Raw genomic sequence first — 72,089 nt, forward strand, 5'->3', positions numbered from 1 at the left:
CTAGAGCTGGCGGAATCTCCCTGTCCGCTGGAGGAAGTAGGGGCATCATGGGATCTCTGGGACTGAGCGGCCACTAACTAGGTCAACATATGGATGGCTCCTCTAAGGTCCCCATCAGAAACCCCGGGACCGAAAGCTGGAACTGCATCAGGATCTAGAGTATCAGCGGGAGGGATGGTAGCACCCTCTGCTGCAGCTGGAACAACAATACTTGGATCTGGAATAAATGGGCCAGGCAGATTCAAGACCGGGGAGTCACTCTCACCCACGACATCAGGTACATGATTCATAGCCACACTTGGGGTGGCATTGGCTCTGAGGCCGAGTCTACTCTCTTCTTAGGTGCCATTACTGAAAATTTGGAACAGAGCATGAGTTAGAGGTAAATACTTCCACTTTTCACTTCACCGCACGATATAGAGTAACAAAGAAGAAGGTTATTTCCTAAATGCCCATGTAGCCTCCAACTTATAGATGTGGTCGACAACATACCGATAAGACGGACTCTACTAGACACGGCTCCGAAACATCCTAGGACCCTTTTAAAACCTTAGGCTCTGATACCAAGTTTGTCACGCCCCAAAACCGATGGGCGCGACCGGCGCTCAATCGGGCAGCCCCAGCCACGCGGACCTGGGTGCCTTTCCTATTCCACATGTTACCCCGCGTTTCCATTTCCCATTAACCAAGTTAAATAGCACATTTATAAATTTAAACACATTCTTACGAGATTTACATAGCATACATAGTTACTTAGCGTGGTTTACAAGTTATACTGCCCAAAATACATAAGTACATAACCCACATTTCCTGTCTACGAAGCCTCTAGGGATACAAAAGAGTGATGCAATACTTGCCGGTAACAAGGCTCCGGCTATACCTTACACCAAAAACCAAAACAAGACTCCGAAATAAAAAGCAGCATGAGCCACGCAAGGCCCCGGGAGGAAAGGGGCTCATCAATGCTTCTGGAGAAAAGTGAAGGGGAGCTATGGTCGGTGGACTGGAGTACCTACTATGGATCCACCTACAATCATAACACGAATATAGCGCCCCCGGCAAAAGGGACGTCAGCACATTTGAATTGTACTGGTATATATGAACAAACTTGCCCTAGGTAAACTCAAACCATACACAAGTAACAAGTAGTCATGGAACCAACAATCAAATACACATGAAAGAAAACCATCAAGCCAAACAAGTTACAATCTCTCCATTTCCCCTTCAACATTTTCACATCAATGATTTCACAACTTTCTCATATTTTCATTTCAATAGTGATTTCGATCACTTTTCCACCCTTATTACCTCGATCACCCTTATTACCTCGGCCACCCTTATCACCACAACCCACACCTTATTACTTCGTGTTGCGGCGCACAACCCGATCCCACCGAACAATCACAATTCACAAACAACAACAACAACAATTCACAAAGAACAACAACAACAATTCTCAAAGAATTTCTATAGCCATCAATACTATTTCTATCATATTCAACAACTCATATGCATTTTATGTCACCGCGATAATTGCCATTACAAGCCATATATGTTCTTACCACAGTTGTTCCAACTGCATCATTTACGATTTCCTTCCATCATTTGATTCTCAACTCTTACCACATAACACATTTACAATCACACATTTGGTTTATTGCCAATTACGTACACTATTATATCGGGAGACTTAACCACGAACAATCAAATCATACCAATCACAAGAATTCCACAAATAATCCACGTAGATATCACATACCAAATATTCGTACACCAAACAAAGTGACTTTACAAAGGTCAAAGTTAGTCATACATACCTCGTTTGAGCTTTCCTTAAGTTACTACGACGTTTCAAAAATTCTAGCAATCCCAATCTACTTGAAACATAACAAAATTAACACAAATTAGGAAGGTATTCATGGTTTCAGCTCATTTGAGCATTTTATCAAACACTAGTTGAGCATCTTGATTTTAAATTCCTTTTACAAGATTTTCTTCTTTCCCCAACCCAATCTTTACTTATTTATATTCATCAATCTTCCCACAAACCTAATTTGTACATGCATGTATACATAATACTATTGCCCCAAGAATCATACCCCAAGAACCCACCTCACAATCTCTACAATACCAACACAACCTAGGTTAGGCACCTATGACTTCCAATCCCCATCCCATGAGTTACAATACTTAATCCATACTCACATTTCCATAATAATTCCATATATGTAAGTCTAAGGTGTAGGATTACCTCTTGTAGACCAAATCTTGAAAGATAAATTTGGGGTGTTCTTGAGATTTTGAAGAAACCCTATGAAACCCAATCAAAATCATGTTGTAACTAGTGATTGAGAAGTGAAATCACCATGAAAACACACTTAAAAACTCACCTTAGGTGTGCAATTGGATGCCTTGGTCGAGTTGGGGGTGTAGAGGAAGCCCTAAGCTTGAGAAATGACTCAAAATCTCTTATTTCCGGTCTTTAGGATATTTAAAAACCTTCCAGGCGCGCGAGCTCTCGCTATGTTCGCGCGCGGGAGGTAGAATACTCAGCATAATGCGCGACTTCGCGCTAATGTTTGCGCTAGAGACACCCATCTAGTAAAATGGTCATAACATTCTGTATACACCTCCAAATGACAAACGGTTTGTTGCGTTGGAAACTAGATGCAAAGGGACTTAATTTGATATGTTATGCATCACACAACTCCTTATAGAACTGGAGATATGATTGTTCAAAGTGAGATCGTTTGCGCACCCATTTACAGATTTTGTCTAATATGAAACTTTCCTAACTTGGCTTAGACTTAGGTCTCTCCTTAGACCCCAATTCACCTCTAATATGACTTATACACTTCTTAACATATCCAATTGATATCCATAATATCCTTAATCTTTATTTGCATGCAAGATAAAATATTTGGCCTACCTTGGCACAACGAAATCTTAAATTACTAAGCAAATTTTTTTCTGGGGCTTTACAGTCCATCCACATTAGGCACACAAACACGACCCTACATCCTTAAAAATCCATCATCTCCAACAGTAACCTGCTTGGCACCACCGTGTCACACTGTGTCCCTAAGGACAAGCAAATGAGGGTCGTCATACTGTCGATCTCTGATGCGCTCAAACAAGGAAGATCGAGCGACTGTACAAGCAACAACACGGCTGGGCTCAGAAATATCCAACCTCACGAACTGATTGGCCAAGGCTTGAACATCTAATGCAAGTGGTCTCTCACCGACTAGAATGTATGCTAGGCTTCCCATACTTGCTGACTTTCTACTCAAAGCATCAGTCACCATCTTAGCCTTCCCGGGATGATACAAGATGGTGATATCATAGTCTTTCAATAGCTCCAACCACCTCCTCTACTCAAATTGAGCTCCTTATGCTTGAACAAATACTGCAAGCTCCGATGATCTGTGAATACCTCACACGACACGCCGTAAAGATAGTGCCTCCAAATATTCAGCACATGAACAATGGCTGCCAGCTCTAGGTCAAGAACAGGTAGTTCTTCTCGTGAACCTTTAGCTACCGCGAAGCATATGCAATTACCTTGACACCCTGAATCAATACCGGACCCATTCCAATACGAGACGCATCATAATATATCGTATAAGATCCTGAACCTGTTGGCAACACCAACACCAGTGCCGTAGTCAAAGCAATCTTGTGCTTCTGAAAGCTCACCTCACACTCGTCTGACCATCTGAACGGGTCACCTTTCTAGGTCAACCTGGTTAACGGAGTTATTATAGATGAGAACCCCTCCACAAACCGACGGTAATAAACCGCCAAACCCAAGAAACTCCGGATCTCTATAGATAAAGTAGGTCTAGGATAGTTCTGAACTGCCTCAATCTTCTTAGGGTCTACCTGAATACCCTCTACTGATACAACGTGCCCCAAGAAAGCTACTGAATTCGACCAAAACTTGCACTTTGAAAACTTAGCATATAACTGGCTGTCTCTCAGAGTCTGAAGTACGATCGGAAGATGATGCTCATGCTGCTCTGGAGTGCGGGAGTAGATCAAAATATCATCAATAAACACAATCACGAAAGAATCCAAATAAGGCTTGAACACCTGGTTCATCAAATCCATAAATGTCGTTAGGGCTTAAATCAGCCCAAATGACATCACCAGAAACTCATAATGCCCATAACAAGTCCAAAAGGCTATCTTAGGGACATCAGATGCCCTAATCTTCAACTGATGGTTTCCAGACCTCAAATCGATCTTTGAAAACACCTTGGCACTCTGAAGCTGATCAAATAAGTTATCAATCCTCGGTAATGGATACTTGTTCTTGATAGTGACTTTGTTCAACTGCCGGTAATCTATGCACATCCTCATCGATCCATCTTTCTTTTTTACAAACAACACGGGCGCACCCTAGGGCGAGACACTAGGTCTAAAGAAGCTCTTATCAAGCAAATCTTGCAACTTCTCCTTCAATTCTTTCAACTCCGGCGAGGCCATACGGTATGGCAGAAAAGAAATGGGCTGAGTGCCCGAAACTAGGTCAATTTAGAAGTTGATATCTCTGTTGGGTGGAATCCTCAGCAGATCTGCAAGGAATACCTACGGAAACTCGCGGAAAACTCGTACAGAATCCATGGAAGGAACCTCCGTACTAGAATCGCGAACATAAGCCAAACAAGCTAAACACCCCTTCTCGACCATACGTTGAACCTTCATATAAGAGACAACATTGTTGGTAGAATGACCAGGAGTCCCTCTCTACTCTAGTCAAGGCAACCCCGGCAAGGATAAGGTCACCGTCTTGGCGTGATAATCCAATATAGCGTGATAAGGTGACAACCATCTATGCCCAAGATAACATCAAAGTCTACCATATCGAGAAGTAAAAGAAACTAGTCTTAAGACTCCCAATAGTGACCATACACGAACGATAAACGCGGTCTACTACAATAGGATATCCCACAAGTGCGGACACATACACCAGGGCACTCAAAGATTCACGGGGCATAACCAAATATAAAGCAAAATAGGATGACACATACGAATAAGTAGAATTTGGATCAAATAGAACTGAAACATCTCTATTGAAAACTCAAACAGTACTTGTAATGACGACATCAGAAGACTCAACCTCAGGCCTAGCTTGAAAAGCATAGCATCGGGGTTGGGCCCCACCACTCTGGACTACATCTCTAGGACGGGCCCTAGCTAGCTGGCCTCCACCACTAGCAGCCTGACCTCTACCCCTAATGGCCTGACCACCACCTCTAGCTATTTGACCCCTACCTCTAGCTGGCTAAGCATGCGGTGAAGCATCTGGTGCCGGAACTATGGCACAAGAACCCTGATGCTGAGAACTACTCGATGCACGAGGGTAAAATCTAGCAATGTGCCTCGGATCACCACAAGTATAACAGGATCTCGATTGTTGTGACTGCTGACCCTAAAACTGACCCTATCGACCGAAGTAACCACCCTGAAAACTCTGGAGCAGAGGTGTACTAATAGGTGGTGGTGGTGCACTGTAGGCTAGCTAGTCGGAGAAATGCATAGGAGGGCCACGACCACCTGAAGCACCATGGGATGCGTGGAGTGCTGAATGAAACAATCTGGGAGGATGGCCTCTACCAAAAGTACCCCGACCTCCATATGAGGCTCCACTGAATCCACTAGAGTGACGAGACATCTTGTCATACCCCTAACCACTCCCCTGAGCTAGAACCATCTCGATTCGCCTGGCAACATTGGCAACTATCTGAAAAGAAATCTCACTCCCAGTCTCCTTGGCCATCAGCAACCTGATAAGCTATGCAAGACCTTCAATAAACCTCATCAACCCTCTCTCTCTCTCTCTCGGTAGGAAGAAGAAGAATAGCATGATAGGCCAGATCTACAAAATGGTCTCATACTGAGTGACAGTCATACTGCCCTGCTGGAGACGCTCGAACTACCTGCGATAATCCTCTCTTAGAGTGACAGGAAGGAACTTCTCAAGAAATATCTGAGAGAACTAGTCCCAAGTAAAAGTAGGCAACCCAACTGGTCTGGTCAATACAAAATCATTCCATCATCTTTTGGCGGAACCCGTCATCTGAAACACAACAAAATCGACCCCATTGGTCTCCACTATCCCTATATTCTGCAGCACCTCATGGCAACGGCCAAGATAATCCTGTGGATCCTCAGAAGGTGCCCCACAGTAGTGAACTAGAAAGAGCTTGGTGAACTTGTCCAACCTCAATAAGCACTGATAAGACATAGTTGATCCACTGCTGGCCTGTGCCGCAACAACCGGCTAAACCACTCCAACTAGCTGAGCTGCTGGAGTCTGGTACTGGGGAGCCATCTACTCCAGGATGTGAGTAGCAGGAGTCTGTGCTCCTCCTCCAGCCTGGGAGAGGGTTGGTTTCATGGGAAAAGTGTTAGCCTGGGCTACACTCTCTATAAGGCCCACTAAATAGACCAAAGCATCCCGAAGCACTGGGGTGGCAATGAACCCTCTGGGACCTGAGCTGGTCCTGTTAGAACCGTCTAGGTTGGAGCCTACTCATCAAACTCCACCTGAGGCTCCGCCTCTGGTGCTGCTACTCAAGCTATGGGCTGAGCCCTGCCCCTGCATCAGCCTCTAGCACAGCCTCGGCCTCGACCTCTGCCCCTCGTAGAAGCTATCACTGGGACTCTATCTGCTGCTCAGCTGAGGATGTGGTACGTGTTCTCGCTATCTGCAAGAGAACAAGAGTAGAGAGTTCAATTAGCAATGAGAGAAAAGTGAAATTTGTTCCTAAACTTCGTAACCTCTAGAAGATAAGTATAGACGTCTTCGTACAGATCCTCTAGATTGTACTAAGCCTTCTCATGAATTGTGAGACCTAGGCAACCTAGTGCTCTGATACCAACTTGTCACAACCCAAATTTCCCACCATCGGGACCGTGATGGCGTCTAATAAGCCGACGTAAGAGAATTTTTAAGCCAATCCTTATTCAATTTGGTAAATAACAGCAAATAAGTAAAAATGAAATACAGTGAGTGCGAAAAAATATAAAAGCTTCAATATTTTCTACCACCAGGATCTGGAGTCACAATTCACGAAATTCTAAGATTTACTACAAATAAAAGTCTAAAAGAAATACAACTATTTGAACCAAAGAAATAGTAAAAAGAGAAAATATAGAATGGGACTTCAAGGTCTGTGAACACCAACATATCTACCTTGAGTCTTCGATGAATCAATCTGAGATGCTACGTCTCTTGATCAGCTGGGACCAATCCCAAAATCATCACAGGAAGTGTAGAATGTAGTATTAGTACAACTGACCCCATGTACTAGTAAGTGTCGAGCCTAACCTCGATGAAGTAGTGACGAGGCTATGACAAGACACCCACATAAAAAACATGTGCAGTTTAACAGTATATGTACAAATAACAGCAATGAACAACTAGGCAGGTAATATCGGAAGAGGGAACATGCTGAGAGGAATAGGAGATAGAGAACTATAGCAGAATGATAACTTGAACAGTCAATATACTATGAACCAACAAGAACAAGTAAACACAATAAAAGAAAATGCATGGCATCAGCCTTCAAACCTTTACTCTCAACCTCACCATATAAATCAATAGATACGACACGGCATCACCCTTCGTGCATTAACTTTCAAAACATGCCACGACATCACCCTTCGTGCATTATCGCTCACAACATGGCACGGCATTACCCTTTGTGCATTAACACTCACAATATAGTACGACATCACTCTTCGTGAATTAAAACTCTTCCTTACCATAAAGCAATAAACAATTAACAACAGGGAGATAAAATAACAAGTACAAGCCTTACTTCAACATTTGGTTGCACAATACCAACCTCAATTTTGAAATCAATACTCAGTTATCACCAAAAGATCCATAAACATGATGAGAATGATCAATTTAACAATACTAGTCTAAACATGGATAACATAATCAAAGGAAGGATAATTTCAAGAAACCAAGTCCCACCCGCATGCTTTAACCCGACCACAACGCATAAGTACTCGTCACCTTTGTTCCCAAAATTTATGCATGTAGCAAATAGGCAAACAAGTCCTATCCCTCAAGTTAAGGTTAACCACGACACTTACCTCACTCCAAAGGCCAAACTCAAAGCTCAACCACGGCATTTCCTTTCAAACAAGCCTCCGAACCAATAGAATCTAGAAATTTACCAACCAAACAATTCAAATTAAGCCTTAGGAACTACCCATGATTGTAAGAATTCAATTTAGTCCATTATTGAAAAAGTTAAGAAAAGTCAACGTCCGGTCCTGCTTGGTCCAAACCCGAAATTCGGACAAAAACTCGATTACCCATTCACCCCCAAGCCCGGTTATGTGATTTATTTGGGAATCCGACCTCAATTTGAGGTCTAAATCCCCAATTTACCAAATCCTTAATTTCTACCCAAAAACCCCTCAATTTCACAATGAAAACTCTAGATTTTAGGTTGAAAACTTGTGAAATGTAGTGAAAGATTGAAAAGAAATAGGTTAGAATCACTTACCAACGATTTGGGAAAGAAGGAGTCTTGGAAAAATCGCCTCTGAAATTTGAAGAATGAACCAAAAATCTCGTGTAAGTCATATTTTGTTCAGCTGCAGATGTCACATTTGCAACATAGGTTTCACAAACGCAAAGCCCGCAAATGCGAGAAATCTATCGCATTAGCGAAGACTCTCACACCTCTGCAATCATCACATTTGCAATGAAAAGTTCGCAAATGCGACCCAATAATCGCAAATGCAAAGAATCTTCCTCCCCAGCTCCCATCGTAAATGCAAAGCTTTGCTCGCAAATACAAACTCTTATCTTGCAAATGCGAGATCAGAGGCCAGTTTGCAGAAATTGCAGACACCAAGAAAATGTTCTAAGTCCAATTCACTCTGTAGCCTACCGAAAACTCACCCGAGCCCTCAGGGCTCTAAACCAACTATGCACACAAGTCTAAAAACATTATGTGAACTTGATCACGCAATCAAATCGCCAAAATAATACCTAGAACTACGAATTGAACACCAAATCAAATGAAATTTTCAAGAAAACTTTGAAACTTCTATTTTCACAACCGGGCGTCCGAATCACGTCAAACCAACTCCGTTTCTCACCAAATTTCACAGAAAAGTCATAAATATGGTATTGGACCTATACAGGGTTTCAAAACTAAAATACGGAACCGATATCCAAAAAGTCAAACATTGGTCAAACATTTTAACTTTATCTAGCCGTTAACTTTCAAATTTCGACAAAATCCGATATCTCGGGCTAGGGACTTCCGAATCTGATTCGGGCGAAACGCTCAACTCCCAAATCGCGATACAGACCCACAAAGACCGCCAAAATATGAATTCGGGTCCGTTTACTCAAAATGTTGACCGCAGTCAACTAAAATAAAATTTTTAGGCAAAAATTCTTATTTTCATCAACTTTTAACATAAAAGCTTTCCAGAAACATGCCCGAACTATGCATGCAAATCGAGGAGGTATAAAATGAGGTATTTAAAGCTTAAAAGCGCAGAATTAGGTTCTAAAACATGTGATGAACTTTCGGGTCATTACATAAGACAACAAAAATAAGACCTCCGATAGCAAGTCAAAGAACCAAGCTTCCACTCGGGGACGGTTAGATAATCTTTGGCTCGATAGAAAATTCTCACTACGAAGTTAAGATTTCTATCAGACAAAGGTTACCCGACCTTTCATGAGAACAAACCATTAGAGGATTATTAGATAGTCTTTTGCTCGATAGCATTGCTTCCTAAGGGGAAGTAAGGTGTATTGCCGAGTTAAAGATTATCTAGCAATTCGTTGGTGGAATCTTAGAAGGCGTAAGACTTCTAGTGTTCCAATTCGCATTCTTCGCATTCGAAAACTAGGGGGAATGATATGACTGCCACGTCAACCGTGGAATGAAAATTTGAAAACGAAATACATCATCGGGACCAGGGAATGTGTAGCCAGCCCCGTAGAAACAAGCTATACAAGATAGCCAAAAGTAATGGCAATTTCTTTTCAGCATAGCAAATGCTGATGTACTTTTGAAAATAGAAGGAATTAAATGAGATGAAATCCTTTGTTTTTGTATTGTTTCTTGTCTGAACGATGAATTAACTTTGTCATTTGAAAGTTAAATAAGTTCTTCAAATGTTAGTGCCGTAATGAACAGGAAACGTCCTCTTCAAGTGCACCATGAACATAAGAGGGCCCTCTCTTATGAAATCCCTCATGCTAAAGGGTTGGTTTCGGAAGAATTTGTGCCCAAAATCAAAATGCTTTCGGGAAAAATGCACCCGAAGACGTATAAGAAAGGATGCAGAAAATAAACTTGCGCAAATACTTATATAAAACCACATGTAAAAGGGATAATGCTCGGAACCAAAGTACATGAAGGAGAGTGCATCCGAGACTACACATAGCAAAGCGCAAAATGAAAACATTTGCAAAATTCTTAAGCAAATAAAAAGGTTAAAGGCTTGCATGGATATTCAAACGAATGTAAGACTCAAACAATACTTGAGAAAAAAAATATTTTTATTCACAAGAGCATGCCAAAAAGTACAGAATGGGAAAAAGAAAAGAAAAGCTAAATTGCAGCATCTCCGGAACCAGGAGGAAGAGAAGGGTTTGCATCCTCGGGAGAAGTAGGTGGGCCCACCGATGGCTCAATATTTTTTCCAGTTTGGTCTTCAGCATCAGCATCCTCTGATCCCTCTTCAATTCTCGAAAACTTAGAACTGGAACCAGAAGCATCAGACTGCACCGGGAGTCCATTTTTAGCAGCCAACTCAAGCTCTTGGGCCCTAGCAATTTTAGCATCAAAATCAGGGATGCCTGGTTTGGCCTATTCCAAGGTTTTTCTCCTCATGATGTACATGGTATAATTTTTTCAACAATAAGGGAAGCCGTTCGGCACTTGAGTTTTTCTTTGAGTTGAGTTACCTTATCGGAGAGGCTTTTATGGGCAGACCTAATAGATTGGAGGCTAACATCAAGGTCACGGACTATTGAAATAAAGAGCCTATTATGCAAGATAGTTTTTATATACTTCTGTTCCAACTAGGCGCAGTTCGCCTCCATAGCAGCAAGCTCTTCTATTTTGGAGTTCAAGGCTGCTTCTAATTCAGTCATTTTTTTGGTAGTAGCAGCCTCGCGCTCGGTTGCAGCAAGAATGGTGTACTGGACTTCAGCCCAATTGGCCTTGGCTTCATCAAATATAACCCTCAGCAGGACAATCTCTTGGCTAAGGATCACCACATCTTGCTCACGTTGCTGCAAACGAGCCTCTAAAACAACGGCCTTAGTGGCTTTGGTTTCCAGTTTCGAGAGATGGAGAACAGTCTGGTCCCATTCCGCCAAAAGCTGATTCCGTTCAAAATTAAGTTCCTCTTTCTCGCGAATCAACCTTTGAAAGCCCTTGGAAGCAAGAAAGTTGGCCTACAAAACAAGAGAATTAAAATTAGAATATATTCACACAAAAGTCGAAAATACAATAAAGAAAGAAAAGAACGCATCTTTGCGGCAGTGTGCATGGCATTGTTCAACAAACACTCTCCCGAGAGTGCTTGGGTTTTTTCCCAGTCTTTCTTTGAAGCCAAAGGATGAAAGGGTAATTAGAAAGCTCTACCGGCCAGAAAAACAGGTTGTACCCGGTAAAGACTGAAAGGGTAACACTCCTCCTCCTCTGGGGATTTTCAGAATGGGCAACATAATTTTGCCCCAAGAGGAGTGCCCTCTCCGTTGTTCGATGCGGCAAGCGGAGATGATGTAGCAGTTGCTAGTGGAGAAATAATGGAGATGGAAGTGATGTAGCAGTTGCTGGTGTTAGTGAAGGTGGAGATGAAGCTGATGGAATTGAAGGATGAGAAGCAGCAACATAAAATGCAGTGCTGGTGGATGGATGCTCGCCAACCAAAGACGGAAGAGATCCAGTACTCAGCCCCGCAGTACCGGACGCAATAACTGTGGCCCGAAAATGGGAATTGGCGTTATCTACCAAATCAAACTCTCCCCAAAGTGCCGAGACATCGTCTTCGATTGGTGTAACTGCCTCAATAGGTCGAGCATCCTATTGAGACGATAAGGATCGTCGCCTTGTATGTAGAGAAGCTCCCTCATCACTAGCTTCTTCATCATCATCAATCATCACTGTGTCTATGAGTGGTCTAGAAGGAGGACCAGTCACTACCGCCACCGGAGATGACTCGGCGGCATCAGTCTTTGCCCTCTTATTCTTTTCCCCAGTCGTAGAGGAACGTCTTCTCTTCGGTTGTTTGTCCTCAGGCTGGGGACTCCGTAAAGAATCGTTCGCGCCTGAAGTAGGCCCGAAGATACCTGTTCGAGTAAGTTCCTCCTGAAGCAGCCTCACTACATCAGTAGGGTCAGCCAAGATGTCCTCCTCAGGGACAACAACCGAACCCGCAGGTAGGCCTAATTTCATGAACAAAGTCAGAAGTGTTCAACCAATTTCTTCACATAAAAAATGCAGGCAAGGTAAGTTAAAATTACCATGATTTTTGACCTTCCACCCGTACTTAAGGGCCAGTTCTTTCCACAAGCGAGTTTTGGGCATCGTAATGTCCAAGATCTTCAGAACCTGCTGGTCCAAGCCTTATACCACCGGAGGGGTCCATCGAGTTGCTGAAACATACGAAGGATGAAGAATCAATACGGTCATGGAAGAATATTTAGTGAAAGAAAAAATACTAAATGGAGGTCTTACAATGTCACGACCCTAAAACCGACACGGTCGTGATGGTGCCTATCATGAAACTAGGGCAGCCGACACATTCCCAAATCAAACCACTATTCTATAAAAGTCATTTTTAAGCCATTAATTAACAAAAATATCTCACAATATAAGTTTAAATAAGCAGTGCGGAAATATAACACAAGCCCGACATCGTGGTGTCACCAAACATGAGCAACTACAAACCCGTCTAAGAACAAGGCTAACATAGACCGAAAAAAAAATACTAAGACAATCTGAGTAAGGTAAGAAGGAGAAGTGCAGGGTTGCAAACACCAAACATCTACCTAGCCAAATTCGGAGACATGCTGGAAGACTGATCAGCCCTCACTATCGCGTCCCGAGACTCCTGGATCTGCACACAAGGTGCAGGGAGTAATGTGAGTACGCCAACTTAGTAAGTAATAAAAGTAAAAGCAGCTGAGCAATAAGAAAACAGGTAATTCCACATCATAACACTACAACAAAACAGTATATGTCCAGAACAATATAGAAAATCAATTAACTCGTAAAAACGACTCAGTTTCAGTAAAAACCTTTTTAAAACTTCTTTCAATAGTTTCAAACAAGTGGTGAAACAATGAGTAAAAATGATAGAAACATAAACAGCCCCTCGAGCATAACATGCACCATAAACCGCGGAAAATCAATTAACTCGTAAAAACGACTCAGTTTCAGTAAAAACCTTTTTAAAACTTCTTTCAATAGTTTCAAACAAGTGGTGAAACAATGAGTAAAAATGATAGAAACATAAACAGCCCCTCGAGCATAACATGCACCATAAACCGCCCCTCGGGCAAAATATCAACAGAACCAACCACTGGGGCTACCTCACAGTCACTCATAATCAGCCCCTCGGGCAACAATATGAATCAACAACAGCCCATCGGGCTATATCACATCACTCACACTGGGTACCCGCGCTCACTATGGGTGTATAGACTCTGGACAGGGCTCCTACAGCCCAAGTGCTATCACAAGCCATCTCGTGGCATAACAAATCAGGCCATCGGCCTCTCATATATCACAAATCAGTACAACATGCTGAGGTGCGCAACCCGATCCCATAATATCCTCACAACACAAGCCCTCGGCCTCACTCAGTTAGAAACCTCTCAAGCCACTCGGGCAATAGTAAAATAGGATGCTCAGCCCAAAACATCATTTTAATTATCAAAACAGAGTAAATATGGCTGGGTTGTGAAATCAGTAAAATACAGCATGACTGAGTACAGATATTAAGTCAAAATAGTGAAGAATAGTAGTAAAAAGCTCATAAGGGCCCAAATATGGCATTCAGCCCAAAACATAGTAATACTTTTAGAAAACACAATAGTATCACATAGTATTCAATCAAATACGCGACTTAATAGTCGTACGGGAACCAAGTCACAATTCCCAACGGTGTAGGCCCCCCACGTTCGTCATCTAGCATGTGTGTTACCTCGAAGTAGCACCATGGTGTGAAATCCAGGGTTTCATACCCTCAGGACAAATCATTACTTACCTCAAACCGGTCAAAATTCTAGCTCACGATGCCTTTCCCTCTCGAATTGGACTCCAAATGCTCCGAATCTAACCAAAACCAGATTCATGCCGTCAATAGAAGCTAAAGGAACAAAGCCCGCGCAAAAATAATCAAATTAAATAAAAAATCCCGAAATTGGCCAAACCGACCCCCAGGCCCACTTCTCAGAATCTGATATAAATCACATCACAAGAATCCTTATCCTCTCACGAGTCTATACATACCAAGAATATCAAAATCGGACCTCAAATGACCCCTCAAATCCCCAATCAAAGCTCTCCAATTACAAGCCCTAATTCTCAAATTTTAACCCTTAAATCCCACTAATTTCATATCTAATTAGTTAGAAATCACCATAGACACGAGTATTGAGTTCAAAAATCTTACCTCCAAGCGTTACCCCTTGAATCCCTCTTCAAATCCACTCAAAAAGCTCCAAACCTGTCTCAAAAATGGAGGAAATAAGCTGAAAATCATGAAGGAATGCTTATATAGTTTCTGCCCAGGCATTTCCACACCCGCGGCCCCAAACAGCACCTGTGCGACCGCACTTGCGGTCCAATAGGTCGCACCTGCGGAAGTCACTTATCCGCCCAAAATCGCATCTGCGGTCAATTACCCGCACCTGCGACATCGTAGGTGCGCTCACCTCACTACATCTGCGGCTCCTACCCTTCTCAACCTTGGTCGCATTTGTGGCCCTTTCTTCGCTTATGCGGGCCCGTACCTACGGTCCCTAATCCGCAGGTGCGGTTATGACAGGAACAGCAGCTGAAGCTGCTCAAACTCAATTCCAATCTTTCCGACAACATTTCGAAATTAACCCGAGGCCCCCGGGACCTCAACAAAAGTACGAACAAGTCACATATCACCATTTAAAGTCATACCAACCCTCGGAACACTCAAAACAACAACAAAACACCAAATCACCGTCGGATTCAAGCCTAAGGATTTCCAAACTTTCGAATTCCGTAATCGATCCAAAAACATATCAAACCTCATCCGAATGACCTGAAATTTTGCACACACGTCCCAAATGACACAATTGACCTACTCCAATTTTTCAAAATTCCAATCCGATCCCGATATCAAAATTTCCACTACCAACCGGAAAACGCCAAAACTTCAATTTCGCCAATTCATGCCTAAATATACCACGGACCTCCAAAATACATTCTGATCATGCTCATAAGTCCCAAATCACCTAATGAAGCTATGCCATAAAAACCAAGTTCAAAAATCATTTACTCACAAGTCAACTTCTGGTTGACTTTTCCAACTAAAGTTTCCCGAAAAGAGACTAAGAGTCTCATTTCTCTACAAAACCACTCCGAACCCAAATCAACCAACGCGATATGATGAAATGTAGCTGAACAACACATAAAGAAGCAGAAATGGGGGGAAATAGAGCAGTAACTCATGAAACGACCGGCCGGGTCGTTACATCCTCTCCCTCTTAAACAAATGTCTGTCCTCGAACGAGTCAAGAAACATACCTGAAGCCTCAAATAGGTGAGGATATATGCTCCGTATCTCCCGCTCGGTGTCCCAATTAGCTTCCTCCACGGGCCAGCCTATCCACTGCACTTTTACTAAAGCTGTATGTTTTGATCTCAACTTTTGAACATAACGCTCCAAAATAGCCACTGACTCCATATCATAAGTCAAATCATTGTCTAACTGAACCGTGCTGAAATCCAAAACATGAGACAGATCGCCAATATACTTCTAGAGTATAGAAACATGAAATACTAGATGCATACTCGACAAGCTAGGTGGCAAAGCCAGCTCATAAGCCGCCTTCCCAATCCTCCGAAGCACCTCGAAAGGCCCAATGAACCGATGACTCAATTTACCCTTCATCCCAAATCTCATAGCAACCTTCATGGGTGAAACCTTCAATAGAACCTTCTCCCCAACCTTGTAGGACACATCACAAACCTTCTTGTCATCATAACTCTTTTGTCTTGACTGTGTTGTACGAAGCCGCTCTTAAATAACCTTCACCTTGTCCAAAGTATCCTGCACCAAGTCTGTACCCAAAAGCCTAGCCTCACCCGGCTCAGACCAACCAACTGGAGATCTACATTGTCTCCCATATAAAGCCTCATATGGAGCCATCTGAATACTCGACTGATAACTGTTGTTATATGAAAACTCCGGGAGTAGTAGAAACAGATCCCACGAACCCCCAAGATCAATGACACAAGCGTGCAACATGTCCTCCAATATCTGAATAGTGCACTTGGACTGCCCGTCCGTCTGAGGGTGTAAAGTTGTGCTCAACTCAACCCGAGTACCCAACTCTCGCTGCACGACCCTCCAAAACTGTGAAGTAAACTGAGTGCCTCTATCTCAAATGATGGAAACTGGGACACCATGCAAGCGAACAATCTCTCGGATATAAATCTCTACCAACCGCTCTGAAGAATAGGTAGTACCTACAAGAATGAAGTGCACGAACTTGGTCAGCCAATCCACAATCACCCAAATAGCATCGAACTTCTTCAAAGTCTGTGGGAGCCCAATTACAAAGTCCATGGTGATCCGCTCTCACTTCCACTCTAGAATATCCATCTGCTGAAGCAAGCCACCCAGTATCTGATGCTCATATTTCACCTGCTGACAATTGAGACACCGAGCTACAAATCCCACAATATCCTTCTTCATTCTTATCCACCAATAATGTTGTCTCAAATCCTGATACATCTTCACGGCATCCGGATAGATGGAATACTGCGAACTATAGGCCTCCTCCAAAATCAACTCCCGAAGCCCATCTACATTAGGCGCACATATCCGGCTCTACATCCTCAATACCCCATCATCACCAATAATCACATCTATAGCATCATCATGCTGAACTCTATCCTTAAGGACAAGCAAATGAAGATCAGTGCTCTCTGATGCGATCCAACAAGGAAGACCGAAAAACCACACAAGCTAAGACCCGACTAGGCTTCGAAATATCTAACCTCATAAACCGATTGGCCAAGGCTTGAACATCAACTGCAAAAGGTCTTTCCCCAATAGGAATATACGCCAAACTACTCATACTCATCGCTTCCTACTCAAAGCATCGGCCACTACATTGGCCTTCCCTAGATGATATAAGATAGTGATATCATAGTCCTTTAGCAGCTCCAACCATCTCTGCTGCCTCAAATTGAGATCCTTCTATTTAAAAAAGTACTAGAGGCTACGATGATCATTAAATACCTCACAAGACACACCATACAAATAATGCCTCCAAATCTTCAACGGGTGAATAATGGTAGCCAACTCTAGATCATGAACATGGTAGATCTTCTCATGGGGCTTCAACTGACGAGAAGCATAAGAAATCACTCTACCCTCTTGCATCAACACACACCTAATACCAACTCTCGAAGCATCACAATACACTATATATGAACCTAAAGCTGAAGGCAAAACTAACACTAGAGCTATGGTCAAGGCAGTCTTGAGTTTCTGAAAGCTCGCCTCACACTCATCCGACCACCTAAATGGAGCCCCCTTTCAAGTTAATTTGGTCAAGGGTGATGCAATAGATAAAAATCCCTGAACGAACTGACAGTAGAAACCTATCAAACCAAGAAAGCTGCGAATCTCTGTGGCTGGGGACGGTTAGGGCCAACTCTGAACTGCCTCTATCTTCTTCGGATCAACCTGAATACCCTCACTGGACACCACGTGCCCCAAGAAAGCCATTGAAGTGAGCCAAAACTCACACTTGGAGAACTTTGCATAAAGTTTCTCTTCCCTCAACTGCTGCAATACCATTCACAAATGCTCTGCGTGCTCCTCCTGACTACGCGAGTACACCAGAATATCATCAATGAATATGATAACAAACGAGTCGAGATAAGGCTGAGACATTCAGTTCATCAAATGCATGAACATTGTCGGGGCATTGGTTATCCTAGAAGATATCACAAGGAACTCATAATGACTATATCGGGTCCTGAAAGTTGTCTTAAGAATATCCGAGTCCCTGATTTTCAACTGGTGATATCCTGACCTGAGATCAATCTTGGAGAACACCCTCGCTCCCTAAAGCTGGTCAAATAAATCATCGATACGAGGCAAAGGATACTTGTTCTTGATTGTGACCTTGTTCGACTACTTGTAATCAATGCACATCCTCATAGTGCCATCATTCTTCTTCACAAATAAAATAGGCGTACCTCACGGCGACACACTAGGCCGAATAAACCCCTTATCAAGGAGTTCTTGAAGCTGCTCCTTCAATTCCTTCAACTCCGCTGGTGCCATAAGATACGGTGGAATAGAAATGGGCTGAGTGCCCGGCACCAAATCAATACCAAAAAATATACATATCCGGTGGCATGCCCGGCAGGTCTGCAGGAAGCACATCCAGAAAGTCCCTCACTACCTGGACTGACTCAATGGTAGGAGTCTCTGCACTGACATACCTCACGAAAGCTAAGTATGAAAGACAACCTTTCCCAACCATCCGTTGGGCCTTCAAAAATGAAATCACCCTACTGGGGACAAAATCAGTCGAACCTCGCCACTCGATCCGTGGCACACCCAGCATAGCCAACGTCATTGTCTTTGCATGATAGTCCAAAATAGCACGACACGAAGATAACCAATCCATGCACAATATCACATCAAAATCGACCATACAAAGCAACATAAGGTCCACTCGGGTCTCCAAACCCCCAATAGTCACCACACACAGCCGATATACGCGATCCACAACAACAGTATCGCCCACCGGAGTGGATACACGAACATATGAAACAAGAGACTAACGAGGCGTATTCAAATAATGAGCAATATCATAAAAAGTGGAACCAGGATCAAATAACACAAAGGCATCTCTGTGGCAAACTAAGACAATACCTGTAATCATAGCATTTGAAGCAATAACATCGGGTCTGGATGGAAGTGAATAGAAATGGGCCAGACCACCATCTAATCGACCTCCCTATCTGGGTCGACCCCTAGCTGATTGTCTTCCACCCCTAGCTGGGTGGGTGGGTGGTGAAGTAACTGGTGCTGAAGTTCATGGCTAATTCATCTGCTGAGATGAACCCCCAAGACGATGAGTACACTATCTCCACATATGCCCCAACACTCTACACTCATAACAACCCCCTAGTGCTGGAGATGGGGATTGAAGGGAACCCCTAGCACCGGAATGACTAGTATAAGAACCTGGCATGTAAGAGCCCTGAACTGATGGAGCACGGGACAAACTCTGGGCTGGAATGGCACTAAGTGATGAATGTCCCTGATGAGAACTGTGAGAACCATGGCTCGATGATTCCCATACGATAACTTGGGCGAGCTGACTGAGCATGCTTGAATGGACGGCCTCTACCGTACTAAAACTAACTCCCATGAGGAGCACCACTGAAACCTCCCTAACCATGAGGCCTCTTAGCCTCCCTCTCAACCCTCTCCTAACCACGAACTATCTCAATCTGTCGAGCTATGTCAACAACCTCATCAAAGGTAGAACCAGATACTTTCTCTCTGGTCATGAGCAACCGAAGCTGAAAACTGAGGCCATCTATAAACTGCCTGATCCTCTCTCGGTCTGTTGGAACCAACCAAACTGCCTACGCAGCTCCTCTCAGTGAGACTCAGGTACAAACTTCTCCAGAAAGAGAACGGAGAACTGCTGCCAAGAAAGGGGCGCTACGCCAATCGGCCTACACCTCTTGTAAGCCTCCCACCAACTAAGTGCAGCCCTTGAGACCTGGAAAGTAGTGAATGAGACCCCAATGGTCTCCAGAATACCTGCGGTTCGAAGCATCCTCTGACACTTATCTAAGAAACCCTGGGCATCCTCGCCCTCTAAACCACTGAAAGTTGGAGGCTGAAGTCTACCAAACCTCTCTAATCTGTGCTGCTCATTTTCTGGCATAACAGGAGCTACATAGTCCTGAGCAGCTACAACTAGTTGGGCTGGAGATGCCCCTGATGTCTGAAGTCCCTGCACGACCTGCTCAGGTGTGCGAACAACGGGAGTCTGAGTACCTCCTCCGGCCTGAGAAGTAGTTGCGACTATAGTAACTGAGACCGCTTGAGCTAGGCCAGTGCACACTGATAGAATCTGGGCCAAGACCTCCTAAAAGCCTGGGATAAAAATAGGCACAGCCGGGGCCTGAGCTGGTACTGCTGGTGCGTTCACAACTGAGAATTGATCCTAAACTGGGGCGGCTGGTGGATCTGCAGGTGCTAACCTAGCTGTTGTGTGGGCTACACCCTTGCCCCTACTATGGCCTCGACCACATCCTCGGCCTCTAGTGGCCCCAACTGGTGGTACTAGTGGTCGTCCATCCTGACCGATAGCACGTGTCCTCACCATCTGTGAGAGAATAGAATAACAGAAGTTTAGTTACCAAAGTCAACGTTTTTCCTAAAGGTTCTGCAGCCTCCCAAGGATAAGTACAGGCGTTTCCGTACCGATCTGCGAGATTCTACTAAACCTACTCATGACTCGTGAGACCTATGTAACCTAGGCTCTAATACCAACCTGTCACGACCCTATAATTGACTCGGTCGTGATGGCACCTATCATGAAACTAGGCCAGCCGACACAATTTCCAAATTGAACCACTATTCTATAAAAGTCATTTTTAAGCCATTAATTAACAAAAATATCACACAATATAAGTTTAAATAGGTAGTGCGGAAATATAACACAAGCCCGACATCAGGGTGTCACCAGTCATAAGCAACTATAAACCCGTCTAAGAACAAGTAAGGCTAACATAGTCCGAAAATAAAATACTAAGACAATCTGAGTAAGGTAAGAAGGAGAAGTGCAGGGTTGCGAACGCCAAACAGCTACCTAGCCAACTTTGGAGACCTACTGGAAGACGGATCAGCACTCACTATCGCGTCCCAAGACTCCTGGATCTGCACACAAGGAGTAAGGAGTAATATGAGTACACTAACTTAGTAAGTAATAAAAGTAAAAGCAGCGGAGCAATAAGAAAATAGGTAATTCCACGTCATAACACTACAGCAAAACAGTATATGTCCAGAACAATACAGAAAATCAATTAACTCGTAAAAATGACTCAGTTTCAGTAAAAACCTTTTTTAAAACTTCTTTCAATAGTTTCAAACAAGTGGTGAAACAATGAGTAAAAATGACAGAAATGTAACCAGTCCCTCGGGCATAACATGTACCATAAACCGCTCCCCGGGCAAAATATCAACAGAATCAGCCCCTCGGGCTACATCACAGTCACTAGTAATCAGCCCCTCGGGCAATAATATGAATCAACAACAGCCCATCGGGCTACATTACATCACTCACACTGGGTACTCGCGCTCACTGGGGTGTTCAAACTCCGGAGAGGCTTCTACAGCCCAAGCGCTATCACAAACCATCTCGTGGAATAACAAATTAGGCCCTCGACCTCTCATATATCACAAAGCAGTACAACATTCTGCGGCGTTCAGCCCAATCCCATAATATCCTCATGACACAGGCCTTTGGCCTCACTTAGTTAGAAACCTCTCAAGCCACTCGGGCAATAGCAAAACAGGATGATCAGCCCAAAACATCATTTTAAATATCAAAACAGAGTAAATACAACTGGGTTGTGAAATCAGTAAATTACAGCATGATTGAGTACAGATATTAAGTCAAAATAGTGAGGAATAGTAGTAATAAGCCCCTAAGGGTCAAACAGTTGGCACGATGCTTAAATATGGCATTCAGCCCAAAACATAGTAATACTTTCCAAAAACACAATAGTATCAAATAGTTTTCAATCAAATACGCAACTTAGTAGTGGTACGGGATGGACCAAATCACAATCCCCAACGGTGTACGCTCTCATGCTCGTCATCTAGCGTGTGAGTCACCTCAAAGTAGCACCACGATGTGAAATCCAGGATTTCATACCCTCAGGACAACATTTACAATCATTACTTACCTTAAACCGGTCCAAACTCTAGCCTGTGATGCCTTTGCCTCTCGAATCGGCCTCCAAATGCTCTGAATCTAACCAAAACCAGATTCATGCCGTCAATATAAGCTAAATGAACAAAGTCCACGCAAAAATAATCAAATTACATCAAAAATCCCAAAATTGGCCAAACCAGACCCCCGGGTTCACGTCTCAAAATTTGATAAATCACATCACAACAATCCTTATCCTCCCGCGAGTCTATACATACCAAGAATATAAAATCAGACCCCAATGGACCCTGAAATCCCCAATCAAATCTCTCCAATTACAAGCCCTAATTCTCAAATTTTAGCCCTTAAATCCGACTAATTTCATGTCTAATTAGTTAGAAATCACCATAGACTCGAGTACTGAGTCCAAAAATCTTACCTTCAAGCGTTACCCCTTGAATCCCTCTTCAAATCCTTTCAATAATCTCCAAACCCATCTCAAAAATGGAGGAAATAAGCTGAAAATCATGAAGGAATGCTTATATAGTTTCTGCCAAGGCATTTCCGCACCTGCGGCCCCAAACACGCACCTGTGGTCCAACAGGTCGCACCTACGGAAGTCACTTATCCACCCAAAACCGCATATGCGGTCAATTACCCGCACCTACGACATCGCAGGTGCGTTCATCGGTAGCTACTGTCCTTCTCAACCTTGGACACATCTGCGGGCCTGCACCTACAGTCCCCAATCCGCAGGTGCGGTTGTGACAGGAACAGCAGCTAAAGCTGCTCAAACTCAATTCCAATCTTTCCGACAACCTTCCGAAATCAAACCGAGGCCCCCGGAACCTCAACAAAAATACGAACAAGTCACATATCACCATTTAAACTCATACCAACCCTCAGAACACTCAAAACAACAACGAAACACCAAATCACCGTCGGATTCAAGCCTAAGGATTTCCAAACTTTCGAAGTTCGCAATCGATCCAAAAACCTATCAAACCTCATCCGAATTACCTGAAATTTTACACACACGTCCCAAATGGCACAATAGACATACTCCAATTTCCGAAATTCCAATCCGACCTCGATATCAAAATTTCCACTACCAACCGGAAAATGCCAAAACTCCAATTTCGCCAATTCAAGCCTAAATCTACCACGGGCCTCCAAATACATTTTGATTACGCTCCTAAGTCCCAAATCACCTCATGAAGCTATCTGAATCATAAAAACCAAAGTTCCAATATTATTTACTCACAAGTCAACTTTCGGTTGACTTTTCCAACTAAAGCTTCCCAAAAAGAGACTAAGAGTCTTATTTCTCTACAAAACCACTCCGAACCCAAACAAACCAATGTGATACGATGAAATGTAGCTGAACAACACATAAAGAAGCATAAATGGGGGAAAACAAAGAGGTAACTCATGAAACGATCGGCTGAGTCGTTACATACAAGTACGGTTCCAAGCTGTCGGAAAGGATGAAGCCGTTGACGGAATGATATTATTGATGGAAACTGCAATGAACCGTTCCCTCCACCCACGGTCATTATCATCATCCATGATAGCCAAGAGAGAATGATGGCCATGTTTGCAAAGGTTTATCATACCCCCCCCCCCCCCCCGTTCCCGAAAAATCTTAGGGGAGTAAAGGTTTATCATACGAGCTAATGTTAGATGTTCTCCAGTTTCCTGGCACAAGTGTCAAAGGTAGGCAATTGTCCTCCATACTTAAGGGCTTACTTGTGCCAAGCACACTGGTAGCGAAGGCAAAACTCCACAATCACGGAATCAAGGTCTCCGCTCAAAGAAAACACACCCAAAGTAAAGGGATACGTGTAAAAATATGTAAAACTTTCCTAGGGAAGGGTCACTCGCTCCAATAGATCAGGAGAAATGATGTCCAACTCATGGCAATGACAGTCTTCCTTTAGAGTAGGAATACTGGAAGGACGAATGAATGAATGATATCTGCTAGCACCCCATGTACGAGGGTTAGCGGTAAGGAATTTCTCTTCAAAATCCTTTGTGGTGCTGAGTCTTCTTAGGATGATGGAACCAACCATTGGAGGAGCAGATTCCTTGTCCTTATTCTTGTTCTTTGAAGAAATAGCACGTTTGGAAGAAGAACCCATTGAATAAGAAGAAGGAAAAGGGTTTTGTTTGGAGAGAATTAAAGAAAAGAAGGAGAGTAAAAGATACAAATCAGAAGGAAGGCTCAAGAAATTGTGAAGCGCATAAGAGAAGGTTGATGCATATAAGTAAAATTTTGGTGGCTAAATTCATGGCCATGATTACCTCGATAATCTGAAAAAACTGTGTTGAATCGTGAGATGACGTGTGTTCGGGGTATTAAATGCGGAGAGACGTGCATCTAATCAACTCTCAGAAGCCTTCGGAGGGAGTTATAATAATTCCCGTCAAAAGAGTATTTCTACCAACTTTCCAGTAACACAAAGTTATATCACCGAAAAGTAGGGGGACTATCTGTATAGGTAAAATATGAAATGACACGTGGTCGTCTAAAAGAAGGACATGTGGAACCCAAGACGGAGATAGCCACCGAATGCAGCTATTCCGCTTATCACCAAAAGGTATAATGATCAAAAAGGTGTCTTAAATATTCTCCGACCGGTAGCATTTAATAAAGAATATTTTGCAGCATTAAGAGCGACGTCCCGTTATAAGGAATTTGACATTTATGTCTACCATTATATCTTCATCAATGACCCTCATAATTAACATTAAAAGGAGGGCACGATCCTAGGACCTCCTTCCCTAGACGCAACTAAATATAGAGCTCAGATTTCATTGTAAAGGATACGAATTCTCTGGCTAACTTACACTACATTCTATACAGAACTTAAATACAATTTTACTTTCTTGATTTTCGATTTTATCATTATTGTGCCCGGAAGCCTTGTTCCCAGATTCATCAGTTCTGCTATTTCATCTACATTTTACGGCTAATTATTATATATATCTTCAGTTATTTCTTTATTTCAGGGTCAAATTAGTTCACTTGTCTAGAAACCACGAACAAATTCAAATGTACCATTTTATGGGTAAACAGTAATCAGGGCGACCCAACATTATTGGTGGGCTAAAGCAAAATCTCAATGAGAGGCCCTAATTCGTTAACAAAATAAATTTATATATTTTTGTTTGAAGTTTATTTTTAACTTTTTTTAGATGCAAAGTTATTAATAATTTTCTTACAGCGAGTTATTCTCCTAAAGTGTTGTTGATCCTATGCAAAATAGTTATAGGATACCAATTTATGAGGAATATAGATATTTGGAAAAAAAATTAAGTCTTGTCATCTTATTGAGTATACCGATCAGATTATTATCTTCTACTAGTAGTATTTTCTTTAGCATTATATAATTTAAAAATAAGCTAAACTACCACATCAGACTATTATGTTTTTATCGAGGCTAAGGCCTTTTTTTTTTTATTCTTATCATCTAGTGATCTCAAATTTTACCCACTAAATAAAAAATCAAAAATATCAATATACCCTTTAGATTATTCAAATCTCAACGATTAACGTCAGTAACAAATAAAAAATTTCTTTTCATTTTTGTATTACTTTTTGTTTTTTACTTTTTAACGTTAAGATACTCAATTTTTTACTAAATATAAGATTAATACCAATGCAAAGTGGAGTCCCTAAAATTTTGGTGTCCAAAGTCATTGCTTGGGTTGCCTTACCCTTCAGTCGGCTTTGTGTGTAATATATATATATATATATACTTCAAATAAATGACAATACTAAAAGTGGGTAGTAAAAGTTTAAAGATATGCAGCTGAATCTGGGACTATTGTCCAGATCAGGCTATAGTGAGAGAAATAATATGTAAATATTACTTAGTAAATAAAATTATTTAGTTACCAACAAAAGAAAAAGTTTAAAGAAGTTTATAAGAAAAATAGCTTATTGGTAGCAAAGTAATTTACTTCTTTACTATTATAAATAGAATTTTATTTATGGTGAATGTTTATATTTAGAGAGATTCTAGGAATTATTACTTGGTGGCTAAGTCACTCTTTGCTTATAAATAGAGGGTTCTATTCTATTGTAATTCATCTCAAAGCAATAAGAATTCTCTATCCATCTCAAAGCAATAAGAATTCTCTATCTCTTTCTTTGCAATATTCTTCTTTTATTGTTTTATAACACGTTACCAGCACGAGACTCTAACCAATTGAATAGAATCTTTGGGATTGAGCATAATGATTGCCAGTTATTCCATGAATTTCCTTCGCGATTAAATTCTGGATTTAAGGTAAGTATTTTCATTTATTTTTCTCTTTTAAATTCTTGACTAATTTGATTTTACATAGAAGCAAAAACGATAAATTTTGATTCTAACTCTAATGGAGTTTGAAAGAAATTATAACCACCCAAAGTGGTAAATTCTTTATGCTTTGCTATGATCAAATTCATGTACGATTGTGGGTAAGGAATTGAAAACTCATCTCATTGAATTTGCTTCATTCTTATTCCCTTAAAAGAATGTGATAGTAGTATGTGATAAGTCTTAAAGAAGACAAAAGTATTACTATGAATGTATCAATGGATGTGGACGTAGCAATAGACGAAATTATAATCGCCATCATTGTGGTAATGAGAACAATAAGAATTCTCAAAATAATCCTTAACTTTGTGGAAGTAATATTTGTCATCGATTTGACATGAGATTTTGTAAAGCACATATAGATTATTATGGTCCATTCATGATGTGAATGTAACAATATGTGATTTATGAATACATATTCATTCTTGGAAAAATATGAACGTGTTAATGGTAGTGAATATACCATACTCACCTCTAGAATGAGGTTTGAGCGGAAATAAAAAAATAATATCATTATTATGGCATGAATGGTCATTGGTCACATACCTATTGTCCGCCAAAATATTTTGGCGATGTGATTATTAAAAGGCAACAATAATGCAAGGAACAGATCTTGTATAGAATTCTGACCATGACCATAATGGTATAACTTTCTCTTTAAAAGAGATATTCACCATAAGGATGTTGATGAATATGTAGCAATACCAAATTAGTTGAGAGCTCTGGAAGATCCAATTATTACTATTTTGGAGGAATAAAATTGATTATCAATAAGGCATTATGTTGTAGTAAGTCGCAAAGAAACTTAATTGATTTTCTAAGGTATTCGCGAAAGCGGATGCTTATATTGAGACTATAAATAAAGGAAAGATTTAATATCTTCTATTACTGTAACTTGTAGCGGGGTAATATGTATGTGAAAAATTACCCGCTTTATTCTCCAATTTGTACTACACAAATAAAAGAATACCACAATAAAGTGGATGTTTATTGATATAAAAATCCGTATCATAATAAACTTGAAGTTTACTGATAATTGCACACGTCATGGTGTAAATTTGAACTTTATCAATATTGAGAGTTTATTTAGTTGGCATAATTGTTTTAGTCATATTAATTTAAGTATGATGTGCAAAAATAAAAGAGAATTCACACGGGTAAATATTAAAAAACTACAAAGTTCTTTACGAATTCTCTTACGTTGCTTGTTTTCATAAATTAATAGACCAACTAAATTGGGATTGAATCCCATGAATACTGGAAATATCAAAGGTGAATACGGACTTATTCACCTGGCATGTATACCACATAAGATGCATGTATGAGATAGTTGCATGTGCGATTATTATTAACCGCAACATGGTGCTTTGTGAGGTAACTTGCTCAATAATTTAATTTCGAGCATAATTTTCAGATTTTCTATTCAAGAAGTTCATCTTGATAAGTTGGTTTACATCACAGTTAGTTTGGCAAAATGATTTATTGAGTGCCTCCACTTAATAGTTAAACTATTTATTATGAGAACAAAGTTATATATATATATACACACACACACGTTATATACGAAAGTATATTATTTTCTCCCCTCACAAGTGGTTCAGGGTTAGGAACCAAATAATTCCATCTTATTATTATTGATGTGCGGTGTATATTTTGATTAATACCATAACACACAAAGATGGGTTCTCAAAGTTGAGGAAACAAGTTAGTTTTTCTAACATGAAGGAGATGCATGATAAAAAGTTGAGAAAAAGTTATGTGGAATGAATTATCATGTGTAAATCTAGATCCTTGAATAAGATAATATGAACTTGAAGTTCATAAAAGGATAATTCATTTGCAATATATTGCAAAGTATGCCAGACGCATTTGCTGACCCGAAGAAAGTAGCTATATTCTCATTGCAAATGCTACTATTAAGTCCTGGAAGGACAAAGTCTATGGTACGCTTAAAGCGTATAGACAAATCGGTTCCAAATAAACTTCTAGATAAAGAAGATGAACAAATGATTATAATAAAGGAGGCAAGTGATCTAGAAGATCACATGACATAGCACTTCATAAAATCTCATGAGAGGGTCAGGTACCTGAAAATATAAATGGATATATCTCTATGTTATGTCTTTATGAAAAATAAGGAGGTTGGAACTGATATGAAATATTCGTCGACAACATCTATGATAGCACTAAATATATATGAGGATCTTAAGTTTGGAGAAACAATTTCGAATAGAATTGGTTTCATATGAAAGACATGTAATTTTGGACATATAGTTCAAACACTTGAAAGTATAAAGTCAATTGTATGTGCAATCAGTTTTCAATATCTTATTTGTCTAGCATGACATAAAAACTTGATATGCATCTAAAGTCTATTCATATGGCTTATGTGATTTAACTTATATGACAATCCATGAAGAAGTTAATTTGCTTAAAGCATATAAAATTCTTGGTCATGAAGTACTATATCCTAAGTGCAATTTGTGCACATATGTATCTTGCTATAACTATAAGCATGATAATGTGATAGTGATAATCTCTATGGAGATATTGCAGAGGCTATTCCACGGCATTTTATGAAGACATTGCATATCTCTGAAGAATGATGATTTCAAGGTGCAACATATTCATTCAAGATAATATGGCTGATTTATTTATCAAATCTCTACCAACAATCTTTTGAAGATGATGCACATGATCGTAATGCGAAGGCTCAAGTATGTGAATTGATGCTCTCATCATGTGGAGTTAATACGTGTTGTACTCTTTTTTCCTTACAAGAATTTGTCCAACTGGGTTTTTCTTGTAAGGTTTTTAACGAGGCAACTAAAAGACGTATTTCTAAACATGTGTACTCTTTTTCCTTCACTAGAATTTTTTTCCATTGGATTTATTTTAATTCAGGTTTTAACGAGTCACATTATCTGTTGAATAGACATGAAGGGGAAGTGTTATAAATACAATTTTATTTATGGTGAATGTCTATATTTAGAGATATTTTAGGAATTATTATTTGGTGGCTAAATCACTCTTTTCCTATAAATAAAGAGTTCTATTCCATTGTAATTATCTCAAAAGCAATAAGAATTCTCTCTCCTTATTTGCAATATTCTTCTTTTATTGTTTTATAACATTCACACTTTTACACTATTTTAATTGGAGTATCTAACTGTCGGAAAAACTAATTAGAGTATCTAACTGGACTTTATACAAAAGTTTCATGACACACCCTTTCCCCACAGGTTTCGGTTATGACGTTTAAAACCTCCTTAACTATCAGCACATGCCCATAACCTCCATATCCTCCAATACCTCCAAACTAAGCGGTCGTTTGGCAGGAGGTATTAGAAGAAATAATGCAAGCATTAGCTCTATGCATTATTAATACCTTGCTTGGTATATTTTTTTAATATATGTATAACTACATCATACTTGGTATTATCCTATGCATTAGTAATGCATAGAAAATCATGGCATTAGTAATACCAAGGCTATTAATGCATGCATTAATATGTTTAAAGATAAAATTATCCTTAAAGTCCTTTTAAAGCTAGAGAATATGGAGTGTATTTTTGTAAACAACTATTTTTTAAAAAAATTATGCAATGCATTATAATTTGAATACAGCACACCAAACAGTAAATAAGAAATAATATATGCACAACTAATGCTTGCATTGCTAATACACCTTATTCCGCATTATTATGCCTGAGGTTTTTGCCTTAAACTTTGTCTGTGAATCTCCAAACCCACTTAAACAGTAATGGAGAAAAGGGAGGAGGTGAAAGAGGTGGTGGAAGAGGAGGAACAAGTAGTGAATCCATGGGAAGTATCAGCAAAAGACGGCGGTAAGATTGACTACAACAAATTAATCGATAAATTCGGTTGTCAGAGGCTCGACGATTCCTTAATCCAACGTGTTCAACGCCTCACGAATCGGCCGGCTCATGTTTTCCTCTGCCGCGGAGTTTTCTTCGCTCATCGTGATTTTAACGACATATTGGACGCTTATGAAAAAAGGCAAAAGTTCTATCTATATACTGGCAGAGGACCTTCCTCTGAAGCCTTGCATTTGGGTCACCTTATCCCCTTCATGTTCACAAAGTAATTAAATTAATTCAGAGGACTTGACTGCAACTTTTTTTATTTCTAAAAAGAAGCTTTTTTGTGTGTGTGAATTTATTTTGTTTTTGTTGTGTTTAGATATTTGCAGGATGCATTTAAAGTGCCGCTAGTAATACAATTAACAGATGATGAGAAATGTATGTGGAAGAATTTGTCAGTGGAAGAAAGCCAAAGACTTGCTCGTGAGAATGCTAAAGATATTATTGCTTGTGGATTTGATGTTTCCAAGACTTTCATTTTCTCTGATTTCGATTATTTTGGTGGGTAAGTGAGTAACTTTGGTTTTTCCCCCAATAGTGTTTGGCACTCTTGCGGAAAATGTTTATCTTGAGAATCCTTTTTTGATATTTTTCAGTGTTTAGTAGGTAAGCAAGTAAGCATATGGTGATCATACAAGGAGTTGTATACAGTATAAAGATAGTGTTTTGGTGATATTTTGAGTTTTAAAAGTTGAAATAATGTCTAACAGATGATTGAAGCAACTGATGCAGCGTGAGAGTTGGGATATTTGTAAAGTCACACAAGTCATTTTCCTTTTTGGGGGGAAAATGTCCTCAATGTAACAATATTTTTTCTTTAGGGGGGCGGGGAGAGGAGGTGATATGTTATTTGGTTTTCATGTTTACATTTGTTGCTATGGAGGTGATCAGACTTAATGTTGCCTTTTAGAATGATAATTTTAGCTTTACATGGTATATCATAAGTAAAATTTAAGTGGTCGTAGTCGTACAAGGATGCAATCAACTTGTGGTTTCTTACTACTTTGTGTGTACAGCTCCAGGAGTGTATTTTCTGGTATTTTCATAGTTTTATGGTCCGTTTCTAACAAGAACTTTTTGCACAGCGCCTTTTACAAGAACATGGTGAAGGTTGCAAAATGTGTCACATACAATAAGGTGATTACTGCTTACTTTACATCTAGAGGAGCATCTTATGTTAATAGGCTTTTGATCTATTATGCTATGCGGTTTGTTTTTCAGGTGGTTGGCATTTTTGGTTTCACGGGTGAAGATCACATTGGGAAAGTTAGTTTTCCACCAGTTCAGGTAGCATACTCCTGAATGTGATAACCATAGTCTGCTATTAACTTACTCTATTTTTATTTGAGAAGGATGATTAACTTACTCTATTTTATAAACCCTTTTTTAGATTTCGTTATAATACCAAAGTTAGTGAAGTATGTGCCTTATGTTTCGTATTTGTTTTCTTATTTTCATGTCAAATAGATAAGTTGAGAGCTTGAAGAAGCTGGAACAGTATACTTTACCTCCCCCCCCCCCCAAACACACACACACGCACAGAAAAAAAAAGAAAAAGCTGAATAGTTTGAGTTTATATGGACTTGTCCTCTCCTCAAACTTGAGGAATTTGATTTGGTTTTGAATGATAGAGAAACTTAGACAGCTGAATTTACAAAATTGCAGGCTGTTCCATCCTTCCCCAGTTCATTTCCTCATATGTTTTCTGGCAATGATAACATCCTCTGCTTGATTCCATGTGCCATAGACCAGGTTTGTTCTTGCTCCTATATTTCTTTGTCGGATTTCTTCGATTTTTTTGACCTGTGGTTCCTTCAAATTTCTAATTATATTTGAATGATTAAGCAATATGCTTCGCAATTATTAAAAAGGTGGAGCAATATGTTTTGTTGTCAAAAAAAAAAAAGTTTTGGTTATATAGTCGGTTGGGTGTCTTTTGTCCGAGAGTGATGGTTATTTCCCAATCATTAGAAGCAATCTTCACTGGCACAAAGATCTCTTCATAACATCCTAATTATAACCTCCACTATGATAGAAGCCATTGAGCTCATGTAAAGAGTTCTCTTATGATTTGTATGTTTTATTGGGAGGCTTGAATTGATTGTACACATTCTGCACTACTGTTAAGTTGGCAGGCAACATCTTTATGTGATATCCACTAAAGATATTTGACTAATCAAAGGAAAATGCCGGATGGGCCATGTCATATTCCTGTTCAAATGATGGTATAGTATTTTTAGGATTCAAGTTATTTTCTCGTTATATTTCTAGAAGTTGGAAGATAAAGAACTGTTGTAAATACGTGATCTCATATAAGATGAACATTGATCAAATACAGAGTAACTTTTTTTTTTTGTCTATGTGGCAGTAAAGCAAAATGAAAATCAGAGAGATGGTTTAATGCTTTTTTCTAATACAAGTACGATCTTTGGTAGATCTCTGCTTAAGAATTGTGCACTATGTTGCTTGCCTCCCTGATTTGGAAAAGGATTAATTTTTTAAGAATGAGACTGTTGATTCAACTATACTTCTTAACCATGCAGTTGCGCTCAAATACTCTTTAACAATTGTAAATTGGCTAGTTCGTGGGCTGCGCTTATTGATACATCATTTAGCAAGTTCAAGATTTGATGTAGATCTGCTTAGTTAAATAGGTCAAATAACTAGAAATTCCCTAGTTTGCTTGAAATTAAACTGGTTAGATGATAGATAGACAATATCATGTTACTTAAAAAAAAGGATGGAATCGTGCTGGTTTTTTGGTGCTTCAGTTCTTTCTTTTTTCTTTCTGCATTGTCTTTCATGATCTTTTTTATTGATAGATTCCCCCCTCTTTTCTACTGAAAAACTAACATCGGTAAGCGATTTTTCAGGATCCTTATTTCCGAATGACTCGAGATGTCGCTCCCCGGATAGGTTATCACAAGCCTGCTTTGATTGAATCATCTTTCTTTCCTGCCCTTCAGGTTTTTTCCCCCTCCTTATACACCAGTGACTGACCAATATTAGTTCTGTTACAAATTTACAATGAAGTTTCACTATGATGATGCTTCTGTTACTTCGCATTTTACAATTATTTAGTAATTTGTTCTATTCCATTTATTTATCCGTCCTCAACTTCTTGTTGCTACGAGGTTTTAACTTTTCTGACTGCAAGCTGACCAGGACACTACTATAATTAAAAAAAGATATTGCGTCATCAATAATCAAACAGTTAGAAAGAATCATTCTTACGTACCTATCATTCTGGAATCTAAAGCACCTGCCAGTGCCCTGTGGTATGATCCTTTTGACCTGTGGCAATCTTTAGAGCCTAATTTTTTGCAAATGAAAGCTATGTTCTGCTTTGGTGCTTCATTGTGGTTATATATGAGTATTTCATCGTCTAACTTGGACCTATTAACTTCTCACCTTTCTGATTGACAAAAAATTGCAGTTCACTGTGTGTGCTTTGTTACAGCTCATAGACCAGTAAATATAGCATATTTTGGTCATAGACCTATAAAACATAAATATAATTTATTTGTTTGATTTTTGTATAGGCCGAGTAATGCAGCATTCCTGAAAGCTTTATTCTCTCCCAGGAATTCTGCTTGTGCCTACGATCTGGATTGTGATGTTTCATGGTAGAGAAGCATTTCTCGACTAGGAAAACCAGTTGCCTCCTGCATAGAATTGATATGCAAAGAAGTTAAAAACACTTAAGCTTACCATAAGACATTAACTTCTCAATAGATATTAATCTTTTTTTTTTGGTTGATGAAGAAAGTAGATTCATTGCTGGCATCAAGAAGATGCAAATTGTTCAAAAGAGGTGTTGTTAGCTTCATTACATTTGTCTGTGCTATACCAGGAAGCTAACAAGTTACAAAATAAGAGACTAAGCTAATCTATTTAGAATGTTAGCTCTGGATTACAAAAAACTGTTTAATGAAAATTCCATAAAGCCTGTGGATGACAGTCCACAAGGAAACTCAAGAAAGAATTTCCTTGTTAGATGTCCAATTCAGTCAAGCAATGCCCCACGTCTTCAGTAACTTTTTCACAAAGGATTCGTCCTAATTGGAACACTGTTTGCTAGAATCATTGCCGTCCATATTGCAAATAGTCTCCATATAATGGTCTTCTAACAGATGGAAATATGTTTTGACTAATAAATCATCTTTCACATTTCCAAAATGTCAAAATAGGGTCTATATTTTTTTTTTTTCATTTTTCCCTTTCTTTTTACCACTTTCACGTGCTTCTCAGTGGAATTTGGTTCTTATTTAGTGCAATTGCAGATGATTCTTGAGTTCCAACTTAAATGAAATGGATTACTAACTATATAACGGTTATTTCATTTCAACTTTGTTCTTTTTCTGATGTGCCCACTCATATGATGTCCATCTCATTCAAATGATTTGGTAGCCAATTTTGTTGACTTGGTTTGGTTTGGTAGCCAACCTTGTTGAATTTGTATAATTTGGTAGCCAATTTTATTGACTTGGTTTGGTTTGGTAGCCAACCTTGTTGAAATTGTGAAAAGGGTGTATAAATTGTCAAATATTGTAGGCTTTAGAGAGTGAGGTTTTGGCTATAAAAGGAAAGCTTTAACTCTCATTTCTATACACCAACAAAGAGAGAAAAGAGAGAGCAAGGTATTCCATAAACTATAAGAAAATAGTTTGTGAAGAAAAATAGAGTGTGAGAGATATTGTAGTGAGGTGAAAAAAGCAAAAGAGTGTTTATTTCTTTTGAGGGTGTAGTGGTCTTAGGAGTATTTTTTACTCGTTACTACACAGTGTAAAATTCCTCGCTATAGTGATATCAGTTGCTCTTCTTGGCCGTGGTTTTTTCCCTTATTCAGAAGGGTTTCCACGTAAAATCTTGGTGTCATTATTGTTGCATTTCTATTCTTGCTGATTTAACCATAACTTAGTGTTCTGCGTTTATCACTAATACTGTGAATACTATTTTTACAAGGGTTTATTCCCAACAAGTGGTATCAGAGCCAAGGTTCTATCTGAGTATGCTTTGTGGTTGCAGCACAGTCTGAACTTCCACATCAGAAAAGAATTACTTTGGTCTCCTAATAAATAGTATTTGTATTTGTGATAAACGATGGAAGCCAACACTAGTAGAATGGTTACCTTGAATGGCACAAATTATGCCATTTGGAAGGGCAAAATGGAAGATTTGCTCTATGTCAAGAATTTTCATCAACCTGTCTTTGCCACTGTAAATCCTGATAATAAATCAAATGAATAGTGGAATCTGTTACACAGGCAGGTTTGCGGCTTTATTAGACAGTGGGTTGACGATAATGTTTTGAACCATTTTCTGGGGAGACACATGCTCGGACCCTATGGGAGCACCTTGAAAGTTTGTATGCTCGGAAAACTGGAAACAACAAGATGTTTCTGATAAAGCAGATGTTGGGTTTAAAATACCACGATGGTTCCGCGATGACAGATCATCTGAATAATTTTCAGTGGATCATGAACCAGTTATCTGCTATGGGCATTAAATTTGATGAAGAAATTCAAGGCTTGTTTCTACTTGGTTCCCTACCAGATTCTTGGGAAATTCTTAGAACTTCATTATCAAATTCTGCTCCAGATGGTGTGATCTCTATGGATCTTGCCAAGAGCAGCCTTCTAAATGAAGAGATGAGAAGAAAATCTCAGGGTTTCTCCTCATCAGATGTCTTGGTGACTGACTCTAGGGGGAGAAGCAAGAATCGGGGTTCTCAAAATAGAGAACATAATATAAGCAAATCCAGAAGCAGACTTAAAGATATTGAGTGCTATCATTGCGGGAAGAAAGGGCACACAAAGAAGTTCTGCCGGATTTTGAAAAAGGAGAATAGAGACAAGGAAGAACAGAAAGAAGATGGCAATCGTGTAGTCACCGTCACTACAGAAGATCTTGTTACAGTCCTTGATGCGGATCTGATAAATATTGCTTGTGATGAATCAAGATGGGTTGTGGATAGTGGTGCCACATCTCATCTGACATCAAGGAAGGAATTTTTCTCATCATATACTCAGGGTGACTTTGGAACTCTGAGTATGGGTAATGAGACTGTATCTAGGGTGGCTGGTGTTGGAACGATTTGTTTGGAAACTAGTATTAGAACTAAACTAGTTTTAAACAATGTAAAGCATGCACCTGATGTTCGTTTGCACTTGATCTCTGTTGGTGTTTTGGATGATGCGGGATATGTCAATACCAATGGTGCTGGAAAGTGGAAACTCACTAAGGGCTCCATGATTGTGGCTCATGGGGGAAAGCGTCGTGGTCTATACTGGACTACGGCCTCTACCTGTGTTGATATGGTGAATGCCGTTGAGAGCCATAACTTTTCAACGTTATGGCATAAGAGGCTTAGCCACATTAGCGAGAAAGGACTAAATGTTCTGGCCAAGAAGAAATTGTTGTCAATTTTTGAAAGTGCAAAATTAGAAAAATGTGAGCACTGCTTGGCTGGAAAACAAAAAAAAGTTTCTTTCCAGTCTCATCCTCCTTCAAGAAAGACAGAGTTGCTTGAGTTGGTGCATTCAGATTTATGTGGTCCAATGAAGACAAGAACTTTGGGTGGTGCACTTTATTTTGCTACTTTTATTGATGATTGTTCGAGGAAACTTTGGGTCTACATCTTGAAGACTAAAGACCAAGTGTTAGGTGTCTTCAGGCAGTTTCAGGCTTCAGTTGAAAGAGAAACTAGAAAGAAGCTGAAGTGTATTCGTACTGATAACGGTGGTGAATATTGTGGACCGTTTGTCGAATACTGCAAACAACAGGGTATCAGACACCAGAAGACTCCTCCTAAGACTCCTCAGCTTAATGGTTTAGCAGAAAGGATGAACAGGACATTGATGGAAAGAGTCAGATGTTTGCTTTCTGAAGCAAAGTTGCTGAATTCCTTTTGGGGTGAGGCTTTGTTGACCGCCGCACATGTTATTAATATATCCCTTGCGGTTGCTTTGCAAAGTGATGTTCCAAACAAAGTTTGGTATGGCAAGGATGTTTCCTATGACCACTTGAAAGTGTTTGGTTGCAAAGCTTTTGTACATGTGCCTAAAGATGAGAGGTCAAAATTAACTGCCAAGACAAGGCAGTGCATCTTCATTGGTTATGGCTTTGATGAATTTGGTTACAGGCTATATGATCCAATTGAGAAGAAGGTTGTGAGAAGCCGTGATGTTATCTTCGTGGAGGATCAAACCATTGAAGATATTAACAAAGCGGAGAAGTTAAAATCTTCAAGCTCTGAAGGTTTAGTTAATCTTGATCAAGTTCCTCATACAAATGGGGATGACACTGGTGGGCTCAATGATGATGGTGATGCCCAGAACCATATTCCAGATCAACATATTGATGGTGATGGGGATAACAATGCTAATGTTGATGAGGTAGATGCTCCTACTCACGAAGCTGTGGACGAGTTAGATATTCCACTCAGGAGGTCTTCTAGACCTCGTACTCCTTCCTCCCGTTATTCACCCAATTAATATGTATTACTCACTGATGAGGGAGAACCTGAATGTTATGCGGAGGCAATAGAAGATGAGCACAAGGATCAATGGATTGAAGTCATGCAAGATGAGATGAAATCACTGCATGAGAACCATACTTATGAGTTGGTGAAATTGCCTAAGGGCATGAGTGCTTTGAAGAACAAGTGGGTGTTCAAAGTTAAAGCTGAAGAACATAGTTTGAAGCCCAGATACAAAGCTAGATTGGTTGTCAAGGTATTTGGTCAAAGGAAAGGTATTGACTTTGACGAAATATTTTCTCCTGTCGTAAAAATGTCCTCCATTCGGACAGTTCTTGGTTTGACTGCCAGTCTTGATTTGGAGATTGAGCAGATGGATGTGAAGACTGCTTTTCTTCACGGTGACTTAGAAGAGGAGATTTATATGGAACAACCTGAAGGCTTCAAGGCAAAAGGTAAAGAAAATCTTGTATGCAAACTTAAGAAGAGTCTATATGGATTGAAGCAAGCTCCCAGACAGTGGTACAATAAGTTTGAGTCTGTTATGGGGGAGCAAGGCTACAAGAAGACTTCTTCAGATTATTGTGTGTTTGTACAAAGATTTTCTGATGACGATTTTATCATCCTCTTGCTATATGTGGATGATATGTTGATTGTGGGCAGGAATTCTTCTAAGATTGACGAATTGAAGAAATAGTTGAATAAGTCTTTTGAAATGAAAGACTTGGGTCATGCTAAGCAGATTTTGGGCATGAGAATTACTCGTTCGAGAAACGAAAGGAAGCTTTACTTGTCATAGGAGAAGTAAATAGAACGTGTACTGGAGCGCTTCAATATGAAAAGTGCTAAGTTGGTTCGCACACCTCTTCCTGGTCATCTGAAGTTGAGCAAGAAGATGTGTCCAACAATAACGGAGGAAAAAGAGAGAATGGCCAAGATTCCTTATTCCTCTGCCATTGGAAGTTTGATGTATGCAATGGTATGCACTCGACCAGATATTGCTCATGCAGTCGGTGTTGTTAGCAGATTTCTCCAAAATCCAGGAAAAGAGCATTGGGAAGCTGTAAAGTGGATACTCAGGTATCTAAGAGGAAGCTCACGTGAATGCTTATGTTTTGGAGGATCAAATCCAATTTTGAAGGGCTATACAGATTCTGATATGGCAGGTGACCTTGATAACAGAAAATCCACTACTGGATATTTGTTTACTTTTTCAGGGGAGCTATATCATGGCAGTCGAAGTTGCAGAAGTGTGTCGCACTATCTACAACTGAAGCGGAGTATATTGCGGTTACTGAAGCTGGCAAAGAGATGATATGGCTCAAGAGATTTCTTCAAGAACTTGGATTGCGACAGATGGAGTATGTTGTCTATTGCGACAGTCAGAGTGCAATAGACCTGAGCAAAAACTCCATGTACCATGCGAGAACAAAACACATTGACGTCAGATATTATTGGATTCGTGAGCAAGTGGAGAATGAATCACTTCAAGTCAAAAAGATTCACAAGAGTGAAAATCCTGCAAATATGTTGACCAAGGTGGTACCAAGAGACAAGTTCGAACTATGCAAAGAACTTGTCGGCATGCACTCAAACTAGAAGATAGTGCTACCTCCTCTAGATGAATGAGACCGGAGGGGGAGATTGATATGATGTCCATCTCATTCAAATGATTTGGTAGCCAATTTTGTTGACTTGGTTTGGTTTGGTAGCCAACCTTGTTGAATTTGTATAATTTGGTAGCCAATTTTATTGACTTGGTTTGGTTTGGTAGCCAACCTTGTTGAAATTGTGAAAAGGGTGTGTAAATTGTCAAATATTGTAGGCTTTAGAAAGTGAGGTTTTGGCTATAAAAGGAAAGCTTTAACTCTCATTTCTATACACCAACAAAGAGAGAAAAAAGAGAGCAAGGTATTCCATAAACTATAAGAAAATAGTTTGTGAAGAAAAATAGAGTGTGATAGATATTGTAGTGAGGTGAAAAAAGCAAAAAAGTGTTTATTTCTTTTGAGGGTGTAGTGGTCTTAGGAGTATTTTTTACTCGTTACTACACAGTGTAAAATTTCTTGCTATAGTGATATCAGTTGCTCTTCTTGGCCGTGGTTTTTTCCCTTATTCAGAAGGGTTTCCACGTAAAATCTTGGTGTCATTATTGTTGCATTTCTATTCTTGCTGATTTAACCATAACTTAGTGTTCTGCGTTTATCACTAATACCGTGAATACTATTTTTACAGGGTTTATTCCCAACACCCACCTCCATGCTTGCAATCTGTCTGATTCCAAATAACTAGAAATACAACTGTTTCAGCTTCTGATTTTTAATGTGTCTGCTTGTAAAATTTCTTCTGCATTGCCTTTCTGTTAATATTCTACATTTCGTTGAACATTTGCAGGGGGAGAATGGAAAAATGTCTGCTAGAGATCCAAATTCTGCCATTTATGTGACTGATTCAGCAAAAGAGATAAAAAACAAGGTTGGGTTTTTATTATGATGTGAAATATATTATTACACACCTTCTCAGAAAATAATTCCTTCTCAAAAAATATAATTTACACATCTCATATTCATCACCATATAACGAGTAAGCAGTTCTAGATTTGTTAGAACCCCAATATGCTTAGGAAGGGATATGCTTTTGTTCTTTTGCTGCTCTCTTACTTTTGGTATCGAAACATTGTACAGAATTCTTTTTATAAGGTAAATAATCTCATTAACACAATCGGGGAAGCCCCATATACAAGTCGTATACCAAAAAGAAGAAAACCTACACCGAAATATGGTTCTCAAAAGTGGCCCAATCCTCTGTACAAGTTGGAACCTCATAAGTACACCAATAAGAAACTAGAAACAAAAGACTGCTTTGCAATTTTACAAAACCTTGTTCCACCCTTCAAAAGCCCTCCTATTTCTCTCTTTCCAAATAACCCACATGATTGCTAATGGGGCAAAAATCCAAGCCCTTGGACATCTCTTTCCTCTCTTGTGAGCCTAACTATGCAACTGTTCCTTTACTGTGTCCGACATCACCCATTGCACCCCAAACAAATTAAGGACCACCCTCCACAAACGATTTGCCACTTGACAGTGCAATAGAAGATGATTTATGTTTTCACCCGAGCTTTTCCACATGAAACACCAGCTGATACATGTGATCCTTCTCTTTCTCAGGTTTTCCGCTGTCAAAATCACTCCCCTTGCGGCCAACCATACAAAGAAACACACATTTCTCTGTGCTCTAGGGATCCAACAGAGCAATGAGGAAAAATACATTCTTCTCTCCCTAAAATAAACTCTGTTAATAAGATTTAACAATTAATAATCCATCTCTACTCTCTCGCCATCTCCACGAGTAATAACCCATTTCAACATTTGGTTAGCTACTGATCAGGTTTCAGCTACCACCAAATAAAGAAATAAATAAAGTAAAATAAGATAAGATAGCAGAGAAGTTAAGAAGCTAGGATGAGATCTTGGATTTAGTCAAGTTACTCTATGGTTCCAATCCTAGATGTTAAGAAGTTTCCTTGTCTATAAATGCGACCAATTGCTGTTGATGTGCTTGATAATGAATTTTTCTGCTACTCTCCTTCACCTTCACTGCCTTTTAGATGAAGAACATGCACTATGTCGGAATTTTAGTTTCATTTAGCTGATATTTTGTGAGCAAATTGAAGAGACTTTGGGGCACTCACTATAGCTGTTGGAATGAGTGTTTTTCGTTTCTGTTATTGTTATCATTGATAACTGTAATTGAATTACTAAGCTTTCCAACCTATTGAATAAAAATGATATTTATGACAGACACTCTTGAGAAGAATCTTGTCAGACAATTAATGATAAAGATACTTCTAAATAGTAGATGACTTTCAACAATAATTGTAATTGAATTACACTGTCTGATTCTCATCACTGGCACAAGTGTGTCTTTACCTTTATACAGTCTGAAGTTCAAATTTAACTGACTGAGTCTTCTGTTTGCAGCTTCACATGATGTTTGAGATTATCCAATCAATATATAGGTTTGCTTGTATTACTGGGACAACTGTAGCATTTTTGCTGGACCATCTTGTTAAATCATCTTTGTTACCTTAGTGTCTTCAATACTTACAGTAGTGAGAAATTTTTCTTTAATTGCTTTTCCTTGTCATACTTATTTTTCTCAGACTACCATAGCTTCAATTTGTTCTTTTTAAAGTTCTTGTTTGTGGGGAGGCAATAGCTTTTTTTGTTTCTTATTTTTTGGGGTTTTGGGAGGGGGGGGGGGGGTTATGAACTAGCGTAGGGGTCCAGTCCCACTACAGTAATTTTGACCTAGGTAAAACCGGAAAGTGAGGCTGTTGGATTTTTTTTTTTTTCTGCCCATTAATACCTGGGCAGTGATATATTAATCTTCCGACAGAAAAAACCAAGTTTGGAGGGGCTTGGCCTAAACTCCAATTACAATGCATAGCTTACTGTAAACTTAACCAGTAAGATATAGATGAGGAGGGGGTTTATAGACAAAAAATAAGTTTATTATCCCCTCCTTTTCCTATGTTTAACTAACAAAAAAGTTACATTTTTCATATCTAATTCTAAACGTGGGCATTTGCCATTTATCCATCAGGAATAGTCCTTTAGCATCTTTATGCAGCTGATGAAAGGACGAGTAAATAACTCCCTCTGTTAGATTAGAAGCATCTTTGGCCAACCAGTCTGCCACTTGGTTTGCTTTTCTTAGGCGGTGGCTAATTGTGATATGATCATGATCGGTGTAGCTAATGATATCTCCAAGCTCTCTTCTCAATTTGTTGTTTTGAGTTGCTCTTTGCCTGATCATTGTACAGATAACTAAGGAGTCCATCTCCAATGTAAAATTAGGAATCCTTTGGTTCATACACCATTTAGCAGCAAACTTAACAGCTTTCATTTCAGCCATGTTGCTATTGTAGCATTGTAAAGGAATAGAGAATGCCATGATAAAATCACCATGCTCATTTCTAACTATTCCTCCAATGCCTCCTGTCTTAGTATCCTTGAAGAAGCTACCATCTGTGTTTACTTTTAAGTTACCAACTTCTGGCATCTCCCATTGAATTTTCATCCATGTAACACATGGTTTTAACTTTTCAATCATCTCACAAGCTTTGGACCAAGGAAGATGAATGGTAAGGTTTGGGTAGGATCTCGATACTGCTGCCTTAACATTCCAGAGGATTTGATTGATCATCTTGTATAGATAATATGTAGTGTTTTCGCCATATTTACATGCAGTATAGCTTCTCCATATTTCCCAAATAATACAAATTGGTATAATATGTAACACCATTTTGTGAATCATGTTGTTTGGTTTCCTCTGCCACCATTGAGTAAGAATTTCTCTAATGGTATTAGTATACCACTGAATGCCTAGTGGATTGCCAAAGAACTTCCATAGTCTGATAGCAACCTCACTATCAAAGAACACATGTTTCAAGGTTTCACAATTATGATCTCTACAGCACAGACATTTAGACACAATATGATTCCCAAATTTGTTGATAGTATCATCAAAAGGCAACTTTTTTTTAATCATTCTCCAGCACAAGAAAGATTGTTTAAAAGGAATCGAGTTATGCCATACCTTGTTAATAAAATCATCTTTAGGTTTAGTTGCCCTAACCAAATGCCAAGCTGAATTGTTGGAATAAATACCATCCTCAGTCAAGTTCCATATGGCATAGTCATTTTGCTCACGGTTGCCTCTTGGTATACTCTGAATATGTTGAACTACATCAGCAGGCAGTAGATTAGCTAATTTATCCAAATTCCAGCAGCTATTAGAAAAGAATTCAGACACCAAAGTTTTACTCGGTCTAAAATGAGCATATGTGGTGAGAGCCAACGGACCTTTACCAGTCCAATCATCCCACCAAAAGCTGCAATTACCAGCATTCACTACCCATTTAATGTTGTTTTCTGCCTTCTCTCTTATTTGGATAAGACCTTTCCAAAGATTTGAATTTCCAGATATCCAACATTTAGAGACAGCATGAGATCTCGCACAATATTTAGCTTTGAGAAAACTTGCCCATAAGGATGGACATGTCCTGAATCTCCACCACCTCTTTACTGCACAAACATCATTGACTTCCTCCATACTTCTAATGTTAATCACTCCTTCTTCCTTTGGGAAACATAAATTTTTCCATGAGCTCCAATGGTAGTTATATTTTCCATCAACTGAGCCCCACAGAAATCTTGCAAAATGTTTCTCAATCAGCTTCAAAGTAGTCTTTGGAGGACTCATAGCAGAAAGTGTATATATAGGGAGAGACTGGAGAACATTTTTAATTAGAACCACTTTTCCCCCGTAAGATAACATCTTTCCTTGCCATCCACCTAATCTTTTAATAATCTTTGCCACCATATCATCAAAGTAACATATTCTTTTTCTCCCCACATATATAGGACATCCCAAGTAAGTGAAAGGGAAGTTTTTATCCATAAAACCAGTGGAGTTTCTAATTCTATTAATTCTACCAGCTTTTGTATTAGGAGCAACTATGAAAAAACTTTTATTCGTATTCATTCTCTGCCCTGATGCTTTCTCATAAATATGAATCTGATCCATAATTAGCTTGATAGTCTTATTGTTCCCTGCACTAAAGATAATAATATCATCTGCATAGGCAAGGTGATTGATCTGAGGGCCTCTGCTATTCATAGAGAAAGGAGTGAAGTTATCCATATTGTGCATCCTATTCAGCATTCTGGAAAGAACTTCTGAACCAAGAATGAACAGTGATGGGGAAAGAGGGTCCCCTTGTTTCAAGCCTTGGGCAGATTTGAAGAAACCTTTTCGAGTGCCATTAATAATGACAGAATACCATACATTTGATATCAAGTTCCAAACAATATCAATCCAGATTCTATCTTTTAAACAATGTTTCCCCCTTTATTGTATTCATTAATACCTTCAATAATCTCTTGAGCTAGGAGGACATTTTCAGTAATAAGCCTACCTTTCACAAAGCCAGTTTGATTGTCAGATATAAGCTTGGGCAGGAGATTGTTGATTCTTTTAGCCAAGATTTTAGTAATAATCTTGCTAGAGAAGTTGCTTAAGCTAATGGGTCTCATTTCAGAGAAAGTCTGAGGGGATTCAATTTTAGGAATAAGTGCCAGGCAAGTGTGAGAGAAATATTTGGAGAGTTGTTTCCCATTGAAAAATTCTTGGACAAAATCCACGACATCTTCTTTGATAATATTCCAACAGTTTTGATAGAAAGAACCATTAAAACCATCCGGGCCAGCAGCACTATTTGAACTCATGTTGAAGATCGCATCCTTGATTTCCTCTTCTTCAGGTATAGCAGTAAGCATTTCGTTTTCATCTTCAGTGATGGAGTTAGGAAGACATTCTAGAATGTCCAAATTTATCTCATGGTGAGGTAAATTGAACAACTTTTGATAATGATTGATAGCAGCCTTAGTGATCTTCTCCTCTGATGTAACCCAATTGCCTTTGTGGTTCTTGATTCTGTGAATCTGCGATTCCCTTCTTCTTTCCCTAATAACACTATGAAAATATTTAGTGTTACAATCTCCCTCGTCGAACCATTTGATTTGAGACTTTTGTTTCAATAGGGATGCTTGCATAGATAGCCATCTAACATATTCAGCATGGCATTTGTTGTTGTCCTCTCTGCTCTGATCTGTATTCTGCATCATGTCTACATCTTCCACAGTTTGAGCTTGAAGTTCCCATTTAACAACCTGATCATATACATTACCAATATCGTTTTTGGACCATATAGTCAATTTCCTGCTAAGAATCTTTAGTTTCTGTTGTAATCTCCACATAGGATTACCATGTATTTGAGTATCCCAAACTTCCTTCACAATATGGTGAAAATTAGGTTGCTGAGTCCAGAAGTTCAGGAATCTAAAGTAGCTAATAGTGTGAGCATTGTTATTGATATTTTTCATCAACAATGGCCTATGATCAGATCCAATTCTAGTCAAGTGCCTGACAGTGTTGGTTTGGAAAGTTTGGGCCCATTGATCATTGATGAAAATTCTATCTAGTCTCTTCCACACCCTTTTACTTGGTCTCCAGTTGTTGCACCATGTGTATTTCGGGCCTACAAACCCCAGATCAACCAATTCACAATTCTCCATACAACTGATGAAATCAAAGCTTTTGTATAATCGGTGAGGCATACCACCTAATTTTTCATCTGGATCTGTGATGATATTAAAATCCCCTCCAACACACCAGGGACCATTAACCAAAGGATATACATTTTCCAGACTACTCCATAGGTCTTTTCTCTCCATAGCTGTACATTTTGCATAAACCACAGAGAAGCATAGATCATTATCAATACTATCATGTTTGATTTGCAGAGTAATTTGCTGTTCTTCATTCGCAATGACCTTAGCTTGACAGTTTTGTTTCCAGAAACACCAAATTTGTCCATTAATATTCGCTTGACAGTGATGAAATCCCAGGAATCTCATGTAACCTTGAATCTTGTCTTTATTAGAGAAAGGTTCCATAATGGCTGCGAAATCTATTTTGTTGATAATACAAAGATTTTTGAGCCTGTGAATGGCTTTTTGTGATCTCACTCCTCTTATATTCCATATGATTGTATTAATCATGGAATAATATAGGAAATGATCAATTTTGACTCCTTTCCCTCAAGGGAGGATTATTTTTGTTCTTGTCATTTTTTTCAGTTTTCCGAATTCTGCTTCTGCCTCTTTCTGTAGTAAATATTCCTTCTTTGTTGACTACCTCTCTCATGTGAGTATGAGCTGGATCATCTGGTTGCTTGTTGAATTTATGGTCCCAACTTATTGACTAAACTGTAACATGTTGATCATTATTCCCATTATCAATGTCGGCAGATGATCCTATTTTCTTTTTCTCTAAAGTGTCACCCTCCAAATGAACCACAAGCTTAATACCAGGGTGATTTTTAACTTCTGATGGCAAGCTACTAGAATCAGAAATAGTATGTCGTGCCTCCTGGTTTTCATTATCAGCTTGGTCCCCCTTGTTAATACTCCCCGTGTCCTGGATTGCCTCATTTGTATTGGCCCCAATTGTGTTTTTGGTTGCATTCTCAACCTCTTTTAATTTTTCTCTTGCACCTTCATCACTCTGATGTACCTCTGCAACAAGATTCAAACTTTCCTCCATAATTGTTTCCATAGTATCCTGCCTTACACTAGTGTTTAAAAAAGGTTGGCTCATCTTCCTACTTCCCTTTTTGATAATTGTAGGCTTAAATATGACAGAGCTTTTCTTTTGTGGCATCTTTTTTTTTCTGCCTTTCTTCTTTTTCTTACCAATCTTTTCAGTGCTGCCCAGATCATTCTCTTTAGTGACACCTTGTTCAATGTACTCTGCCTGATGTACTTTATGTATGTTTGTCTTTTTGGTCTCCTCTTGAGTAGTAATTTTATTTTTCCACTGTTTTTTCTGCCTGTTCCTTTTGGTATTTGGTAATTGCCACTGTCCACCATCGTCATTGTCATTGTTATGGTCTGTTGTACCCTCTTTATATTTTCCTTTGCTATTGTCTCTCTTTTCTATCTCTAGTCTTTCATTTGTTGCATCCCCCATGTTCTGCTTTTTACCATTAGTAAGATTGTGAGAGGTATTGCTTGTAACCTCCATTACATTGTCACCAACGAGTTCATCTTTTCCTTTTTTGATTTCTTCCTCCCTAGCCTCAGCAATTTTCTTCCTTTCAATCACTCGACAGTTAATCATATTATGACCGAGCTTTTTACAGAATTTGCAATACTTAGGTATACCCTCGTATTCAAGTTTTTGCACAAACCCCTTTTGAGGCGAGTCTTCATAAATCTGCCCCACATATACATTTTCAGGTTGTGGCTTTAACAAATCTATTTCAATTCTAACTTTTGCCATACTCGGTCTAGTTCTTCCTCTGGTGGCCAAGTCCATTTCAAGAGGAATGCCTATGGAGCTAACAACTTGTTTGACATAGTGCCAAGTATGCATATGGAATGGAAGACCGGGAAGGAGAACCCATACTGGCGCAATAGGAAGGTCTTCCTCTGGTTTGAAATCCGGCGACCACCTCTGCAGCCACATTTGTTGTCCTTCTATCTCAACAACCCTTCTGTACCAGACCGTATGAAAATCTTCTTCATTTGTGAAGTCTAGGAAAACATTGAAGTTGTCGTAGACCCCAATCTTGGCCGAGCCCTTAACAGATATTGTTTCCTTGAATTTGGATCTGATTCGATCGATTTGAGGCCTTGGTCTAAGGAATCTTCCTACAATTGTAAACTTACACTCTTCTGCCATGATGCCGTAGTAATCAGTTGCCTTAAACATCACCGCCGGCATTCCATTGTGAGTCGTTTGTATAGCAAAAACCGACTCCCGTTCATGCCGACTGGAAGTCGCAGTTGAGTTGGGTGATGTCGTGATTTTTGTCGCATAGGATATCTTTTTGTCAATAGCATCAGAATTTGTGTTCACCATAGCAGCAGAAATGTGTTTGCCTTCCAGACGCGCCGGATTGACGCCGTCCGGAGGGTCCATCGTAGTGGAGCGTGTAATGAACTCGCGAAATTAGGTATCCGTTGGGGGCGATACCTATTTTACAAAGCCATATGATTAATCAGTGGTAGGCTGTTGGAGTTTGCTTCCCTTTAGAAGTTATATAATCCAGATTGATTACTCTATGCTACATAACTTATCTCAACAAAGCAGAATAAATGACCCTTTAAATTGTAACTATGTGCAGATAAACAGATATGCATTTTCTGGTGGGCAAGACTCAATTGAGTTGCACAGACAGTACGGAGCGAACTTGGAGGTAACCAATTTTATATGGACCCACTAGCTAATTTCTAGGACTTGCATTTCTATTAAATAACTGTATGTGCCTGAATATAGCATCTTAAGACTGCGGTTTATCTCTGCCTGTTCTCTTCTCGATTGGATCGCTATAATTTTGTATCATCTTTAGCCATGGAAAATAAGAAGAAAGCAAAGTAAAACCCCTCTTCTTGGATATTGTCCAGGTTGATATACCATTTAAGTATCTTGGCTTTTTCCTGGACGATGATGCTGAGCTGCAACGCATTAGAGAGGTTAGTATACATATTTTGTCATCTCATTTCTTTACAATTCAAAACTTACATTGGTAGAACCCCCGGCATTTGGTGTTCTATTTAGTTCACACAAGGACTACCAGTAGTTGAAGTTACCAATAATGGTCATATGCTCGACTTTCAGGAATATGGGTCTGGACGTATGCTAACAGGTGAAGTGAAAAAGAGGCTTACTGAAGTTCTAACAGATCTAGTTGAAAGACATCGACGGGCTAGGTCGTTGGTGACTGATGAGGTAACTAACAGTAACTTCTGGTGTAACCTGAAGTGAACTAGTTCTTCCGAATTTTGAAGTACTCATTCTCCATTTCAAATTCCCTTAGATTATCAAGTCAATTTGTCCTGACTATATCTCAATTTCAAATTACATAATTTTTTCTTTAGTGGCCAAAGAATACAGCTTGGTCTGCTAGCCTAATTGAACACAAGGAGATTGAAATTAGCACCAGTTCTCCATTTTCTTTAACTACATAGGATCCTTTACCTAACTCATTGTTGTTGAGTGGTGTTTTCAATTACTCTTCCTCGGACAAGTCACTAGATATGTCAAGGGTGTGAATTGCTCCTCTTATGAGCACGACATTCCTTCACAGTTATTTCAACCTCTTTGATTATGTGTGCTCAGGGATAAAAACACGAAGGGGGTCGTGAGGTTCTTCTTATTCAAGGTGGTCTTCTTTAGTGCATCTTTTGCTGGTCCAAATTACTGGTTCCGTTATGCTTCTCTCTCGTCGGACGTGCTCTATGTTTTTCTTTCTTTTTCTTTATGTTTACAATTCCACTAATTTACTTGCTTGTTGAATGGTCTATCCTGCAGATGGTAGATGCTTTCATGGCCATTAGACCTCTTCCTAATATGTTCAGCTGAATGGGGGGAATTTTCGTCATGTCGAGATGTTCTTTCTTGAGGCAACTAGTCATTGTTTCTCTCGATTTACTGAGAGGTTTTTCTTCTTTAATTGTAATTTCTTTTTTATTTTCATGTATTTTTATAACTCGGAAAATTCTGTTATATTTGCAAAAACAAAGTCATGAAGGTGGCTTTGCACTTCCGTTCTCTCATATGAATTTTACACTGTTTCGAGGATCCTAATGCTTTAAGTTTGGTCAAATACTAGATTTTCTACCACAACCGATCTTGGTAGAAGGATTTGTGGTAACTCTAACATGATTTATTTTCTAATCATTTGTATCCCTTTTTGTCTGGCATTTTTGGCCCTTTTCCCTAGTTTAACTAAAATATCTCTTGTTTTCCTGGCTGGTATTTGAACTCTGGAGAGCATATTTCTGCCTTTACATAAAGTTACTGCAATTATAAGATGTACACCCTGGGATTCCTGAAAAAATCTTTAGCAATATAGTTATAATTACAGTGTAAAGATTTGTAAAAAGTTAGATGTCTTAAAACTTTTACGAGGTTGAGGATCATTTTGATGGTGGCAAAATATAGTGCAAATGTCAGTATTCGAATCTCTTGAATGAATCAGTCTTATACCCTTCCTACTCTTTGCGACCTGAAGCCGATATTGATGAATATTAGTGACAATGCCAGGTTATAATTAGTGTCAGGAAGCCCTTAACTTAAAAGTCAAATTACTTAAATACCCTCCTAATTTATCCTAATACCCTATTAATTTAGTTATACTCTCTTTAATTAAAAAGAACTACAAATAGGCGCTTCATTCAGACGCCAGTTTTGAGAAAAAGTGGCGCTTCATATTCCTCTTAAAAAGTCACGACCATTAAAAAAATTTAATGGCTACTATCAACTAAGCCATGGCTACACTCACTTAAAATTAACTGCCAATTGGTGTCAGTTCCAGCAAATTTTTTTATTTTTTATTTTGCTTTTTCCCCTTGTGTATGTGTTATGTCCAGATTCAATTTCCTGCTTCTTATTTTTGTCTCAAATTTATGAATGAATTGATAACTCTTAGCATCCTTACCTTATCTATCACCGAGAGATGTTGCAGCCCAATTAACCAATTCGTTTCATTGCGAGGCGCAAGTACGAAGGAGATTTTGAGGAATGTACTTTTGCAAAAGGTTTTGCAAGAGTAGCGTTGAGCCGCTACCGACACACACTTAATTTTGGTCAGTTTTTTGTTATTCCCATATGTAAGAGATATATTCAGTTGACCGGTTTATTAGCCTAATAATATTATTTCGTTTGAAAATGAAAATTTTCCCGGCGTACATGAGTTATGATGAGCAACTTTTTTGTCTCACAATTTTGTGAGACAAAAAGGAGCTTCATACAACTAGTGTCAGTTATATTAGACACAAAATAAAACTTCTCTAAAATAGTTTTCATATATATTATGAATTTTGGACATATATGCAGATTCTCCACAGAATATTACCAAACTACATAAATTTTCATATTCTTCCAAATTAGTACATATGAACTTAAAAAAATATAACCAAGAAATAACTGAATAGACAAAAAATATTAAAAAATTTACATTAATTAGGTAGAATATAATATTGAAAATTCACAGTTAGCTAGTTGAAAGGACCATTTAGTGTGAATATTTCTTCTAAGATGTAATGTAGTGACTAGCTTGGGTTGCTCTCAGCTTGGGTGCTACTCTGGTTGCTCTCATGTTGCAAGTTAATGTCATTTGGGTGATGCACTCATTGATATACTTGAAGTCCACACTTTATGAAGTTATAAAAGATTAAAATTCAAGACTGTGAGGGAAAAATAAGAGGTAACTGATTTAGCAAGCATGAAGATATAAGATTTTATGATTCCATATTAATAGTTTGTTTGGTCAAACTTTTCCAAAGTCAAATTTTCAAAATTATAGTGTTTGGATAAGCTTTTAGTAGAAAAAAAAAATATTTGAGTAGAAGCAGAAGTAGTTTTAATAATAATAATAATAATAATAAAGAACTAAAAAAATTCTCAAGAAGATTAAATAAATCAATTTCAAATCATCAAAAGCCATAGTTTACTAGAAAAAGACTCTCAAACAAAGAATATAAACCAAGGAAACTAACATTATTTATACATAAGTGGAGAGAGAGCGCACAAGTCCGTTTGCATAAAAAATATAAAATGAGAGTATGTAATCTGCATAAGAAAACTAAATCAAGTCAATTAATACATAAAGCCTTCAAACCACGTCCGGTTCCATCTTCTGTAGCAATTCCACCACTATTAATTGTTGTCATCTATCCCACCTTGATAATCAGTAGTCACATTTGCCGCAAAAAAATAAAAGTAATATTAAATAAACCGCATAAAGAGTTGAAATTGAGGAGAAAAAAATCCCATGATAATATATTTTTATATTATATTTGAACTATTTTCCTTTTATGTATACATTCTTCGTTTATGTATAATTTTTACTCAAAGTGTTGTTTTAATAATATTATTATTATTTACAAAAAATATATACCACATACCTCGGCATATACGTGCAACACACGTGCCGAGAAACTAGTTGGAAAAAAAATGTATGTTGTTTAATACTCAGAGGCCGCTTGGTTTAAGTTTTAGGAGATACCGTCTCCACCTGAAAGTCAACATAAGCTTAGGAGATACCATTTTGTTGCTCCTTTTTATTTTTCTTCATAAATAAAAGATGCATATGTTATGTGAAAGTTTAGGTATTATTTTGATGCAGAATGTAGAATAAGAATGTAGAAATGGATTTCTAAAATGACTAAAATAAATCTTATAATGGTAAGAAACAAAATAAGATTTAAGAGCTCATTATATGTGCTTTTCTTTGAAGGCTTCAAGAGCTTCTTTGTACTCTTCTTCCTGCATTCAAAGACCAAGATCCCTAATCCAAAACATCTCGTTAATGAACTCCATAGATAAGTTAACTCTTCAACCACATACTACGATTAACTAACTCTGAGGATTATTATTACTAGAACTTATTATATTATACACAATCTAATGAAAAGAAACAATGAAACAAAATAAGATTTAAAAAAAAAAAAGAACTAACGAAACGATATACTATAATAATATGTAATATTTCAGCTGAAAAAAGAATAAAAAAAATTTACCCAACAGTATACCGCTACGATATTATAATATACAGTAAAATTATACAGCTACACTTCTACAGTGTACTGTAATTATATACATATATACCAAAACTGTATACTATATTAATATGCAAGTTTTCAGTTGAAATTTGAATAAAAACACAGTTACCAAACAGTATACTTCTACAGTAGCATAATATACTGTAAAAATATATAATTATGCTGAATAGTATACTATAATAGTATACATACATACATACATATATATATATCGAACGATATATGGGTGGGGTTGGGTAATTATTTTGTATGAGTAGAATCAAGGTAACTATTTTGGTTTCTATGGTAATCCTGTACATATTATTTTGTTTAAAGGGTAACAAATTAGATTATACAACGCAATAACATGTAAATTAAGAAAGTAGACGTCTTAAAAGGATCCCGTAATTATTTTAATCCCTAAATCATAAGTAATTTTTGATTATCAAGGAAATCATAAGAGAAAGAGGCTCCTCCTCTCTACTAACACCACCCAAATCCACAAATAATTCCCCATCCAGAAGCAATGCCCGACCACCGTCTTAATGACAGCCACCTGGTGACTTCAATCCCACCAAAATCACCAGATATTGATAATACACCTTCTCATCAAATCTTGCTAGAACCAAGTAACTCGTATAGGGACAAATTACTGGAAAAAGTTCCAATCATCCACGAAATTCAAAGTGAAGAAAATCTTTCCCCTACATACATGGATGTGCAACAAACACCAAATATGTCGTGTCTACAAAAGGGAGAGGATACCCTGATAAAATGAATAACCCTATCGGATCAAGACATCCAATGCATATATAAACCCTAGAAATCCTCCGTTATAATCAAATTAATAGGGAAAAGAGTCGCCCATCACTACCTAAGGACAAAAATACAAGCCCTTTGGAGACCTACGGAGAACTTCTTCTTGATAGACCTTGGCGAAGATTATTACACGGTGAAATTCAATAAAGAAGAAAACACCAGGAAAGCACTACAAAATGGACCATGGTTCATCAATGGTTTGTTTCTCTCTGTCCAAAAATGGACTCCCAATTTTGTAGCTACACGAGCAAATCAAAGTTACCCAACTATTTGGGTTTGATTGCCACAGCTTCCAACTGAGTTTTATGATGGAATTATACTGGCCAAGATTGGAAATGCTATAGACAAATTACTAAAAATTGATGTATGCACTTCCGCTACCATTAGAGGTCGCTATGCAAGGTTATGTGTACAACTCCCCCCGGAACAAAAAGTCCAGTCTCACATCCTAATTGGAACACACAAGCAAGTAATTTTATATGAAGGTGATAATAGTTTATGCAAAGTATGTGGCTGCCTAGGACATTGCTCGCACCCAATCACACACAACCTACAAGCAGCCAATGGTGAAGGTCAAGACTCATCATCCATAAAAACTAGCAACGGAGAGCGGCAGCCAGTATTTTTTCCTAAGAAAAAGAAGCCAATCACAAATCGAAGTGAGCAGGTAGGAGCTACATCGAGCCAAAGCACAAGTATAAATGTCAAAAAAATTTATGCACAGGTAAGTTCCTTTTAACACCCAAAAGCTAAATTACGTTGATAAGAATTCTATCACCCCGAAAATACAAAAAAAAAAACTTGCTAAACACACTGTAGAATTAGTTAATAATATTAGTCATGATCTCCCAAACACTAGTTGTGATATTAACTTTAAGAATCCACTTTTATCAAAAGAGCACATGGTTTCCATCCAAAATAATGGTATAGGAAATACCACCAAATCCTTGCATGCTAATACTTCCCCAACAAGGACGAGTGGAAGTAACGTGTCACTCAAAAATACCCCCTAATTCTTACGTCCAAATTATTACACCTACAAAAGAAGTCCTTAATCACTCTACTAATGACTCTACAATACCTAATGAAAACCCGCTTAAGAATACTGCTCTACACAAAATACACCCCAATTATAATACACTGAAAAACACCACTAATACCATTTGCATACCAAGAAATAACCATCCTCACATAGAACACTTGGCATAAATAAACCAACAAATGTCGGAGATGATATCTCCAAAGGATCATGTTAAATCCCATATGCAAAAGCTTTCTTCATGCATGCAAATAGACCATATCATAGCAAATCTCCCAAACCCATCATCAGAAGACACTACTGCTAGCCAACACACCTCTATATTAAACAACCATAACCCCCAAAATGCCTTGAACACCATTCACCTTGAGGAGGAGATACAGACTTGTCCAACTACAACGTCTCCAATGACCATATCTAATGGACAACTTACCACCACTACCCCGTCAACTCCTTTGAACACCATTCACCTTGAGGAGGAGATACAGACTTGTCCAACTACAACGTCTCCAATGACCATATCTAATGGACAACTTACCACCACTACCCCGTCAACTCCTTAATCCACCAGTGATCTATGCTCTACCACCAAACCCTCCCAACCATCAACCATAGTCCTGGATCGAACTGGGGTTATTGGGACATGCAATCTCCTTCAACATGCAGTTCAACTGGCAGGATCAGTCCTCATCATCCAAAAGACAAACTACCTAGCTCAATTGATCTCAGAAAGCATGCACCTTGCCATGACCAACTACATCAAACAGATATGGATGAATAACATCTTGCAACCACTGGACCCATTGATGAACCAAAACCTAGCCAACAACATGCCGAAATATGGGACATACAAGGCAATCCCAACACCCTAATGCTCCAGAATATTCCTCTCAACCTACCCTTATTTACACCAGAGGAACTGTCCATAGTGAACCCCATATCACTTGATGGGTTGTGCAATAAACACCAACACCACAAGTTCCTCAACAGCACTCCTTGATGCAAATAGAAGGCCATGCACAACAGTAGATGGACATGCAAAATCAGGAGCAAAACCAAGAGGATGAGGAGGAGGCAGAGCACCTTTCACATCATGGAGAACCAAGGGCGGCATTCTCAAACCTAAGCGAGGTAAAAATATTAATATTCAAGGAATGGCTGGACAAGAAATGCACCATCAGCTGTCCACTAACACTGTTCAAATGCTCGATAGACATAAGACCCCCACACGATCCAACAGTAGGAAAGAATGTAGTCATTCTAGTACCATCCCACAAGAGGAACATTGCCATAATAATGAGGGAGAACAACCAAAACCACCCCAACCCATTAATGATGAATCAATGAATTAATTTTGTTATTTGGAACATTTGAGGTGCAAACAATGCAAATTTTAGAAGAAATTTTAGATAAATTATGGACACACGTAGGCCTAGCATAGTAACGCTGCTTGAAACAAGGATGGTTACCCATGTCTCAATCTTGGAGGATTTCAACTTTACAGAAATGACTGAAGTCCCAGTAGAGGGGCAATCTGGAGGAATGGTGATCCCGTGGAACCATGCAAGAGTTGTAGTGAACAACTTCACTAGAAGGAATCAGGAAATCCACGTCATAATCGAGGTAAAACCAAACCATAAAACATGGCTTTTTAGTTCGATATATACTAGTACTGACAAGAATAATAGATATAATCTTTGGCATAATATAGAAAACGTGTGTAATCATTATAAAGGTGCTTGGTTATTGGGAGAGGATTTTAATAACGTTATTATGGCACAAGAAAAATTTGGGGGCAAGGCAATGAACCAAAATAGAGCAAAAAAATTCTAGCTAGCCTAAATTATTATAAACTCCTTGACCTAGGTTACAAGGGTTGTAAATTTATATGGTCAAACCTTTAAAGAAAAGGAAAAGGTTGGATTATGGAACGACTAGATAGGGTTTATGCCAATATGGAATGGCTAGACCAATACCCTGAAGCTTCAATAGTACACCTACCTAAGACATATTCTGACCACAATCCTATATTGATCTCTGTAAAGAATAAAAAATCTACTCACATTAATAAACCTTTCCGACTGGAGTCAATGTGGTGCACAAACCCATATTTCATTAATGTAGTTAAAAAAATTGGGACAGTAATGACCTCCTAACAGCCACTAGCTCTTTTGAAAAAAATATTAGGATATGGAGTAGAGATGTCTTTGGAAATATTCAAAAACAAAAAAAATAACTCCTTGCAAGACTAGGAGGAATACAAAACAACCCTAAGTAGTACTAGTTTATTCCAACAACAATTAGAAGAAAAGCTAATTCATAAGTATAATGACATACTCAAGTTGGAAAAAGACTATTGGAAACTAAGGTCTAGGATAATGTGGATGAATGATAGTGACGCAAACACAAAACTTTTTCACATCACCTCTACAAATAGAAGAAGAAACAACAAAATAAATTTCTTCAAAGACTATATGGGCAATTAGATAGATGATCACAAATCCATCATGCTCCATACAGTTAATTACTTCCAAGATTTATTCACAACTTTCCACATACTCTCTAATTGGCATACAAGAACAAATGTAACTCCTACAGACCAAAATATCGACCTTTCGTGCCTAGATTACCCATTAATGGACTCTGAAATCTTTAAGGCAATCTTTTCCTTTAATCCTTATAAAGCACCTGAACCTGATGGTTTGCACCCTTTTTTCTTTCAAAAGTACTGAAAAAATATTAGATAAAAAGTCAATGAGTTTTGTCACAAAGAGTTTAAGGAAAGTCACATTCCAAGAGACATTAATAGTACATACATTTGCCTAATCCCTAAATTTGAAAATGCTAATAATTTACGAAATTTTAGACTCATTAGCCTTTATAATACTATCTACAAAGTCATTAAGAAAATCATCGCCAATAGAATGAAACCTTACCTTACCAAACTAATTGGATCACACCAAGTTAGCATCATCAAAGGAAAAAGAGCTTGTGACAATGCCATCATAGTTCAGGAAGTGATAAAATACATTAGGAATTCAAAATCCAAAAAAGGACATATGATCTTAAAGATATATCTAGAAAAAGTCTTCGACAAGCTAGAATGGTATTTCGTCCATAGAACACTGAATTACTTCAAGTTCCCCCCAAAAATTATCAAACTCATCATATCTTGCATCACTACCCCCAACTACACCATTCTTGTTAACGGATCAAAATCATAATCCTTCACATCAATGAGGGGTATTAGACAAGGTGACTCAATGTCCCCATATATCTTTATACTTTATATGGAAATACTTTCAAAAATGATAAACCACAAAATAAATATTAGGAAATGGGATACTCTAAAAGTTACCCCAACAAGCCCTCCCTTATTTCACTTATTTTTTGTCGATGACCTAAGGCAAGGCAAATACCAAAACCTCACTCACTATCTTGGAAAGCCTTGATAATTTCTGCCAACTATCAGAACAGTCATCAATATAACAAAATCAAAATTGATAGTGTCACAAAATTGCACTTAAGCAGTAAAAATGTAACTATCCTCCCTCTTCAACATTAAGATTAGTGATAATTTTGGTACCTACCTAGGATTTTCAATTGTGAACTCCAACCCCAAACCAAAAGAATACCAATTTGTGGTAGATAATATGAGGGCAAAATTAGGAAGTTGGAAAGCTAAATGGCTCAATACTCCTGGAAGAAGCACCTTAGCTTCCTCTACACTTAATAGTATCACAAATCACATCATGCAATACTCCCTACTTCCAAGTCAAACTCTGAAGGACATTGATAAAGTCCAAAGAGACTTCATATGGAACTCCTCACCAGAAAAAAAAAGAATATTACACCTTCTCAATTGGAATACCATCACAAAAGACAAATGCACGGGGAGGAGGGGAGGGGGGAGAATCAGAAAAGGCCAAAAGTAAAAACATGGCGCTTCTAACAAGACTAGTATGGAGAATGCTTAACGATACGAATTCTCTATGGGCTAAAGTCTTATCTAGTAAGTATTCTAGTTGTAGGAAAACTAATTTAAACTCCTTTTCTGGAAAAGTATGCTGAAGGGTTGGTATTATTGCAACATAGGTACTGGATGGGATATTAATAACAATTCGACTCTAAACATTTGGGAATCAAACTGGATACCTAATGTGGCGAAGCTTAGAAGCTTTATTGAAGCCCCCCCCCTACAACAATACGAGAACAAGATTACAGTGGATAAAATTAGAAACGGGAACCAATGATCATTCACAAAAATATCCTTTAAACTACCAACACATATTATTAACAGTATTAACGCAATTAGTATCTCTAACTTTCCTAATACTGGAAATAATAATAATATATGGAGTCTCACTTCAAATGGCATATTCTCAACCACGTCTTGCTATAAAATCATTGATAACAACGAGAATAACCTAAAAGATTTCACTTGGATCTGGAAATTATAATGCCCAAACAAAATAAAAATACTTATTTGGAAATGCTACCATGATAGATTCCCCAGTAGATTATACCTATTGAAAATAGGGATAAATATTAACCCACTTTGTCCAACATGCAAATAAGGTGAAGAAACCATTCACCATATTTTTTGAGAATGTGACACGATTAGCCACTTATGGTGGGCTTATGGAATTAGTCATAATCGTAAAACCAATAACAACTACTGGATTGATCATGTTAGAGAAACTAATCATAACTTCGCTCATAAATATCTCTAGTGAAAAGAGGTCTTCCCCTTTGCATTATGGCAAATATGGAATAATAGAAACCACAATAATTATAATAATACAATTTGTGTCACGACCCAAACCGATGGGCCGCAACGGGTGCCCAAGTCCTACCTGTCAAACACCCCTAATCATGCGCCTAAGATATAAACCTGAATAACATCTGCTGAATTACGAGAATAATACACATGAAGGAAATTTTCCCAAAAGGCATACATATATATACGTGCAACATACGTAGGGCGAGCCGACAATGCTGCTATAGACAACTATACATCTCAAAACTGGAAGTCGGCAAGGCCACATATTATCCAACTAGACATACTGTCTACAAACCTCTAATGGAAACATAACTGTACAAAGATGAGACTGAGCCACGTCATACCCATATGTATATATACATATATATAAACATATTGTACCAAAATCAAAAGCAGCTCCGGATCAAGTGGAGCATGCCAACTCTCGCTGATCAGGGATCCTAAGAAGGGGGACCGTCAGCTTGACTACCTGCACCTGCGGGCATGAAACACAGGCCCCGTAAAATAGGGCGTCAGTATGAAAAATGTACTAAGTATGTAAGGCATGAAAATTAGTACGTAAAAGACATAGATGAAACATGGAATAAAGAAATACGTCTTTAAATCTGAATAACTTTGTAAATTCTGAGACATTTATAATGTCATGTACGTGTGTATAAATGGCATACCACGCATAGGTATGTGTGTACATAATATCATCAAGTCACTGAGGGCATCCCATCATATCATCTCGGCCACTATGGGCAACATCATCAACATATACCAACTGATCAGGTGGTGGTGCGTATATAATGTCGTAACCTTTTCCTATATCCCATATACATATATTTACATATATACGCATATATAATGTCATCTGGTCATGGGTCAATGCATATGTATAAATGGGTGAAATGCATGAAAAATACATAATAATACCAATATTCCTTTCGGATAAAAATTTTCAACTACGTATTATTCTGAGACCCAAGAACAGAAGAAAATAAAAATTCTCATGGGGAATCAAGAATATAAACACGCATAGTATTTCTATGGATAGAGTAATTTATGAAAACTGTGCGTTTACTCGTTTCTTCCGTATAATTTGGACTATGCTAAAAGAAAGAAGGGATGACCTTAACATACCTGGAGTAGGAAAACTCCGTATAATATTCTTGGCGAAGATTGTACCGTAATCTTCTAGAACCGCAAAATTCCACGTTGCTACTATTCCAACAAATTCTCTTTGGAAAATTTGCTTCTATTTCTAACGTTTTTGAAGAAGATTATATATACCAAAGTGAGTTATGAATGTATCAAAGAAGATTCTAACATTTTTGGACTAAGAATGATCAACAATGATTCATGGTTCTGATCCTAAAATGAGATAAGACACATATTGAAGCCTTATCTTATCTTGGTTAAATTTTAACTTTACCCTTAGGTAGCCACATGGCAATAATGACCAAGAGTCATGTTTGGCCATTGTGGCTTTATGCCACGTTGGGGGTATAATTTATAACTTTTTTATCCATTTAATCTGGATAATGTCCTGTTACCCGGTAATTAATCAATTAGCCGCATAATTTAAAAATTGCGATAAATTACTTAAAATTCTACTTTTTTTAATATACTTTATACATTATACTACCGTGGTCATATGGTACCTTGCATTGTACTAGTTCATAATTATCGGGTATTATCACTCGACCCGTATGTTATTCCAAATTGGCCACTTTCAACGAAACTCGTTTTCTTTAATTCATGTACCCCTTTATCATTCATAACACATATTTATCGCTTGTTATAAATAGCGTAAATACGTTAACGTCAAGATGATCTCGTCCCAAGTCTATTTCAATTAACTGAAGACGAAGCTTTTAATACAAAAACGCGAGATGTAACATCCTTCCCCCCATAGAAACATTCGTCCTCGAATGTTCAACTCCCCGTGATCTATATAACTTTGGCAGGGTTGCCTTTGTAACAACACTACTACTGAATCTCCCTATAGAAGCTTAATAATCCAACGCCACACAGGACTACAATTATCAGATAATGACCTCACACGACCAACGATAATAACCAACAAAAGAATTTGTACACGTACCTTATGGTTATGATATTTCAGTCGGACCCTTCTCTGGAGGAGGAAATAAGTAGGGATATATAGACTTCATGTCTTCCTCGGCCTCCCAAGTCATTTCTTCCACATTGTTGTTCCTCCAAAGTACTTTCACGGAGGCTACCGCCTTATTCCGTAGCTTGCGGATTTGTCGGTCTAGGATGGCAACCGAAATTTCCTTGTATGACAAGTCCTCTATAATCTGTACATCATCCGTGGACATCACTCGGGTATGATCGCCAATGCACTTCTGTAATATAGATACGTGAAAAACCGGATGGACAGACTCCAACTCCGAGGGTAATTCTAACTCATAAGCTATTTGGCTCACTCTCCGAATGATCCTATAAGGCCCAGTATAACGTGGGCAAAGTTTGCCTTTATTGCCAAACTTCATCACATCCTTCATAGGTGACACCTTTAAAATATACCCAGTCATCAACCCCGAACTCTATCTCGACGTCGTACGTCAGAATATGACTTCTGACGACTTTGAGTTGTTAATAGTCGATCCCGGATAAGCTTTACTTTTTCTATGGCTTGTTGAACCAGGTGTGGCCCATGTAACCCAGATTCTCCAACATCAAACCACCCTATAGGTGACCTACACTTCTGTCCTTAGAGAGCTTCCTATGGAGCCATCTGAATACTAGAATGGTAGTTATTACTATATGCGAACTCAATAAGCAGTAGATGATCATCTCAGTTACCTTTGAAGTCTATCACACAAGCTCGTAACATATCCTCCAATGTCTAAATGCTACGCTCAGCCTGCCCGTCTGTCTAGGGATGAAATATTGTACTAAGACTTACTTGAGTCCCCAATCCTTTTTGGAAAGACCTCCAGAAGTTAGCTATAAATTGAGCTCCTCTATCCGAGATAATAGATACAGGGACACCATGCAGTCGTACTATCTCCTTAATATAAAACCTTGCATAATCCTTTGAGGAATATGTAGTTCTAACGGGCAGAAAATAGGTTGACTTTGTAAGCCTATCAACAATCACCCATATCGAATCGAACTTACGTTGGGTACGAGGTAAGCCTATGATGAAATCCATATTGATTACTTCCTATTTCCAAGTCAGAATCTTTATAGCTTGCAATAACCCACCTGGTTTCTGATGCTCAATCTTAACCTGCTGATAGCTAGGACACTGAGCAACAAACTCCACTATATCCTTTTTCATTCCGTCCCACCAATACACTTCCCTGATATCATGATACATCTTTGTCGCTCCTGGATGGACAAAGTAACGAGAATAGTGAGTTTTGCCCATAACCTGCCGACATAGCCCTGCAATATTAGGGACACATAATCGTCCTCGACATCTAAGGACCCCATCTTCTATAATTTCGAACAGTGTCTTCTCCTTCTAAGGGATGGTATCCCTATAATGAACTACCACAGGATCCTCGTACTGGTGTTCCTTTACTTCAGTTACTAATGAGGATGTTGTCGTATACTAAATATGATTCCAATATCACCTGAGTTCAGTAACCGAACTCCAAGACTAGCTATCTGATGAACCTCATGGGCTATTCCCCTCTTTTCTGGCTGTAAATATGTTAGGCTACCCATAGATCTATGGCTGAGGGCGTCGGCTACTACGTTCGCCTTCCCCGGATGGTATAAAATATCAACGTCATAGTCTTTAAGCAGCTCCAACCATCTCCTTTGATATAGATTCAATTCCTTTTGCTTGAATATATACTGGAGGCTCTTATGATCCGTATAGATATCAACATAAATGCCATACAAGTAGTGCCTCCACATCTTTAGTGCATGAATCACCGCAGCTAACTCTAAATCATGGGTCGGGTAGTTCTTCTCGTCCTTTATTAGTTGTCTAGAATCATAAGCTACAACCTTACCATGCTACATTAGCACACAACCCAATCCAATGCCTGAAGCGTCACAATAGATCACATAACCATTGGTCCCTTCTGGGAGCGTTAAAACCGGTGCTGAAGTTAATCTGTCCTTTAATGCCTAGAAACTCCATTCGCAAGCATCAGTCCATTGAAACTTTGCTCCCTTCTGAGTCAACTTTGTCAAAGGTGCTGAAAGGGAAGAAAATCCCTTTACAAATCTCCTCTAATAACCTGCCAAACCAAGAAAGCTACAAACCTCTGTCGGTATTGTGGGTCTAGGCCAAGTCTTTACTACCTCAATCTTTTATGTATCCACCCGGATGCCTTCACTCAAAATGACATGCCCAAGGAAGGCTACAGAGTTCAACTAGAATTCGCATTTAGAAAATTTTGCATACAACTTCCCTTCTTGTAGAACTCTGAGCACAGTATATCTGCATGCTCAGCCTTTGAACGATAATACACCAATATATCATCGATAAATACAATTACTAATAGATATAAAAAGGGCCTGAACACACGGTTCATCAAATCCATGAATACTGTTGGGGCATTGGTCAAACCGAACGACATAACACGAAACTCAAAGTGCCTATATCTGGTCCTGAATGTTGTCTTCAAAATATCTTCATCCTTAACCCTTACCTGATGGTACCCGGACCTCAAGTCTATTTTTGAAAAATATTTGGCACCTTGCAACTGATCAAATAAATCATCAATCCTCGGGAGCAGGTACTTATTCTTGATCATTACCTTATTCAACTATCTATAATCAATACACATCCATAAGGAACCATCTTTCTTCCTTACAAATAACACAGGTGCTCCCCACGGTGATGTACTACGTCTGATAAAGCCTTTTTCAAGCAAGTCCTTTAGTTGTTCCTTCAACGCTTTCAGCTCTGCGGGGGCCATTCTATAGGGAGGAATAGATATTGGATGAGTATCTGGTAGTAGGTGTCACACCTCCTTTTTTACCCTACACCCCCGGAAGAGGATATAACATGTAAGGGAGTTTTTCCAATTAAAGGACAATCGAAACGGGATTATTTTATTAAAATTTAGAGTCGCCACTTGGGATGATTTATGGTGTCCCAAGTCACCAGTGGAATCCCGAATCGAGGAAAATATGACTCTGTTTAACAATCCGCGAACCAGAAATCCGAGTAAGGAATTCTGTTAACCCGGGAGAAGGTATTAGGCATTCCCAAGTTCTGTGGTTCTAGCACGGTCACTTAACTATTATATTCGGCTTAATTATCTGATTTTAATCAATTATTAACCTATGTGCCGATTTTAACCTTTTAGCCGCTTTTACTTAATTTAAAGAAGATTGAACGTCGTTTAAAACATGTCTTTGGATCGCGCCACATAAAATGCACCCGCAATCCTAAACATATTTTATTCAACGTTTTGGGATTTGATTTGGGTCACATGAAATGTACACCCGAGTTTAGGAAGGTAATATTATTAAACTAATGTGCCTAGAACAATTTTGCGTTTGCAATTTGCGAGGGCCATGGAATCTAGCTAAACGGTACCCCTCGAATTATAAGGATTGAGCCAAACTTAAAATAAAATGAGGGTCGTGCAATCGAGGCTTTGTTCGGCACGACATACCAAGAATTATCCTAATTAACGGGTTTGATGCTAACTCGTGAGGGCCATGAGCTAGTCGTTCATCTATCATGGCTCTTCTCAGTTAAATTATGGTCTTGATCTATTCAAGTGCAAAATAAATTTTCCCCTCCCATGTGGCATTCCAAGATCTCTACATTTGGAATTGGGCTAAGTTGGGCTAACAAGAACTGGGCCCAAAATCGAGCTCTGTAGTATGACAAACATATTGTGTTCCTCCAAGTCGAATTAACGTGAAAGTTAGAAGAGGCAAGGCAGCAAAATTAATGCATGAAGAGCGAACCAATCATGAAGTGAAATCCATGTTACATCCAATCACAAACACATACTATCTTAACAGGGAATGACGGATAACTAGCTCAATCAAATGCCCCCATATCAAACATTGGTTTATCATGACACAGAATCAATCTAAAACAAACATTTTACTCGAAAGCTGGTTTAATCTAGACGAGATGGTAGAAGAAAATCTGTGAAGTGTCCTACTGAACAAACATGAATCTTAAACTTTAAACTTGCGGTAGCCGTGTTTACCAAAACAATATTTGCATGAATTAATACATATACAAGCCAACATTTATATTCTAGCCTTTCAAAACACTAAAACCTGCTGCATTTCAGCAAACTATGACCCAGAATACAAAGCAGACATGAAGCTGCGCAATTAAATCCATGATTCACCTGTCATACTGAACAACACCTACAAAACCTATTCATACACCTTCCAAACATGTTCTTTAATATCGAAATTGAACCTTTAGTTCCAAACACAAATCCAATTTTATACTATACCAGTAACAGCTCAATTAACAACCAACAACACAGATATACTACATGGTATTAGACAGTAAAAATCAGAGAAAAACTAGATCAAACACAACTTGTATTCCATGGAATTCCCACTCGATTTACATGATCAACATTCAGTCAGTGCTTCTGGCTATGGATATACCTGGAAATAAAAGAGGGATAGCGGAAATGCAAAGTCAGCAGTAACAGAAATTCACCTAGATTCAACAAAACCAGCAACGAAATCAGTCCAGAAGAGAGGAACCAATTCCCCAACTCAAAGCAAGGCTTTCATTACCCAAGTTCAAACCATTTTGAACCTCAAATAGGATCAGGTATTGTTTAGCATAAAAGAAACAAACTTCAAAAGTTTTACTCAGAATTTCAATGCAACAGTAATTTTCAGCTGTTTTGGCTTTTTCAGAAATTTTTATCTCTTTTCAGTCTCTTCGCTCTGCCTTGAAAGGCAAGAAATGATGCCTTTATAGGCAAGAAACAGGGCAGCCTTAAGGGTTCAGCTTTTTTATTTTAGTCCTTTTCTAATTTTTGTTTTTGCTTAGGGAACCTTAGTTAACTATCAGAATTTCGAAACAGCCCCCAACCCAGCTTCTTAGGAAGCTTTCTATTCTGTTACACCAAAGATTCCCTAAGCCAGTTTCCTAAACTACCCCCCCCCCCCCACAACCCCTGAAATTACCTTCAGCAAATTATATGGGTCAGATTAACCCAATTTGAAGTGTTGGTGGATCAAGTTTGACCCAACACTTAACAGGCCCCTATGAAGGATTAAAAAACGACCCCAAAGCCCAAACAATATCAAAAGCTCATTTTGAAATTAGGAGAACAAAATTACCTGAATAAACTAAGCTCCCCTTTTAGATTAAAACAACGAGCTACAATTCGAATTAACCAGAGACAAATATATGATTAGGAACACAAACCAGAACTGAAACAGGCAATATGCACAAGTTACAACAGAATTCATGAGAACTTCTACAAGAAAAATTGTAATGCTTACCAAAGGAACCAATATTCAGTGTTTTAATACTTTACCCCATTCAAACTCAGAAATTAAAGTAAAGAACTTAGAAGAAAATGAGAGGGTCAGGTGAACAGAAAATGGACAGAAAAGAGAAGAAGCAGAAGGGTGCGAGTATACAAATAAACAGAAGATGGAGATAAAAGGGAAAAAACAGAAATACCTAGGAAATCACATGGATAGAACTTGGGCAACCTCAGGCGACTTCGACTTGACCCGAAACTGGTATTACCTGCGTGTTTTCTTTGAGAACAGATGAATAATACTAGTCTCGAGCCGCATCGTTCATAGAAAACTTGACAGCTTTGCCAGATTGTCTTCTTCTTCGTTCTCAGATTTGATTTGGACCTGGTTTGGTGAGGATTTGGGGAGAAATGGTGGTGGATTAGGGTTAAGGGAATGGTGATGGTTGCATGGCTAGATTTTGGGTGGTGTTCGAGCTCCGCCGCCGGGCAGGGGTTAGGAATTCTAGGGCGGCGGTTAGGGTTTGAGGTTTCGAATTGAGATTCAAACATTTGGGGTTCAAGAGGGAAAAGGGGTACGGATCTGGGATTTGGAGATGGAGGAGGGTATTTGGTGTATGTTTGGGGTCGATCGGAGCACCACCGCCGACGGAGATGGTGAGAGGGGTGAAAGAGATGAGAGGGGGGTAGGGGCACGTTTGGACACTTAAATATCATATGACCCGAGCTTCAGGACCGTCCGATCAAGAAACCTCGACGGTCCTGATTTATTGCCCATGAAATGACGTCGTATGGTTTTGGAGTGGGGAAACCAGACTGGGTTAGGGTGGTTTGGGCCGGGTATTGGGTAGTTTTCGTTTGGGCTGGGGAAATTCGGATTGGTTCTAGCCCAGATTTAGGTCTTCTTTCATTTCTTTCTTTTTCCTTTTTTTTTCAATTTCAAAATTCTTTTTTTTCAAAAATTAAAATAAAACCTAAATTGATTAATAATAATTTTTTTAAAACTAAATTAACCTACCCAATTAGATTAATCACTCACCATGGTATTTACAATAATTAATTAAGTCCTAAATTTAAAGAAAAATTACATAATTCAAAATTAAAAAGTAAAAATGCAAAATGATTTTTTTTTTGTGATTTTCATTTTTTATAAAACAAAACTAATTTACTAATTAATATAAAAATATAAAATTAAATCCTAAATGCAGATGCAATATATTTTTTGTATTTTTCACGACTTAAATAAAATAAACGTGCACGGACAAATGCAAGTAATTAACAGAAAATGCCACGAAATCCAACAAAATTGCAAACACTAAAAAGAAATTATTTTGTTTTGAATTTGTTGGAGTAATTCATATAGGGCAAAAATAACGTGCTTACAGCTGCCCCTCTTTGCCCGGAAACATGAAGAGTTTTCGTGCGAAGATAAGTGAGCGGATACGAGCGATTTTTGCCCGTTTGAATACTCCGCGGGAAGCATTTTGAGAGATTTGACCGCACCCTACTTCCGAGGTTGCCTACATATCCTTGGCTAAAAAGGAATCAGGTCAGTGTAGTTCAGGAATGTTTGGTAGCTGGGACTACCATGAAGTTGGGCTTTCATTGTTGTTGCTGCTGTTGCTGCCGCTACTGCTTACTGAACCCCTTATTACACCATGTCAAGAATAAAAGAAGCTAGACTAGGCTATGATCTATGTTTTACAAAATCCTATCTAGATCTTCAAACTTGCTCTTGTGCTTCTTGTTGCCTTTTGGTCCTCTATTCTCTCGGTGATATCCATTTGTTATCCCCTTGAATTGTAAGCTGAGATGACTTCCCCTTCTTCAGGTGGGTGTCTGACCACTGAACTTGATATGTATTCCCATGCTATCCAGGCGGTCTCCAAATATCAATAAGAATTTTGAAGACCAAAACTTGAATTGTACTCCCTTGTTCTCCAGGCGGGCTCCTGACTGCTAAGCTTGAAAGTATTCCCTGCTCTCCAGGCGGACTCCTGACTTCAACTTGACAAAACAAAGAATTTGAAAGCTAAAATTTAAATTGTACTCCCTTGTTATCCAGGCGGGCTCCTGACCTCAACATTTGAATGTATTCCCTGCTCTCTAGGCGGGCTCCTGACTTCAACTCGAAATGTATTCCCTGCTCTCCAGGCGGGCTCCTGACTTCTAAACTTGAAATGTATTCCCTGCTCTCCAGGTAGGCTCCTGACTTCAAAATAAACAAAGCAAAGAATTTGGAAGCTAAAACTTAAATTGTACTTCCTTGTTCTCCAGGCGGGCTCCTGACTTCAACATAGACAAAAAAAGAATTTAAAAGCTAAAATTTAAATTGTACTCCCTTGTTCTCCAGGCAGGCTCCTGACCTCAACATTTGAAAGTATTCCCTACTCTCCCGGCGTGCTCCTGACTTCAAAATAACCAAAACAAAGAAATTTTTCCTGCCCCTGTTTGGTGGTTGGGCACAGACGTGAGTGTAAAACTAAATCATATTACCCAGTATTACTAAGAATTGAAAGCTAGATCTCATTATTCAGGAGGTCCTGACAACTATTAAACGACAATTTTTTAAAACCTAAGTTATGTCCTCTATAGGTATGATTTCTGCTAAATCTTGTAATCTAAGAGGGTCATAAACTACTCCCCATTATCCAAGGGGGTCCTGAAAATCAAAAATCAAGTTTTATCTTAAGGGTGACAACTTTCATGGCTGAATTATACTACCCTACAACAGAGTTTACGCTATATTGTTGTTATCTAATCGAAATCTTAAAGCTAAGTCCCATTATTCAGGAGGGTCCTGAAAACTCCTAATTGAATCCTATTTTAAACATGCAAACATTGAAACCAACTTATATTCATTTGGGATACATTTATGCTAAATTATGCTACTCATGATTGTTTTGAATTTGACAAAGCCACATTTTCCAGGAGGGTCCCGAAAGTTTACGGTCAAACCTGTTTGGTGCTTGCTCTTTTCCCCTACGGAGAGTTTCTCCGAATCAAACAAATTTTTCTGCCCCAGTTTCAATCAAAGAAAATTTTGTCAGTTAAAAATGGTGGTTAGCTGATGGCATTCTTGCTGAAGATCTTTCTACTACATTGTTTTGTTTTGACTGGCTTCCCCAAACTGGTCCTGAACCGCTTTGACTTTCTGACTGACTTTCAAACCCCATAACCTTTGACATCCCGAGTGTTCTATACCCATGCTGTTGTTTTACCTCTGACCCCTTTATCTGAACCTTTGCATCTCCCATGACATTACCAAATCATTCCACCGATGAAACTTCCGGTGATTTCTTGTACCACACCTTACATCATGCTGTCTTTAGTATGCTCTGACCACATTGTGATTTGCAATTTTGGGAGTTGGTAGTGAGCTTTGAAACTCCTTTCCACTTACTTGGGACAAGACCGACATTAAAACCTCTTAGACAAATAAACCCAAAAGAAAATGAAATACAATGACTTTGCGGGTTAAGGATAAGAAGAATCCAAAGCCAGATAACTGCTACAAAGGGAAAAAGAAAAAGAAACTTATCTGAGTGGAACAGCTGGTACCAATGATCATGACATGCATTTCGGATTAATTGGCCTAATTTGTCCAACCAATCAACTTTCAGTTGTCGTACTTTGTCACCTCAGAATTTCCATGACCTGATTACTTTACCCAAACCTTGACCTTGTTCATTCTGCGGTGCCTTGAAATAGTTTTCCACCAACAAGCCTTTCTCACTTGTTGACTTTTCAACTCATTTTCGCCTCAAGGGGCCTGTGAGGGTTTTCACCAATAAGACTCTCTCATTTTATTTCTCTCAACTCCCATCGCCTTACGGTGCCTATGAAGGTTTTCACCAATAAGACTCTCTCATTTTTATTTTCTCAACTCCCTTCGCCTTACGGTGTCTGTGAAGGATTTCACCAATAAGACTCTCTCATTTTTATTTTTCCTTCTTGAACCAGAGTGATGCCCCTGACATGAATTACCTTTACCTGCTCGACTTGGCATTTCTCAAAGATTGATCAGAAGGTCTTTCTTTGGACCGTAATGTGGGCTTTTGGATAGGGTTAGAAAGAAAGGGTATAAAAGGCTCAAAACAATTCAAATGTGTTAAAGTTACAACTTTCGGAATCAGATTTCTCACAACAACCACAATTTCTGCCCCAGTTTCTTGCTTGGGGCTTTTGGATTTTGTTTGTTGAGACCGAACCATGAGGCTGCCTACGTATACCTAAAAGGAATCAGGTCGAACATAGTTCATGTCATAGAAATTACTTTTTTGTTGTGATTTTTCTTTTCTCGTTCTTCTTCTCTTCTTTTTTTCTCTTTTGCTTTTCTCTTTTTATTGTTTTTCTTCTTCTTTTCTCTTTTCCTCTTTCTTTTCCTTCTTTTTTCTTTTCTTTCTCTTTTTTCTTTCTCTTTTTCTTTTCTTCCTTTTCTTATCTTTCACACTTATGTTTCTGATAGTCACTACTGATTCCGAAAGAGGGGTAAGAAAGAAAATAAATAAGGCTCAAAAGGGGTGACGAGGGATCATGTGTTTAGATAGCGGAACAAAACGCCTTCGTCATTTCAATCTTCAAAATATGCCAAATACAAACAAGTACAATCAAACAAAGAAATCATACATAGTATCTCTTGATTGCGTCGGAATTGATAACCATTTCCACACATTTCCCTTCTACATCTGTCAAATATAACGCGTCATTGGAAAACACTCTAGTTACGACAAATGGCCCATGCCAGTTTGGGGAGAACTTTCCTTTTGCTTCAGCCTGATGAGGCAAGATACGTCTCAACACTAACTGACCCACTTCGAACTTCCATGGACGTACCTTCTTGTTATATGCTCTCGCCATTCTCTGTTGGTACAATTGGCCGTGACATACTGCTGCCAATCTCTTTTCATCAATTAAACTTAATTGCTCCA

General features: G+C 38.7%; 1 protein-coding gene across 2 annotated transcripts; it reads left to right on the forward strand.

Annotated features, from left to right (window-relative positions):
- The first annotated feature begins 30,251 nt into the window (after positions 1 to 30,251).
- Positions 30,252 to 50,298, forward strand: LOC107797175 (tryptophan--tRNA ligase, cytoplasmic-like). 2 transcript variants are annotated; one of them, XM_075252064.1, is made up of 12 exons: positions 30,252 to 30,669; positions 30,769 to 30,954; positions 31,535 to 31,586; positions 31,671 to 31,736; positions 32,115 to 32,201; positions 33,323 to 33,415; positions 40,324 to 40,404; positions 48,689 to 48,760; positions 48,969 to 49,037; positions 49,183 to 49,293; positions 49,684 to 49,726; positions 49,876 to 50,298. In XM_075252064.1, the coding sequence occupies exons 1-11, from the start codon at positions 30,329 to 30,331 to the stop codon at positions 49,687 to 49,689; spliced, it is 1,164 nt and encodes a 387-aa protein (XP_075108165.1). In that variant the 5' UTR covers positions 30,252 to 30,328; the 3' UTR covers positions 49,690 to 49,726; positions 49,876 to 50,298. The 2 variants fall into 2 exon arrangements, with proteins under 2 accessions (XP_075108165.1, XP_075108162.1); XM_075252061.1 differs by lacking the exon at positions 49,684 to 49,726 and having other exon boundaries at positions 30,255 to 30,669.
- The last annotated feature ends 21,791 nt before the right edge of the window (positions 50,299 to 72,089 follow it).

Source organism: Nicotiana tabacum, chromosome 1 (genome assembly GCF_000715075.1).
Source record: "Nicotiana tabacum cultivar K326 chromosome 1, ASM71507v2, whole genome shotgun sequence".
Taxonomy (NCBI): domain Eukaryota; kingdom Viridiplantae; phylum Streptophyta; class Magnoliopsida; order Solanales; family Solanaceae; genus Nicotiana; species Nicotiana tabacum.

Excerpts from the sequence above, each read along its gene's own strand:
- LOC107797175 (XM_075252061.1), top strand. The coding sequence starts at position 30,329 with ATGGAGAAAAGGGAGGAGGTGAAAGAGGTGGTGGAAGAGGAGGAACAA. Across the intron at positions 31,587-31,670 it reads AATGTGTCACATACAATAAG|GTGGTTGGCATTTTTGGTTT; the intron begins GTGATTACTGCT and ends TTTGTTTTTCAG. Across the intron at positions 48,761-48,968 it reads AGTACGGAGCGAACTTGGAG|GTTGATATACCATTTAAGTA; the intron begins GTAACCAATTTT and ends GATATTGTCCAG.